We start from the raw sequence: 69,937 nt of genomic DNA, 5'->3' as shown, positions 1-69,937 counted from the left end.
GGTTTACAATTATAGATTTCATACTTGTTTATTTGGGATTGTCTCTTGGATAAAGAAAAAGAAAGAACAAGATTCAACAAAAGACAGAAACAAAATCCACTATCTGTTTTACGTCAAGCAATACATGGAGTAATTCTAGATATAACAGTAAAAACAAGACATGTAGGCAGATCGACTCATCAAGTTCCTATTGAAATAGAATCCACACAAGGAAAAGCACTTGCCATTCGTTGGTTATTAGGGGCATCCCAAAAACGTCTGGGTTGATATATGGCTATCAAATTAAGTTCTGAATTAGTATATGCTACCAAAAGGAGTGGTGATGCCATACGCCAAAAGGAAGAGACTCATAGAATGGCAGAAGCAAATAGAGCTTTTGCATATTTTCGTCAATCCATGAACAAGATCTATATAGACACATAGACCCATGGATCCATATATCTCGATCGAAAAAGAATCAATAGATAAAGAATCCAAATTGATTGATATATCTCTCAAAACAAACAAAAAGGAAATGAAATATGAAATATAAATCATGGATCAACTAAGCCTGATCGAAGAAGTTATTTTTAGGGGAGAAACTATGTGTTTTTAGGATCTACGTGCTCCTTGGTTAGAACCTCTAAGGGGTCTTAATGGTTTAGACTTGAGTAGATTGAAAAAAGACATACATCCTTGGCAAGAACGTCGCTCCATAGAATATATGACTCATACTCCTTTAGGCTCTCTAGATTTCGTGGGTGGTGTAGCTACAGAGATCAATGTTGATAATGAGCAGGGAATATCCATCTTTTTGCTAAACAGGATGTATTGAACTCACAATTCATTAGATACTTTTTATGAATGTCAACTAAGTATTGTAAGTAAATTGCTCTTGGTTGTTCAATCATTTGATAACTAGAGTCATTCTTTGATAAATGATCACTATGAGTCAGACTCAATAGAATTTGATCAATCCTTTTTTCTGTCGTTAAGGTAGAGAACTAAACCAAGAATTCTCTTTCTTTATCATTAATCGAATCTGAATTCTTTAATTTAGAATGAAAGGGTTCGTTTTGAACAAAAATGGTGATATTGTTCCTCTATTGATCAAGAATTTCAATTTTTGGGAAGTATCATGGTCATCCAATAAGAAGGGTTTTAAATCTTTAGCACAAATCCGGAATAGGTCCAAAATGGAATAGATGTATCTAGGGTTTCAAAGTGAATTCTCCCTAGATACACAATACACATATCATACTATTTTATTTCACAATTGAATCAATTTAAAAAACACTTAACTCTAAGGAAGAAATCATAAAATCTTATAATTTACAATCAATTCATTCAATATTTCCTTTTTTTGAGGAAAAATTTCCATATTTAAATTATGTGTCAGGTGTACAAATACCCTACCCTATCCATCTAGAAATCTTGATTCAAACCCTTCGATACTGGGTAAAAGATGCCTCCTCCTTTCATTTATTAAGGCTCTTTCTTTATGAGTATTATAATTAGAATAGTCTTATTACTCCAAAAAAAAAGGATTTCTACTTTTTTTTCAAAAAGTAATTTAAGATTTTTCCTCTAAGTTACAAGCCCTACCCCATCTCCACTAAATCTATTCCCTGAAGTACCCTAAGAAAAGGGAACATTTCCTCTCCCCAACCATTTTGGCTTAAGAAGATGTGAGAGCACCTCTCTCTCTCTATAAGAACGGTGCATTTTGAGGTGTGAAGTGGGAGAGAAGGAATTTCATAATTGGGGTTTTGAATAAGATGACCTTCTCATTTTTCATTCTTATTATTTTTTCATAATTAATGAAAAATAAAAATTATATTCATTTTTAATTGATTTTTCTATTTAATATATTTTATTTAAAGAAATCCACGGTTTTATAAGATTCTATAAAAAATAAAGGAGAGGATCAAGATATAAATTATGTAGACCTTATATATATAAGTTAAGTTATTATGCTAAAAATTACTCTAAAAGTCTAGTCTAAGTGTCTCTTGTTAAGTTTAAAGCATTCAAAATCCTTTTCTTGACATAGAAAGAAAATTATATATATATATATATATATATATGCAAAGAATTTGTGTCCAATAGGATTAATATTTGTTCTAGTTTTTTAGTAATAACAGAAGAATTTTATTCGTAGGAACAAAAGAAACAGATCTATTCCATATCCAATAAGTAAGAATACGCAATGGTGGAGGGAGGGGTTAACCATATTTTATATGAGTGTTTATATCTTTATATCAGTGAATGCAAACATATTTGTTCATCACTCAAAGAACCTATTTGTAAGAATTTTTCTTAAGTCACTCGGTCTTCTTTTTCTTTTTGTATTTAGGATTTTTTTTATGAATTTATTCAATCTATAAATAAAATATGATAAGGACCAATCATTATTAAAACAATAAACCCATTGTTACATTTTTGAATCAAAGCGAAATATACTACTTAATTCAATTCTTTTTTCATTTAATGCCTATTGGTCAATCTAATATAGTTTTTGAGGCAATTGAAAATGGTATTTACTTGTTCCACAATCCGTTAGCTTTTCCTTGAATTTTTGGGTTTAGACATTATTTTGAGGATCTTTAATCATTTCAAAAATGGCAGCAACATACCAATTTTTTGATATCTTTCAATCAAAGAATCATACAATGATAATTACATTTATAGTTACATTTGTGGTAAAGGCAGAAATATTAGTGAAAGAGGAAATTCCAGTATAATAACTCACACGAATGCTACAAGTGATAGTGATTTAACTAGAAGAGAAAGTTCTAATGATCTAAAGGAGCCACCAAACTCTGTCCATTTATTAATTCAACTCAACTATGAATTTATTTTGTTGTAAGCCAAGAATTCAAACACGAATTAGGCCCGATCCAATAATAATGAAATATTTTTAGAATTCTCCGTTGATACATTATTGGAGCTTTTGAATAACAGTTAAGAAGACCTTATGAAAATGGAACATCTTCACATAGAAGATGTAAAACGTATATTGGACATTTTAGAAATAGAAAAGCATTTTGCATAAAATTGAAATACATTGGATTTTTTTTATCTTCTTTTTTAAAAGAAAAAAAAGATGAAAATGCGGGTTTTAAATCTTTAGCACAAATTCAAAATAGGTCCAGGCTAATGAATCTCCTTCTTTTTGCCATTGAACTTCCCAATTGTAACAGCCATCCTCAGGATCTCACCGTCACCCGAGGCGCTGGACACTCTCCCCCTAGGCCCCACAACAGGGGGACCCCACCCCTTACGGTGAACATCAGGAGACAAAGGCCTCCCCACAGTAGTGTGCAGGATTATTTCCCTTATGGAGAGCCTCCTCAGGTTCGATCCTCCAACCTCTCCTACATAACAAAGTTGAGGCTAAATCTGATACTATTGAGTCAAGTGCTCGAGTGACGGTGAGATCTCGAGGGGGGCTGTTACATTAAAAGGCGCCTTTTATGTAACAGCACGGAGTCACCCCTTAGGCCTCGACTCGGTGCTGGACTCTGGCCCATCACTGGACCAAAGCCGACTTTACCACAGGTGGTACTGTGGCTATTCCTCACCACTGCCTCTCCAGGGTCTTTTGGAACCTCTCCAGACTCGAACCTCCAACCTCTACCACCTTAATAAAGTTGAGGCTAAGTCTGGTACCATTGAGTCACTTGACTCAATGGTACCAGACTTAGCCTCAACTTTATTAAGGTGGTAGAGGTTGGAGGTTCGAGTCTGGAGAGGTTCCAAAAGACCCTGGAGAGGCAGTGGTGAGGAATAGCCACAGTACCACCTGTGGTAAAGTCGGCTTTGGTCCAGTGATGGGCCAGAGTCCAGCACCAAGTCGAGGCCCAAGGGGTGGCTCCATGCTATTACACCAATCAAATTCCTCGTAACATTCATAATGATCAACTTTACATAGATCCCATTGTATTCCAGAACCCTAAAGCATTGGTCCTGATAAACCCCAATTTATTACTTCCTCTCCATCAACAATGCCTACTCCCTCAACCCGTTCTAAAAAAATAGGATTTCGTGTAATAAGTTTTTGATATTCAACAAACCTTGTTAAAAAATAATCACAGAAATCCAAATATTTATCTATCCAGCCATGAGGTAGATTAGCCACTGCCCCTCCAATACGAAAACAATTATGCATCATTCTCATAGCTGTGAAAACTTCGAACTGATGACTTCCACCACATCAAGGTGACACTCTACCACTAAGTTATATCCCTTTCCTTGCCCCACCCCCATCGAGAAATAGAACTGACTAATCCTAAGGCAAAGGGTCGAGAAACTCAACACTACTATTCTTGAACAACTTGGAGTCGAGCCTTCTTTTCTTTTCACACTATAACGGATACAAAAATAATGGGAAAAATTGGATTCAATTGTCAACTACTCCTATCGGAAATAGGATTGACTATAGATTTGAGCAATAGCACATGGTTTCATAAAATTATATGATTTTACCGATCTAAATGAAGCAGGTTTTACGTGAAGAAAATTTAGCTCAGCATGTTCTACTCAATATGGGTAGGAGAACCTGACTTGGTATTCTTAAAAAAATAAAGAAATCAGAACCAAGTCAAGATGATATGGATCAACCCCTCCTCTTGCGCCAAAGATCTTACCATTTTCAAAGTAACAAAACATGTGCCAATTACAAAAACTGCTTTTTTAGTGGGTACACTTTCTCTTGGTGGTATTCCACCCTTTGCTTGCTTTTGGTCCAGAGATGAAATTCTTAATGATATTTGGTTGTAGTCACTAATTTTTGCAACAATAGCTTGTTCCACAATAGGATTAACTACATTTTATATGTTTCGGATCTATTTACTTGTTTTTAAAGGATATTTAAATGTTAATTGTAAAAATTTTAATGGAAAAAAATAGCTCATTCTATTCAATATCTTTATGGGGTAAAGAAAAAGAAGCGAAAAAAGAAATGAATTTATTATCTTTATTAACAATCAATAATAATGGAAGGACTTTCTTTTTTTGAAAGAAGACTGATTCACATCGAATTGATAGAAATTAAATATATATTATTTAACTATACAAATATATCAAATAATATATTATAAAAATATACATATATATTAAATTTTATTTTCAATTAGTAATATTTTAAAAATATTTATATTTTATTTAAATTATTCCTTAAATTATATTTTTCATAAAATATTATTTTACTAATGAAAATGAACTTAAAATAAAGAAAATATTAAATAATAAATTATTTTATTATGAATATTTTAGTTAATTTTTAAATTTAATTTTTATTTTTAAATAAAAATAATTAAATATATAATTAAAAGTTATTATCAAAAGTTAAATTTTTTTATAATATTTAGATAAGGATAGAATCCCTCGCTAAATCCTTTATTGACTATCTTACTTTACAGAGGGATTCGCAATCCATTGTTATTTTTCTTAATAATTATTTTATTTTAAAGAGAGATTGACAGTCATTCACTATTTTCTTTATTAATTATTTTATTTTAAAGAGGAATTAATAGTCCCTCATGAATTTTATGTTGAACTACGAAATTAACATTTCTCGCTGATTTGATATTTTAGAGAAGAACAAACAATCCCTTGCTAATTTACATTTTTTTAATAGTGATTGTTTCGTGCACAATAGCATGCTAAAGTTTTCTAGTTTAATACAATAAACACTTATTAATTTTTTTAATACATGCAAGACATGCATATCTTTGTTGGCCAAAAAAAAAAAGATATGCATTTCTTTAAGTTTTGTAATTTTTTGTTCTTAAATGTTCGAAAGATAATATTATAAAGGAAACTCTTACACCTCTTATATATGTTAGGCGCATGATTTGGGGGTATTCTAAATATCCTGGATATGTTTTAGTTGGCACAAATTATGGTTTTGGCAATTTGTTGCTTTTGCCAAATCCTGATCTATTTTGGGATAATGTCACATTATCACTTGTATTGCGTTACTATTATAAAGGAAACTCTTATCTCTTTTTACACATTATGACATACAATTTGGAAGTGTGCTCATATAATCTCGAATGTGTTTGAGTTGGCGCAAATTACGGTTTCAGCAACTTATCACTTCTGTCAAATTATGATTTTGAGATGGTGTCACATTGTCATTTTATTTCTAATAAACATATTTATTATATAATGTTACTATTTCCCATGCAGTGCACACTAAAGCTTCGTAGTTTAAATTTTTTTCCTTCGATATTCAAACAAAAATTCTATAAAGGAAAGCATTGCACTGTTTGATGTTATAAAATAATTACATAGGAAACTTAGAAATTATGCCACAGTTCTCTCAATCCCCTACATATTATTCGCAATAAATTATTTTAAAAGTCACATTTAATGATACATTTTGTGGGGTATGGTGAAAATTCTACTATTTATCAGGATAATTTCTGAAAAAGAAAATTTATTCATAAACTTATAGGGGACCCTCCTCAAGGGATAGTTACAGAACTCCTCCTTATTAAATTTCCTTTGCAATTTGGTCAAGAAAGCTACCACTCCAGTGCCTGCTTACCCACGCTAATTTGTCTCCTTCTGGTTCTATCGTCATTAATTTCTTCCTTCGAGGGCAAAATCGTCTCACCGCTAAACTCCAACGAAAAGCAAATGCATTAAAACGAACCAGACCCGCGCTTCCTTGTTGTGCTCACTTTAACTCTTGCTCTTCCTTCTTCTTCCTTCACTCCAATTACTTCTCTCTCTTCTCTCTCTCTTCATCTTTCTCTGCTTCGGAATTGAACGCGAAGTTCGGTTCCAGAATCTGTTTGAAGCCGAGACGAGGTACGTCCTTCTCTTTTAGCTTTCACTTTCTTACGTACTCTGCATATTTGTCTGATTCGACTAATTTCAAGGCCTCTCCTTTACTTCTCAGTTGATTGGATTGTTACAATCCGCATGTGTTGATCTTATGATGAACCCCAAAATTTGATTTTTAAAGTTAAATCGAAGTTGCCTCCTTCTTTGTGTGTATACGTTATCGATAACCATTTAAACGTGTAGTTGGCTTTCTTTATTGCCATCACCGGTTTTTACTGGAAAAGCTTAAAGGGGACTGTTCATCTTGTTCTCTTGGTAGCGAGAAGAAGCGTTGAGTTGACTCGGCGCTTTTGTTATCGAGTTCCTCGTCTGGGTATGAATTTGGTTTGCGCAGGACACTGCATGTAAGATAAGAATATTCCAGAGCATCCGTTATTAATTCAGTATTTACATATTAGATATTTTATTCTATTTTTGCTTCGTCCTTTCGATCTTTCGTAGATATGACTCGGTTTACTCGAGTGAAATGGATTAATATCTATGATTTATCGATGAGTTTGTGAGGTCTCGACTAGCCTAAAGTTGCCGAAATGATCTACAATATTTTGGCAGCCCATGACTGATAACTCACGGCATGACTGATGCTCGCTGTTGAGAATTCAAAGTAATAATTCCATCTGAATGATCTGCGTGTGGGCAAACTTCTCTGGTTAGTAAACCTCTACGAGTAAAAGGAAAAACTTATCATCCTCGGTGCTAGATCTAAAGATTGAGTTCAGAATCATCAGAGAGTAAATATCTTTTAATGGACTGTGATATATATGGCAATAATCTCAGCACAAATAGTGTTTTGGAATCTGGATTGATAAAATTGTGGCTTTTCCTTTCTTCTCTGTTGAGATTAATTGTTTCTCCCAGAACATATGATGAGTTTTCATGGTATCTATTTGAATGACAGAGGATCATCTAGAAAGTTGAGCAAGCATGGATCAAAACCACCCCGGGCTAGCAGCTGGAGGAGGAATGTCTGGTGCTTCTGCTCAAGGGGCATATGGATTGAATCAGTATCAACCTAACCAAATGATGGCTGCTCCTCAGTCTCAATCTCCTTCTCAGGCAGCATCAGGTCTTCCTGCATCATCATCTTCCTTTTTGCGAGACCAACAATATGCTCACCAGTACATGCATCAGCTGCAACAACAAGAACTGCGACAACAACTCCAAAACTTTTGGGCAAATCAATACCATGAGATTGAGCAGATTGTTGATTTCAAGAACCACAGCCTGCCTTTAGCTCGGATCAAGAAGATCATGAAGGCTGATGAAGATGTGAGGATGATATCAGCTGAGGCTCCAGTTATTTTTGCTAGGGCCTGTGAAATGTTCATCCTGGAGCTAACACTCAGATCTTGGATCAACGCAGAGGAGAACAAGAGGAGGACTCTTCAGAAGAATGACATTGCAGCAGCAATCACAAAGACTGATGTGTTTGATTTTCTGGTCGATATTGTGCCAAGAGATGAATTGAAGGATGAAATGCTCTCAGGAGTTCCCAGAGTCCCAGCAGCAGAGAATGTTCCTTACTACTACATGCCGCCACCTCAGCAAGTGTTGGGCCCTCCTCATCCTCCTCAGTCTCCATTCGGAGCTTCAAAGGTGATCATGGGGAGGCCTGTAGTTGATCAAGCTCATTATGGCCAGCCAGCACATCCTTCTTTCTCTGCACAAGTGTGGCCACACCAGCAAAACCCGTCTAACAACAATTCAGATTCTTGAGGAGATAAGATATTAGTATTACTGGGTAGACCAGAGTGCAGATACTTGGAGGACCAACAGGAAACCAGAGCATGTTCAGCTTTAAATGGAGCCACCCAAATGTCACAAGGAAGAGCCACCAGCAATGCAAAAGTCACTAGACGTCAGGATCAGCTAGAGTCGACTTTGTTTATTGAGACTCAAGAGTCGTTTTCATTTTTCTTTTACCTTTCTCTTTTCTTTTTGGTGTCAGGATAGTCAGCTTCATTGTGAGCTGGAACATTGCTCTACATTCTCGTGTGTTGTCGCTGGTAGGAAAGTGACAATAAGTTTATTTATCTATTTATGGTTTGTAACTTGGTTTATTAATCTTGTTTTCATGGAATTAGTCTTAGCTATGTAGTAGTATTTTTTTTTTTTGGCGAGCACCATATAACCTGGATTTATCCCACTCAAGTTGTGATGACTTAAAGAGATCCAAATTAATTTAGATCGAGACATGATAAGCATTATAAAAGTGGGTGTCTTTGGCCACTAATTAACACTAGGACATTTTCAAAACTCAAACTCAAAATTTCTAATTAAGAGTGAACAGTTCTTGTTAGTTGATCCAAGCGCTTGTGGTTACCAATAATTATTAGTTGTATATTCTATTACTGATCTTTTTATATGAGCAGCTATGTGACACAGCTCAAGCACACAGCCACACAAACGCGCATCTCTGGTAGTATGTAACATCAGAAACACAATTGGCAATTGAATCGAACAGATCCATGTCATTCTCAGAGTTTTCCCACAAGAATCCCGGTTGGCCCAGGTGAAGTGAAATCTCCTGGAATCCTTCATCACTGATCCAGATTCAAGTTCTTTATAATTATCAAAATGAATTGATAAGATAAACTTAAGGGAAAATGGCAAGTAAATTCCTCCAAAATAAAGAAATGACAATTTGATCCACAAAATGCGATAATGTTTTCATCTCAAAGGACTTTATTATCATTAAAATTTTTGATGAAATAATAAAAATATCACTGAATTTAAATACATGCAACAAAGTTTTTTTTCTGTTCACAATTTTAGTTTTAAAATTCATAATTCTAGTTCAACAAATGACTAAAATAATTTAAATATTCATAACTTTCTCTAATCATTTTTCTTCAATCAGCAAAGTGCAATAAAATTTTTTTGATTCACAATTTAGGTTCTAAAATCTACAAGTCTAATTTAAAAAATAAATAAAGTGATTTAAGCATTTATAAACTTTTCCTATAATTTTTCTTCATTTTTTTACATTAAGAGATATTTTGGATATTTTATCAAAAAATTTAATAATAATTAGACTCATTGGGACTTAAAAGATATTATCACCTCCCATGAGATTAAATTGTCATTTTTCAGAAAAATTCATCTGTCATTTTCCCTAAATTTAAGGAGTGATCAAATGATGATCACTATACATATAAAACAAAAATTACTTTCACATGCTTTTACGAATTACATGGATAGAGCCTAGTAAATCAAAAAGGTCATAGGCGACTCTTACATATGCTTATATTTCTGTATATTATATTTTATTTAAATATACATGTAAAAAAAAAAAAAAAAAACCTCTTGACATTTAATGCGAATGTGCGTCCACATCAACTGGTAGTACTTGATTGGCATCATTGTGCATGATATTGGGCCTCATAAGTAACCCAAAATTCTGGACCCAGTCATGTCACTTAACGGATCGTTTAAGGTTTTTTGGTAGAACGAATCTTTTTTTTTCTATTGGTTACAGTTATGTTTTTTCAGGCAATCCCACTTAAAGTACAGTTAGACATTAAATGAGACATTTCTTCTAATGAAGATTTAAATCTTAATGTATTATGTTGTTGTAAGGGACTAATTGCTTCTGCTAGATCCAACCCTCATTGGTTTTTTGATTAAACACTAATGTAATTTAGTTTGAAGCAACGTCAAGTACTAAATGTGAATATCTTTCCTAAAAATTCAAACATATCAACAGACACAGACAAGAGATATCTTATTTTTTGAAAAAAAATATATAATTATATAAAAATATTTATTTATATATATATTCTTTTTTTATTTAAAAATATAAGGTATTTTTAACTGAATCTCACCCCAATAAAATAGTTACTTGTCTTCAAACTAATCTTATATTTTTATATTTATCCAAATTTTGATAGCATGTTTTACCCTAAAATATATATATAATGATTTAGTCAATATAGTCACTTTTAAAAAAATATAATGATTACACCTTAAAAGATTAAAAATGCCTTATATTTTTAAACATTTAAGTTTTTAAAAAATATTTTGTATTTTTGAACGGAGCGAGTATATTTAATATTTTAATACACACATACACACATTATTAAATCATTGAAAGAAAAATCAATATACTCCCTTTAGAGATCCCTATTACTCCTCCCATTAAAAAACATAAAATATTTTTAATTGAATTTCACCTTTTAATAAAGTAATTACTTATCTTTAAACTAAATTTTTTTTATATTTATCCCTATTTAATATGATATTTTATCTTAAAATAAATATAAAGTAATTTATTTAATAGGGATACTTTTAAAAAAAAGATAATGATTATACTTTGAAAGATTGCTAATACCTTGTATTTTTAATATTAAATTTCTCAACAAATGACTTGCATTTTTTTAATGGAAGGAGTATAGGACACTTTCTATAAGCATTGTTTTTTTATATAAGGGACACTATGGGGGTGATAATTACGTTTTCCCAACATTAACCTATTTAATTAAACTCATAAATTATAAGAGAGAATGTAATATATATTTAAAATTTTTTCATGTAAATAGAAGTAAAATTAAAAATTTATTTTATTCTTAAATAAAGTTAATAATTTAACTACCTTTGCTTAATTTTGATGAAATAATTAAATGTATTTTATAATAGAAATTGAAGAGTATATATAAAGTGTAGTACTCATTGGGATATCATTAGATATTTTTATTAAGACTCATTGAATAACTAGTACATGCCAGTGAATTCATATCTTCATCTCAGTGAGGTTAGATCCTAAATATAATGTAAAACTCTTCCAATGTGGTTTTTCCTATGTATGTTTCGAACTCATCATCTTATTTTCTCGTTTGAAAAACTCAATCTTAATTTAAGTGTTAAAATTGCCTCGACTCAGTCCAATTACTATTTAGTTTCTTTCAAAATTTGGCTAAAACATATTCCACCATTGACTTAGGTCAAAATCTTCTATCGATCCTAAAGCTTCAGAGGTTCTTAATTTATCACAAAAACAAAATATTGAGTAAAATTTTAGTTATATTATTTCCCCATTCCATTATTTCTCTGACACCCATTCTATTAAGTAATATTGCATAGATAACGTAAAATTGCATTGAGAGACACGTGTGATGGAATCAGTCAGCATGCAATTCTCTGGGTCTTTTATTATTAACTGACTAAATTGTAAATTCCCATATATATCATACATTGAAAAATTCTTCTTCACGTGAGAACCCAATCAACAATTTTTATTTTTTTTGGACAATCTTTATTTTTACTCTTCCTTTGCCCTTTCTTTGTTGTTTTGATGGATGCAACGTCTTATAATTCATTAATTACTTTACATAAGATCCTTCCTCCACCGACACCCTAAATTTAGGCAACAATTGTTTTAACAATCATTTTGTTGTTCTTACTTGTTAATAGAATTTGTGGTCTTTAATTGTATCGTTAGAGGCCTAAACGTAATGCTCTCAAAATTTTATTTATATGGCAATATTTACACCAAATATAAATGTTAATATTTTTATATAGTATATTCTTTATTTTCATAGTTCTGCTTCACTTTCGTCGGGGTCATATTTTTTAGGGAGAATGACAATTGAAGACCCTGTAAGAAAAAATTAATATAAAATAGAGACTTTTGAGCTGTAAATCCTGATATTTCAACTATAAATTCTTAAAGTTTCAGTTGTAAGATGTCCTCGATATTTTTCAAGGATCATTATTTATCATTCTCCCTGTTTTTTTTTTATTGACTTAACATTGATGGTGTATATTAATTACATGCGTATACATTTAATGTGACTCTATTTTACTTTTTCAAAAACTGATACATCGTGACTTTCATTTAATAAAACAAATTACTCGTGATGATTAAACAAATCAACTAGCTAAAATAAAAATCAATAAAAACGAAAAGTAATTTTAATTTCCTGTTTTTAATTATATTTATTAAATTTAATGATATATATAATTTTTTCTTTATTAATTTAAATTTAATATTATAGTATCAAATAATTCATGAATTTTCATGTATTAATTTATGGAGATCAATTCGTAATTTCCACAAATTAAGTACCTTCCATCACGCGTCCTTATTAAGTGATCAGCTCTTGTCATTTATACTCAACACTTACTTTATTTATTTTTCAACTTGATTGAAAAGAAATATATCATGTAAAATAAGTGGCTTAAGTTGTATCTTAAAATAACTCATACTTTTCAACTTATTTTTACATTTTTCTAGAAAATAGTTTAAAGTTGAATTTTGGTCGACTTTCAAGGAAATTGGTTTGGTTTCGTTTCATAATTCATTTGGATTGGTTTGGTACATACTAAAATATTTTTTTTTATAATTTTCATGACTTTCTTCTTCTTTTAAATGTAAAAGTATAAATTTATTTATTTTAATTATAATAATTTTATTATTAATTATTAATTTTACATTTAAAATGTTTTTATTTTATATTTTACTCATTCAAGAAACAAGGAAAATAAAAATTTATATTGCTTAGATTTATAATGAATCACTTGGAAAATTGAAAGCTATAAAAATTAAAAATAACAACCTAAGTGTTATGACAATAAATATATAATTTTTAATTTTTTTGATTCGATATATATAATTTTTAATTATTTTTACATAGTTGAACATGGCTACTGCGGATTTGCAAGCAAGTGTATTTTTTTTTAACTTATCAATATTTTCATGTTCATAAAAATATAAATTAAATGTAACAGGTTTGATTCATTAATCTGGTTCATATTCTCAAATGTGAATTGAATTTTACTTGAAGTTAGTTTTGACTTTTGATTGATTCTTTTTAATTTGGCTTTGTTCAATCGATTTTGAGCACTTTTCTTTTTTCTTTATTCCATTATCTGATATTATAAAAAACTTGGGATATTATTATTGCCCACTCACCCTAATTCAAACCTATATTGTGTGAGATTAGTATTATCAATGATAGTCTCACAAGTATCTTAGAAATGCTTTTAATATATTTATTTAACGCAATTGCATATCCTAAAACTTAAATTCAAATTCAAACTCAAGATTCCAAGATAAATTAATTTAATTTTCTTTATCAGTTGAATCAAAAGCCCCTCAATTTTTTGAACACTTTTATATATCCTTCCATACCACAATTTAAGTCGTTAACTATTTTACATTTGTAAAAAAAGTTGGTCAAAATCTTGATTTTAAAAAAAAAATTTAACATCTTTTCAATATTATACTTAAATATAATAAATATAATATTTAACTTATTCAAAACATTCCTGTTAATTACTTGAATGGAATATAATAAAGTAAAGATATAATTTAAAATATATATATCAAATATACTCAATGTCCTATATTTTGGATCAAATGAGCTTTTAAAAAATATCTTATATTATATTTTAAAAGGTATATTTTCTTAGGAAAATTTATAAGTCGTTATTATTTTTTTAATTTTGAATTAAATCTTTACAGTTTGATCCTTTAAATTTTTTTAATCCCAAAGACTAAAATCCATGAATTTTTCTTTAAAAACACACAATTAAGAACTATTATTTTTATTAAAATATTATATAACTTTAGAATTAATTGTATAATTTTTATAACTCAAAATTTTATATAATTAAATTGTCTTTTAAACAATGTTTATACATGTGGAAATTTTATTAAAAAAATTAAAATTTAAATAGTGTATTAAATAAAATATTATTTTTCCAATGTTGAATAATTGTATTAAATTAAATTTTCTATAAAATATAAAAATATTTTTATTTTGAGAAATTTAATAATTTATTATTAATCTTTTATTAGAATTTATTATTAATTTTAACATTTGAGAATTGACATATTTAATGGATCAAATTATAAGAGCTTGATTAAAAAATGATGAGGACTTAATTAAAAATTAAAAAACTACAAGGACTTGCATATTAATTTTTTTATTCCATTATATTAATACAAGAAATTCATTGAAACAGTAAACTCTTCTAATAATGGAAAAATAATAATAAATTTTTAATATATATTATACACACACATTCAGTCCATGTACATGTGAAGTTATTAAAAAAAAGAGCTAACTAAACTAATCGATTTAGTCATTAAATTTAATCTTTATCAATCAATTCCTTTAATTTCATTATCATGCTCGATTTGTCCTTACAGGTTAAAAAGAAAATCAACACTAAAAAATCTTACTGTATATGATAATGACATTTTAAGAACTTAATTAATAAAAATTAAATTTTTAAAAAATCAAATGAACAATTAAGGAAATATGACAAAAAAATATCCTTAAAATATACAAATGATACTAAAATCTAACGAAATATCATAATTCTTTGGGTTATGGGTCACTTATGCCCTCTAAATATTACCCTTAGGTCATGTTTGGTATGAAGGAATGAGAAAGTGGGACTGAAATTAGGACTGATTAATCCCAAGATTTTGTGTTTGGTATGTGAAAATGAAGATTTTAATTCCAATCTTAATCTCACCTAGGTGGAATTATTCAATACCACCACCCCTTGGTATTGCAAAATCAATCCTAAGATTGATTTTGTTAAAGACCAAAATGCCCTTACCCTTGCCTCCCATGCAATTCATCTTCTTCCTTTACTAGTTCGAGTGTCTGGATCTAGCATCCCTTATCCCTCCCCTAGATCTGCTGTTGTCATCTTCAATTTGAGAGATTCCTAATCTGGTTCCAAGTCATGGGATGATCTCTATCGCTGTGTTTGCTTGGATCCATCATCTTCTTCAATTTGCTCGAATCTGTCATATATGTCTGACCTTGCACCTTTGTCTCCTCCTTCGTCTTTTATGCTTTCTCCTTCTTTTTTGATCTCACGCCCACTAGCCTTTGGGTCTCGCAAACGCTGCCACCTTCTCATCCTCTGATCTTGCAACCACCAGCCTTTGGGTCTTGCAAACATCATCGCCTTCTCCTTCTCTAATCTCGCAACCATTTGCCTCTGGGTCTCGCAAATGCTGCCACCTTCTCCTTCTCTGATCTCGCAGCTACTGACCTTTAGATCCTGCAGTGAAGGGGGTGGTGGAGCATGGATCGTGGTTAGAGAAGATAAATCTTTGTGTTGCCATGGTTGCTCGTCGAGAGAAGGTGAAGGTGAAGGAGAGTGATCAGTTACAATTTTTTTAATTTTAAGGGGTATTATAGTCTTTTTATAATTTATGTTTAATTGTAAAATAAAATAAAAATAAGTATTCTTTGCAAGTATTACCTTATACCAAATATAATTTTAAAGTCTCATTCCTACTACCATTCCCACTACCAATACCAATCTCAATCCAAACACTAATTCCTCTAAATTAAGGTCTACATGCCAAACAGGGCCTTAGGGTCTGCAAGTACTTTAAACTTGAAACTGGGTCATTTTTATCCTTGAGCGACCATTATGTAGGTCATTATTGTCCCCAACATTAATGTGCTCAATAGCTGTTATATGGATCCCACCATTTGTATTTTTTAATTTTTTTTTTTGGGTTAATGAGTAATATACCTCCTAAACCATTGTGCAAATAATATTTAAGGCTCTAAACTCGTAAAATGTGCAAAAACTTTTATGAATTTTTAAATTTGTAGCATTTGACCCCCAAATGTTAAATATGAGAAATGTTTGTTACTTTTTAAGTAGTAGGGCCTACTTACATGCTGATGTAGCATTCATATATGTCTACTCTTCTCCTTTTCCCTTTCTCTCTCATCATGAATGATCTATCATTCACCTTTTTCCCACCTTTGTCTTCACTGCTCCTTACTCTCCTTTCATTGTCACCATCGAGCACCTTATTCCAACTCTTTGTATGATATCCAAATGAGGTGATCTAAGTCTCAAGATAGATAATTTAATGAACTAGCTAATGATACTAATTTCATTTTTAAATAATAATATATCACCAAGTTGGACACTCATAACCAAAACAAATACTTTTTCACACATTTCACTTTTTAAGGTGTCCAGACTTACCATCAAATGCCAAAAGCTAGCACAACCTTCTAGACCACCCTTGTAAAAGTTAAGACTACTTGTATAATGCATCACATTCATGCCAAAACAACATATACCAATTTTTAATCCCTAACCCTAACTTTTCAAAATATTCAAGAGGGTTCACAATATCATTTTCTCAAAACCATTCCAATAAGGGGTATGCTCTCACACATGCTCGCACTATTAACTTGGCCTAATTTAAATTTATCATTTCAAACCAAAATATCTATGGGCCCAAAATATATCAACACCATAATTAACTAGAACAATTGTGCAAGCATAACAAAATGAAATCCTAATTGGCAAAAATCCTTACACATCATATATAATAGAATATAAATTGCATTGAAGAAAGGACAACTAAGCCTTAGCCTGTGTAACTTCCCTTTTGCTCTTATAGCGACTTTCATCTATAAAATGTCAATAGAGAGGTAAGTATAACAACTTAATAATCAAATTACACTAAATCAAGCACATGTAAGTAAAGTCAATAACAGACATGCAACGCGGCATACTTAAAATCAATAAATTCAATATACTCAAGCATTTATAAACAAACAAATGATGTATATGTAAACCTTACGCCTTATATCTTCCATTTTTCCCCTTGACTAAGTCCATGGGCTATGAATATAAATAAGGCTAGGTCATATGATTGACTTAACTTAAGCTCTCCAATCGTGAGGGGTAGCTTGGCCAAAAGCCACCTCGCTCACTCTCAGACTTTGGTTCCCCTGTCCTTAAATTAACATGATGTCTTATACTAGACTTTATACCATCTTCTATTACTAAGAATGGTAATGTATAGCGCTCACTGGACTCCACACAAATACTCTTATAAGAAGTGATGATTCATGATTATTAGATGTATACCAGACGCCACACTAATTCCCTTATTGGGGAAAGTGATTCATGACATGTGCCAATAAAAATTTGGTCCAGGTGTTGACAAATCCACATAGATTTCAACTAATTCCTAACTAGGGTATCATTACCCACTCCTCATGCATAATGATGAATTCTATAATCATGTTTAATGGCCATGAGAAAATAATTAAACACATGCTCAAGTTTTCACATGAATAATCATTTAATACTTTTCATAAATTGCATTTTAACCAAACATGCTCACTTGCTTACATTTCCCAAACATCAAAACATATAGTTTATCATATACAAAAATATGATTTCAAGTCCACAATCTCTATTAATCAACTAAACAAGTAAGGTGCAAGAAATAGTTTTCTCAATTACCTCAAACCTTTAGGTTATTAAAGGTTATCCTCAATTAGATTTGCTTCCCAAGCCAAATTTGAGTTCAATCAATGTTCAACAACGTTTCTCTACAATATTCCAACAAATCATCATCAATATTGTTTCGACTCCACAATTCAAATTCTAATTCACAACTTCCAATTCAACCTAACCAACTCAAATATTAACCCTCTTATATTTATCACAATCAACACACTCTAAAACCATCTATTAGCTTCAATAGGCTTTCATTAGCTCATCTACCATCCTTATCTAGCTTCCAACAACCCAATTCAACACTTTATCTCTCTGAGGGTTCGTTACCCAATCATCTAGTCATATAAACTCATTAAGGCTTAGGTTTAGAAACGTAAAACAATCTCCATTAGCTTAAATGATACTTTTCATAACTCCTATCAATCCAAACTTAGCATTTCACAATATAGGGTTTGGCCAAAATGGATGCCTCCATAATAAAACCATTCAAAATCATTAGTCTTAGGTTTAAAACACTTAGATAACTTTCATTAGTCCCATTTAAACTAATAGGTTTAGACCTAAACCCTTAAAATTGAAAATCATCATTCCTCACTACAAACCCTAACTCTAAAAACATGTATAAGCAAAGAGGGATGAGTAGAGATAGTTATCTTAGTGATTTGAAGTTCAAAACCTCCTCAAAATGGCATCCTTATCATGCCCTAGTAGAGCCATGAGGTACTCCCTCTATTCTCCTCCTTTTTCCTTTTTGTCACAAGCTATTCAATCACATATGATTTAATTGAATTTTTTACCATCTGCCACAACGCATAGTGCATTTGTTATGGCAAATGGTATAGGTTTAAAGGCCAAATTTCAACTCCTCTAATTAGGCCTAGGAGGCCTAATACAACCTCAAGCCCGATCTAAATACTATAAACAAACCTATTAGATCTATTGGTTGCCTCTAACCATCATCAACTCAATTTACGTAATTAGGTATTTAAAATTTGAGATGTTACACAAAGCATGGATAAAAAGTCTAGAGGAGTGGAAGAGAGAGAAGGGAGAAGAACAAAAAGAAGAATAAGACCCACGTGTAATATTTTATGATAAAAATAAAATTTAAAATGTTTAAAGAAAAATTATCCAAAATCAAGTTTAGGGTACCAATAGACTTTAAATGAAAAGTTTAGAGATAAAAATAAAATTAATCCTTGTAAATATATTAAAAAAATGCAAATGACAAGACAACTCATATAATGATCATTAAACATGTTAGTGTCGAGGACAAATATGACCCGCATAATAGCCACTCATGGACAAAAATAACCTAATGTTGAGCTCGGATACTCGTAAACCATGAGGGTAAAGTTCAAAGGCAAAAGTGACTATTAACCCTAATTCTTCTTAAGTCCCTTAGGACATTTTTTGACATTAATGATTTTTAATTAAATGACTAAAATATTCCCATTTTAAAATAGAAAAGTAACAACTATGGCCACACAAAAAAAGTAAATATCTATAATTATTCTAATTTAAGTAATGACTACCTTTTTTTAATAATGACTAGAATAGAACAAGCAATTATAATTTCACTTGTGCAAATTTTTTATTCACTAAAGTCCAAGAGTTGTAATTTGTAAATATCTCAATTCAAACGATGATTACTTTTCTTTTAATAATAACTAAAATAGAATAAGTAATTATAACTTTTCCTATGTCAATTTTGTATTCAATAAAGTCGAAATGTTATAAATATCTATGATTACTTTAATTTAAATAATAACTATTTTTTTTCTAATAATGACTAGTATAGAATTTCAAAGGCAACTTTTGTTGTGCAAATTTGTGATTCATTGAAATCTAAGTATTGTAAATATTTGTTACTATTTTAGTTTAAATATTGATTACTTTTTTTTGACAATAACCAAAATGCAACAAATAATTACTGTTTTAGTTTAAACTAAAAGTATTTTAATCATGTTAGCAAAAATATTAATGTTAGAAAAAGTCTCTAGGGATTTAAAAAGAATTATAATATTTAATAAGATTTTACTTTCATTTATATATTTTAAGAAAATTTTTATACTATTTTTTCTACTAATTAAAATAAATTTAAAGAATTAAAAGATTCACAATGTCGACCAGATAAACAGAAGTAAAAGAATCCTTTGGCGTTGGAAGGAGGCTTCTAAAACAAAGGATCAGGCGGAGGCGGAGGACTGGGAGGGGTGATGGAGTCAAAATGAGGACCCTCACTCACGCTCTTCTTTCTAGTGCGTTACGCACGTTCCAATAACAACACGCGTTACATCCCACTCTCTCCCCTGCCAACGTCCCTCGCCACCCTCCAGCTCCCTCCACATTCCCCACGATCCCCACTTTTATACATACATTACTCCCAGAACAGGCTTGGCTTCTTTTATTTTTTATTTTTTAAAATAAATCTCTGCATATGAAAATTGGTCGGTTTTCATCCGGTTCACGGATTATTGACATTGATTCTCCAGTTAAACCGACTAGTTCCTTTTCCATCCGAGATTTTATGCTCGTTACATTTTTTTATTAAAAAAAGGTCAAAGTAAATATTTAATTTTTTAAATTTATACAATGTTTTATTTTAATCTCAAAGTTTCATTACATTTTAAAAAAAATTAAAATATACATATAATCTTTTAACTTTACACAACATTTTATTTAATCCCTTAACTTTATAAAATATTTTTTTAATTCTTTAATCTTAATATTATTAGGTTTATCCTAACAAATTTTCACATTAAACTTTTAAATATTGAAAAAATAATTTTAAATATTGATCTATTAGGTTTAATTTTTTTCAAAATAATAATGATAGATATAAAAAATAATCATTTAAAACTAATGATATTAGGATTAAAGAACTAAAAAATATACTTCCTTTGGTCCTAAAATATAGAATATTTTGTAGTAATTAAATTATTTTTTTAATTTTATTTCTTCTTAATTAATGTGAATATATTTAATGTAGTTGTATTATTATTTAAAACTAATAGCAAAAATGAAAGTATATTTCATTTTTTTATGATATCAAAAAAATTAATTTTTTAAAATACATAAAATAGTTAAAAATATTCTATATTAAGGATAAGAAAGAATACTTCATAAAATTAAAGAATCAAATTAAAACTTTATATAAATTAAAGAACTAAAAGTATACTATATTTGAAAAAAAATCTTGCATCTTCTTAAGTTTGTGTTTTATGGAAGAGTATGAGATATTGGGGTCTGTTTAAAACTATTTTTATTTTATTATTTTGAGAATTAATGTTTTATAAAACATGTTTTAAAAATTAAAAAAATAATGAAAATACGTGTTTTTTTTTCATTTTTTGTTGTTCTCCAGATGAGAAATTCCAGAATGCTTAAAAAATATTTATATTTTTTTAATTCTTCATAACAATATTTTTTTAAAGAATAATTTTTTAAAATATGTTACTAAACAGATTTTTATTTTTGTTTTTGTTTCAAAGAATAAAAAATTGTTCCTAAAACATATTGTCAAATAGACTCTTGTTTCCAAATAATTTAAATTCTTACATACATGTGCAAAACTTAATAAGTTGTCCGTAATTTGATTATGATTTTATATGTCAAATCTAACTTAAATTAAAGACAACACATTATATCAAAATATATTAATTGATGGATTTGATAATAATTTATAAGTAGAAATAAAATGAATATAATATTAAAAAAGGAATAAATTTACACACCAAGATTGAGTAAAGGAAAATGCATTCAATTCATTTTTAAAAATTTGAGATTATGATTGAAGATTTAGTAAAAAAGATTAATTTCTCTCAATATGAGAAACTAAGCCTGCATTTAATATAAAAGTCAACATTCAATCTTTTTTCATCAAAAATTGTTAGAAATTTTGTTTTACCCGAATAATCAAGATCTTTCAACTGATGGATGGTAAAGATAATATTAAAACTTGGCTTTGAATCTCTCAATTGAATCTTAATTGAACAATATTAACCATCATAATGGCGTCGGAATAATTGAAATTAAGACACATGTTTATTTTTTTAAAAAAACATAAATTTGTAACTATTCTAATTTCTATCCAGCAAATTGGATCACAATCTAATAGTCAATGTCAGTTAATTTTGAAAAAAGAAAAGAAAACCTTCTCCCCAGCCATCCCTCTTGCATACCAATTCTCTCTCTCACTCAACAAATGAAAAAATATGGCAAGGAAGGTATAATATATATATATATATATATATTATATGCAGCCATGAATGGTCCTTTGCTTCTTCCACACCCATCTTCTCCCGCTCTCTCTCTCTCTCTCGGACCTTTTAATTCATTCCTTCATCATTTAATGATTCATGATACTGACCTACCAAGCAAAGTAATCCAACCCAAAAAAAAAAAAAAAAAACGCTTCATTGCAATTGGGGCTGCCATGAATACCGTATTGCTTGCTTGCATGCCACACCTCTGAATCTCCCTCCTCTCTTCCCAAGCTTCCATCTTTCTTCCTTCTCTGACCACCGTCAACGGTCATAGCCATATCCATATTCTTCACTTCTCAATCTTCTTCTTCACCCAAATGTCTAAAACCTCCTTCTTCCATGACATTGAAGCCATGCCAGTGTTCGAAGCTTTCAGGAGGATCAAACGTCAGAGGCTGTTCGAGCCGTCTCTGCGTGTTTTGGGTTTCTCCGCCGTCGCTGCTTTTGTTCTTCTTTCATTCTTCTGTTTGGATTACAGAGATTTCGCTGGCAGCTTCGGGATTTCGGGTCGGACCCAGCGGAGACTTCCTTGGGTGCAGATGAATGGGCCAGAACAACACCACCAGAGAGTTGAATTTCTTGGAGAACATGGTAGTGATTGTGATTTGTTTACTGGAAGTTGGGTCTGGGACGAGAACTATCCATTGTATCAGTCCAATCATTGTAGCTTCCTCGATCAAGGATTTCGCTGTTCTGAAAATGGACGACCCGATTTGTTTTACACCAAATGGAGATGGCAACCCAGAGACTGTAACTTACCCAGGTTGGTGCCTATCAAACAATATCCCATTGTTACTGTTATAATATTGGTGTCGTGTATTCATGTTTGCTTAGAGATTCATAAAATGTGAAATCAAACTTGATATTTGAAACGCCGTGCCGTCCGATCAATATTCCGGCGGCCACTTATGGGTTTATTTCCCATTACTGTCAGCATCGTCAGCCAGCTGAGAAAACGAGAAAATGAGGGGAACAAGTCATATTGTATATTGTTGGCCAAAAAAAAGAAGTCATATTTGTTAATTTGAATGAGGTTAAAAAAAAAAAAAAGGTAGTTGTCTCATCTATCTATTTGGCATTTGAAACCAGTATGGTTTTGGATTTGTCTGACCCATTCTTCTCCGGCATCTTGAAAGTGACCCCACGGTTGAATGGCCATAAGCTGCTCATTGTATTCTGAACATTTGGTGAGGCAATGAAATAATATATATATATATATATATATCGATTCGTATGTTAGTCTTTGATATTTTCAATTTGTGCTAGTATTCGTAAGTTAATCTCGTGGTCATAAAAGACTAAAGTGAAATTTCGATCCTGTTTGTCAAAGCAATTGATCTCATTGGCTTCCGAGTCATTCTCACTTGTGAAGCCCCATACCATCTCTTAAATTTTTCCGTCATTTTCTTACCCTCTGTTTCTTTTCTTTTCTTTTCTTTTTTCTTTTTAATAAGTAATTATCAAATTTCAATAAAAAAAAGAATTAAAATAAAAAATTTCTAATATTATACTAGGAAGGCGAGTTCAAATTAAATGTGGTACACTCCTATTTTTCACCCTCTTCTTCCTTATCCATCTTTTCCACCTGCCCTTCATTTGTGTAAGAAGTCGTTTTCCTCCAATTATTACGTACCTTTGAATTAGACAATACTTGCCAAGTAATGGTCAAAGTCCTCGTCGTCGTCGTCTTCTTATAAACATTAACATAGCAAGTTTGTATCTGCTCGATAAAAATCAGAGACTATCATCTTCTCAAAGCTTCAAATACATGAGAGATCGAAGCCATAATGGATGTCCTTTCTTTGTCAACACTAATATTAATTGCAATCCTTCTTTTATCCTAACTTGTATGGATCAGAGCTCAGAAAAAAACACCAAACCACACAGCCAAAGGCATGGTAGTACCAGAACCTTTAGGAGCCTTGCCCCTTTAATTTAGAAGAGTAATCTTTTATTTGTTGAAGGATAAACATACATGTTTCAATTTTTTTCTTTTGGTTTTTAACTTCTTGGTTGTTAGCAAATAGAGACAAATTTACATCATTAACAAATAGAGACTCCAAAACTTGCAGAACTTAAAGCATGAAGTCTAGAATCAAATTCACTTGGATCCATCATTCTGTCAACAGAAGGATGGCACCATGTGATGTAATATGATTAGATTAAGTTGTGTGTTGGTGCCAATGAACATTTGCCTGTCAATGATACCAATAATAATGACAATAGATTATGGCATTTGATAAATGTGATCACTGACTCTCTTTTCAATTGAAACACTTACAAAAACCAGATTTAATGCAACACTGATGTTGGAAGGACTGAGAAACAAACGGCTAGTGTTTGCTGGGGACTCAATTGGGAGAAACCAATGGGAGTCACTATTATGCATGCTGTCTTCTGGAGTTGCTAACAAGAAATCAATCTATGAAGTGAATGGCAATCCAATCACAAAGCACAAGGGGTTCTTGGTGTTTAGATTCAGGGACTACAACTGCACTGTGGAATACTACAGAGCTCCATTTCTTGTCCTGCAGAGTCGCCCTCCTGCTGCGGCTCCTGAAAAGATAAGGACAACACTGAAATTAGATCAGATGGATTGGAACTCTTTGAAATGGAGAGATGCAGATGTTTTGGTTCTTAACACAGGGCACTGGTGGAATTATGATAAGACCATCAGAGGGTAATTTTATGTGCTGGCATTGAAGTAGACAACATTAATCAGAGTGGCTGCATTAGGTGAACTTCACATTTTGTCGTTGTATTTATTTCTGCAGGGGTTGTTATTTCCAAGAAGGTCTGGAAATTAACTTGGATGTGAGAATAGAAGATGCGTTTAAGAGGTCCATCAAGACGGTGCTGAATTGGGTACAAGAAGCTGTAAATCCTAACAAGACCCAGGTCTTTTTCCGCAGCTATGCCCCTGTGCATTTCAGGTTTGTTTGACTGCTCAAATGACTTGTGACTCCAACACTTTTCTTGACTCTGAAGTTCAAATAAAGACCAGAATAGGATTGAGTGGGAACAAAAACACAAAAAATCAATCCCATACACACGATTGTGGTTGTTTCACTCTCTTTTGAACTCTTAAGAATTTTATAACTCGAGAATTCTGGAATATCCTTAGTCCTTTGCTAATACAATATACTTCAGAACATGAGTTATTTAGCATCAAGGAGGACACAACTTCCTGAATCATGTGTGGACAATTTATCATCTCCTGTATCCATACTTCTGGGTAGGTGTCAGAGGTACCGTCCTTCGTTTTAACCTTCTTGGACAGCATAAACCCGCTACAAGAGGAAATATGTAGAAGTGATCTCAGACCACTCTTAGCTTAGTGAACTTTTACAAAATGCCATTTCTTTCATTTTTAGGACATTTTTTGTTGTCATAACAAATTGAAACATTTTGAATACCATTACATCTTCTAAAGAAATCATGTCAATTCAGGTTTGTTTCCATAGCAACCAAATCCTCTCTGTAATTGCTACCCAACCCCTCCTTTGTCTCTCTAAGACTCAATATTTACCTCGCTTTCTTAAACCCTTGGATAGAAGGTGAAGATTTTCTCTGCCTGAATGAATGACATCTTTCACTATGCTTTTTTCTGAAAGAAATGACAAATTCACAGTTACATAAGTCATCTGAAAGTAAAGTATACCAGTATTTATGATGCAGGGGAGGGGAGTGGAAGAAAGGAGGAAAGTGTCATGTGGAAACACTTCCAGAGCTAGGCTCCCCCTCATTGGTGCCTAATGATAACTGGTCTCAATTCAGAGTAGCCAATGCTTTGTTATCATCATCATCTGGAAATGGAATCATGAAGCTGAAGGTTTTGAATGTAACCCACATGACAGCTCAGAGGAAAGATGGGCATCCATCTCTCTATTATCTCGACCATGATGTGGGGCCTGCCCCTCGTCATCGTCAAGATTGCAGCCATTGGTGCCTCCCTGGTGTTCCTGATGCATGGAATGAGCTGCTTTATGCACTCTTCCTGAAACATGAAGCTTCTTCTTAACAGTCCCAAGTATACTATGATTCACAGAGAAAGCCTTCAAATTGCTAACATTGATTTAAAAGAGAGACAGAGGTCTCAGTTCTTATTTATAGACATCAATTTTGGGATAGAATTTGTAGGAAGTGGGAAAACAGAGATGGGCTAATTATCAATTCTTTTTGTACATTGTGTATTTAGACACAGTTTTGATGAAAGATTGATAAAAGGAAAATATTTCTGGCATCAGAATGTTTTTGCTAGTACATTGTAATTACAGATTGTTATTCATTATCATTAATCATCAAAGATTATTCTAATTCAACAGAAATGCGAACTCAAATCCCACGACGAAGCAATGTAACAACCAGGATTCGAACATTAATATTATCAAATGCAGGGAATTGTCCATTGGCTCAAATTTTTACCGTGATGAATCGAGCACGGACCTCAGAGTCTTCTTGATGAAACAAACAGTCGGAAATTTTTGGAAGAATCTGATTATGGATTTTGAACACAAAAAGGACACAGATAAACATCGAAACAGCCAACTTTTATGTAAAATAAATTGCATCGGCCTAAACAAGGGAAAGAAGATCAAAAGACAAACAATCATGAATCTCAGATCGCCTTTACGGCCACTGTTTGTGAGGCTCGGTAGCGACGCTGGAGCTCGGAATCCTGCTTCAAAAAGCCAAAAAAAAAGTTTCTTTTCTTTTGTTTTTTTTTTAAAATCTAGTTCAGTTTTTTTTTTTTGCGCCAAAAAATCTTTTCCGATTTAATTTGTCCTAATTTTTTTTATATGACTGCGGTTTATAACACCTTAGGCCATGTTTGGTATAATGGAAGAGTTTTTAATGGAATCGGAATCGGAATCGGAATCGGAATCGGAATTGGAATTGGAATTAGAATAGAATTGGATTTAAAAGTATGTTTGGTATAATGATGGAATCCTGATATAATTTTAATAAAATATAAGTATTTAAAATAAGAAAAGACTAAAGTGTCCTTTTTAAAATTAAAAAAAATTATATTGGAGGAGAGAGAAGGGGCAAATTGGAGAAAATGAACCATGGAATTGGATTCCATGATTCATATGATGGAATCCAATTCCATCAAATTTCCTTGAATCCTGATTCCAAAGAATCATAATTATTGCATACCAAACACACATGTTAACAGATTCCATGTCCAATTCCATTTCTTTCTCCATGATTCCAAACTACCAAACGGGGCCTTAGATTTTAACTCCTCCTTCATGCCATTGATGAAAACACCCAAGAAACAGTGTTTTTGCCAATTTTCAACTCTTGCAGTGCATTTAGCAAATTCTAAGCGATATTCCTAAACATTCCCCTTCTGTTGTTTTTGTTTTGGTGGGCACAAAACACTCCCGTTCTGTTTGATGCTACAGAGATACTCATGAATTTTGAAATTTTGCAGGGGTACAATTTTCAAGTAACACCTTCACTAATTCATTCAAGTAGAGGATTGTTTGTTTTATGTTAATAGAAGGAGAGAAATCACAAGCATTTGTCTCTAAGAACCTTAATGTAGTATCAACTTTCAAGAATTTAGAAGCGTGATAATATCAAAAATAATTTTACACTTTAAAATTTATAGCTGTGAATCTCCACCATCATATTTGGAGAAATTTATTTTAGAAGATGGATGATAATAGAATGGAATGGGTTATGAAAATGTGGGTTTGTGAAATCGGTACGTTCCATGGATCAAAAACTCTAATGCCAAAAGATTCTCAGTTCTGCTTGAAATTTCAGATCCCCTCTTTTTTTTTTTTGTTAAAAGAATGATGTCTTTTAAACCTGCAACTATGAGAATATACATTTGGTTTTTTTTTTTTAAAAAAAAAGACAATATATGGGATGTATGTTCTCGATACCTTTATCCCACTCAATCTTATTATTGCCTCTCTTTAAAGTTTAAACTTTACAATCTAAGAACTACAGGAATTTTAGATTCATTTGTAAAGCTCATCCTGGGTGAATAATCTTTGCTTATTACACACACATGGATTCGAAAGGGCTAACAACTTTATAGCAAATAGCCTATGATCTGACCCAAAGAAAGTAGAGTTAATGATTGAAGCTCTTTCATATGAAACAATCTATTATAAATATCTTCGAAGTATATATTTCAAGCTATTTTCACTATAATACATTAAATTAGACAAAAATTGTTTAGAATGGTTAGTTATGTTTAAAACATGATATAGAATGATTTCTTTCACAAAATAGCATTCACATTAGAATATCGAGATGTCTTGTATCGGAGATGTTTTTTTCTAGGGTGATTTTTTTATTAATAAGATTGGAATTAAGTGTTACTAATTATATAAATTTTATATTTTATAATTTAATAATTTATAGAACAAATAAATAAATAATTCCCTCCCCTGAAAGTATGACAAAAACGACGTGTAGTTCGTCCGTTCACTGCATCGTCTCGCTTCGCTACACGGCTATATCCCAAGAGCGTGAAAGAAAAGCTGTACTATACATTCCCCCTAGTGGGTGTGAAATTCTCCGCGGGGTTTTTTTTTATTTTCATCGGAAAAATCCCAATAGAGCGACAGCAATGGCGGATGCCTCACTGCAACCGAGTCGATCGAGGGATCTTGATAAGCTTCTTCTCAGGCCTGGTAATCTTGTTGGTCCCAGGTTCGAACCTGGCCCTGAGGTACTCGCGCTCTCTCTTTCTCTCTACTTCACTTCAACAACTTGCACACGCTAATTTTAAGTGTGTTTACTGTCTTTTGGTTTCTTGCACTGATTTACGTTGGTATGTTACAGATGAGAGATGACCTTCAGACATATGCCAGAGTGTTAGTAGTAGGGGCAGGTGGGTTGGGATGTGAGTTGTTGAAAGATTTAGCGCTGACTGGTTTTCGGAACCTAGAGGTCATAGATATGGATCGTATAGAGGTTACTAATCTCAATCGTCAATTCTTGTTCAGGTAGAATCCCTTCCTGAAAGTGCATATCTTTTTAATAGATGTTTTAATTTGTTGCTCTTCTAAATACTTGTCGCTGGGGAGAAAAGGGGTCTTTGATCCTGGTTATATCGGATGAGCTTGTTTGTCACCTTTGACTTTGTGCCTGAGATTCTAATTATGATTCAGCTGCTGGCTTTTACTGTTTAAAAAAAAAAGCTTTTGAGGGAAGGTAGTTTCCTTTGCTTCAACTTGATGTGAACTTGGTCTGCGACATTATTATTTTAGACTTGAAGATGTTGGCAAACCAAAAGCTGAGGTAGCCGCTAAGCGTGTCATGGAAAGAATTAGTGGTGTAAATATTGTACCTCATTTTTGCCGGATTGAGGAGAAGGACATATCTTTTTATAATGATTTCAACATTATTGCCCTTGGTCTTGATTCAATTGAAGCTCGTAGCTATATCAATGCTGTCGCTTGCAGTTTTCTAGGTGCGTATTCCTTCCGCCTTATGTTGTACAAAAGAGTGCATTCCATTTGTTAATTTTTTTTCCCCTTTTGATTTTCCCAATAGAAAATATCAGTGAGTAGGACAAATAAAATTATGCTTGAATTATGATACAAATATCTGATCTAGAAGGAAATAGAGCCCATATAACATGTATACTCATCTAATCCATGCATAAAAGATGGACTTATGATTTTTGAACAGAAGTTTTTAGTAATACTTATCTTAATAGGCATTTTGGTGCTGCAAAGCTATTTAGACATCAAGAACTTAATCCTTCTGGTCTGCTAGTTATTATGTGCTTCTAATTTTCCACAAATAACAGGATGGAAGAACTTTAATTTCTCGTGTGATGTGAATTACTTCTTTTTTCGTATTTTTCATGAGCCAATCTTTTACAGGCAAAAGATGCTTAGTTTATTCACTTTTTGTTTAATGCGTATATGTATATTGGATAAGAGTTAGTGCAATTCCAATGGGGAACTCATTTTTGCAGGAAGTAAACGTCATGCTTATTCACTGTTTTTGTGCATTAATTCTCACTATAGTGATACGGGTACTAGGATTTGTTTTTTTTTTTTTTAAATATTTGCAGCAGACTTTATCTTTTTTAGTTTTGATTCCATAAACTGTACATTGATGTTGATTCCGATATATGTATTTTCCTTTTTTAATAAGGGGATTTTCTTCTCCAGTCTTTTTAGCCAAAGGCTATTAATTTGTACTGGCCATTTCTAGTAAAATTCATTACTTTCTGTTTATGTCAATATTTAATTCCATTTCTTTTTCTTAATTAATCTAGAGTATGATTCTGACAATAATCCACGGGAAGAGACTATCAAACCTATGGTAGATGGTGGAACTGAAGGTTTCAAGGGCCATGCTAGGGTTATCTTGCCGGGGATCACACCATGTTTTGAGTGTACAATCTGGCTTTTCCCACCTCAAGTGAAGTTTCCTTTATGTACCCTTGCAGAAACCCCTAGAACAGCTGCTCATTGTATTGAATATGCTCATTTGATTAAATGGAATGAGGTACTTCATTGCTTAGTTTGTTGTTGCTTCCTTTGTTATATCCTAAAGTTAATAATTAGTGAATTTATGATTTTCAGGCTCATGGTGGAACAGCATTTGATCCAGATAACCCCAAGCACATGAAATGGGTCTACGATGAGGTAGCTATGGAAGTGACTTTCATTATTTGTTTTCTGATTTGCGTGCAATTTTGGCTAGTTTGTGAAAAGTTTTACCATTGATATTTTGTAGGCTCTCAAGAGAGCTGAGCTCTTTGGCATTCCAGGAGTTACTTATTCTCTTACCCAGGTAACCGAAATGGCTCTTCATTTTTTTCTTCCAAATTTTTTTACTTATTCCAGGAGTTTTTTCTTGACGTGAGTGGTTTTGCCTTTTGTCTTTGCTGAGGGCTTGTTTGGGAACTCTTGAGATAGCCAGGTTGGGGTTAGTTCCAACTCACCATTGTTTGGAAGTTATAACGTTGTTAATGAGTGGGTTAGGGGGGATTTTGGAGGAGAATATTTCAGTGTTCCCTAATTCGTATTTTCTTTTAATATGAAGAATAAAAGCAAAAGTGTGATCCTGATAGGGTAAATGTGAAAAGAAAAGAAACTTAAACCATCACAGACCCCCCAATTTGGAGAGTTCTGGAAATTAGGGTGTGGATCAGGCAAGGATGAAACCTATCCTATCCCACCAAATCCCATTACTTGTTGACATTGAAGCAGTGACTTGAAGATTTTCCCTATCCTCACCCAATCCTTCCGAACAAACCCTTAGAATTCCTATGAATTGTTACATACTTGTGTTTTTTCCTTTTTTGGCCCTTGTTATACTCGGAGTACATTTTAATTACCACTAAGCATTTAATTACTTTATAGGGTGTTGTGAAGAATATCATTCCAGCTATAGCTTCCACCAATGCAATTATATCAGCTGCATGTGCACTAGAAACGTTGAAGATTGCAACAGAGTGCAGCAAAACTCTGTCCAATTATTTAACGTATGTACTTTCTTTTCTATGATATTTGCTATTTCTAATCTTTGATCCTGCTTTGGTCATCTTTTCTGCACTTATACACTTTATATGGGATACATGCTTGCAACATAGAATATTCAACGTGAACACAGAAAAACATTGTTTTTTAAATAAATGGCTCATGGAAAATAAGACTAATGGAGATTAATTGCCTGAAGCTGCTTAAATTTATGCATTGTCCAGGACGTTCGTCTTTCTTTATCATTATGCTTGAGTTTGTTTAATTATAATATTAGCATAATTTTGAGTACCTGATCTGCTATGGTTGTTAAGGATCAAGTTATTCTAAAAGCTTTAGTTGTGAGGGAAAGGCCCATGAATGATTTTATTGACATACATATAACATGCCTCCTTGTGCGAAAAGCTGTTGGGCTTCAACAACGGGCAAAAAATCGTCTTATTCCTTTTTTGGGAGCGAGAAGGCCCATCAATGAATTTAGTAACATATCTCTGACGACGGTGATATGCCCAACTTTTCATGTATTGAAAGCAAGACCTCTTGAAATCCCTAACCATTACAAGACCTCTTGAAATCCCTAACCATTACCAGATCCTTGCTCAATTGTGTGCAAATGGCCAGTGTTACATAATTTGTGCTTTTTTTTTTCTCTGCTTTTATTATCCTCTCTGCCAATCCTATTTTGCATGACTAATTTCACTTGAGGTCCTCTAGTTTCTCATTTTCCTGACAGATTTTAAAGTTTTTCTTTTTAACTTATGCCTTAGAACTTGTGACTTGTGCTTCTGATTCCTAAAGTTTCATCATCTGAAGTTTGAAACCACAATGCTCAAAAGGACAAGCATGGATTGTTAATATTTTTACACATACAAATGTGTGCGTGCTCACTTGATATGCTTGTTCTTTTTTGGATTTGATACGCAGTATAAAGTATGAACGTTGTTTACTAATTAATCCGAACCTTATGTAGGTATAATGGAACAGAAGGCGTCCATACTAAAGTCACAGATTTTGAGAGGGATAAAGAGTGTCTTGTATGTGGTCCTGGTGTACTTATTGAAGTGGAACCTTCAGTCACTTTGCAGAAGGTTATTTCTCAGCTCTTGATTCCTGAACCTATATTAATTAGAAATTTAGCAGTTCAATCCAATTATTTTATGTTTGTCTATTCTTGATGTCTTTCAAGGGACTAGACCAACAATATATATAATGAAACTGGAACTACCATGTCGGCTTGGCTGCAGTTTATACAGTCATACCTGGTTGTGAATATACCTCTATTCCTCTCTTACTAAGGCCTTCTTTTGCCATTATCTTTTTCATCTAATACTATGCGTTTTAAAATGCTGTTAAACTGGAGTATTTGAATTTCGATATTTTAGTGTCTGCATTTTGCAGAGTAGCTTCTTGTCTTCTTGTTAGTTCATTTGACTCGGTGCCCTTGGAAGAATTTGCAAGATTATTTTGGGGGCACACAAATCATCTTCTTGTCAAACCTTCATAGTTACTCAAGTTTTTTAATGCTCCCATTTATCTTTTCTCTTTCTTTTGTCTTTCTTAACTATTGGCTGTATAGAGAACTGTCATGCGAGGGGGTCCTTAATAGAAAGCAAGAAACATTCCATTTTTTGGGGAAAGGACCATGGTCTGGATCTTCAGCATGAGGGTTGTCCCCTCTTTTACGTCGTTTTATACAACAACAACAACAAAAAAACCTTGTCCCACTAGGATTGTCCATATCCAAATGAGATTTGACAGAATTTTATGTTAATTGTTGAGAGCTTAACACAACTCTCTTCCTTTATCCGGGCTAGAGATTGGCTATAAAACATAGGTGGAGTTCCTTTATGTCATTTTATGAAGGAAAATATTCTTTCATCAACCAGATAGTTTGCATCTCGACTCTGAATTAAAACAAGGATCATGGGCTAATAATGGTTACTTGCATTATTTTACTAGGTTGAGTTGTTCTCTTATGCTGTTACGGGTCTTTAGGCAAATGATGTTTGATTTATCTTTGGCCTATGCCCTTCTAATGTGCTTTAAATCTTATTGTGGCAATAGTTCATTGATCTTCTGGAAGAACATCCTAAGTTGCGGTTATCACGAGCCAGCGTCTCTCACCGGGGAAAGAACCTGTACATGCAAGCCCCCCTTGTATTGGAAGAAATGACTCGATCCAACCTGGGCTTAAATCTTTTTGATCTGATGGGCAAATTATCCAAGGATATTGTTCACGTGAACGGTACAACCACCAAGAATGACCAGAAAATCACCTGTCTGAGAAAATTATCAGTTGTTTTCAGGGGAGTTGATGGGGTTACAGATATGGACACAGCTGGAGGAGCGTGACTTTGGTTCAGGGCTATACAAATATGAAGGGTTTAAGATTTAAGAGACCACGGCAGATTACTAATATTGGTGAGGCAGGGAGAATTATGAAAAAGATCTGAGTGTTATGGCATTTATCCGTAAGAATCAAATAACCACTCAATATGGCTATTCAATTCAAAACCAAATGATCTAAATAACAATATGGTTTGATTATTTGGCCGTGTCAGATGAAATTGAGGATGGGCCAACTTCATGAACTTTTACAGCACTTGGGGTTGGAGATTTGTTGCCCGCTGGATCTCAGGCTTGGCTTACCGGCAATTCCTTTTTATCATATGCTTAGTTAGATTGGTGTAGATCAGTTCCACTGGGGATTTAACTTTTTAGCTTTTATTTTCTTTGAAGTGAGACGCCTCTTTTTCTGATGTTTGTAGTTTCACCTCAATGGTTTTCGAGAGAATGAATATACTAAGCTACTTTTGACACCCATGCTATTGGAATTCTTAAACTAGAACGCAAATCAGATAAATTCAGCATGTAGATCCCACGACACTTGGGAACGAGAATTTGCTTTGCTGGTGTAGTTCCTGGATTTATAAAATTATAAATCAAATAAAAATTCAAATTTTTGTAGTTATAATACAATATTAGTAAGTCTTATTTTATTAAGTAGGGTCAGTTATGTAAATTGTACAATGATATTTTACCTTATTAACGGCTAAATTTATATATATATATATATATATATTGTCAATCAAAAGATTTTGTTCGAAAACCTCATTGAATATTTTATTTGATCTTCTTCAACTCTTGGTTTGAACTATCCATTCCACCCTCTTCATAGTCACCAGTGCCTCTAATGAATTTTTTTTTTTAACATATTCAAATTATCTTAAATGATATTTTTACTATTTTCTATTCAATAGATGTCAATTTTAATATATGTTTACACATTTGTTTCAACATCTTTATATCTGATATTTCATTTTATGTTCTAGTTATTCCATTAAAATCTAACATTTACTATTATAATGTCATATAACATGATCATTGAGCATGTAAGAGATAGATTAAGCAACATTAGCTATGAGTTTTCAAATTTTATGTACGGATAGGCTAATTTTTGTGCCCAAAATCTTGCTAAATATGCTTTAGCTAGTGTATGTAGTTTTTGTGCTTTTAATCAACCCCTATCTATTTGCACAAAGGTGGTACATGATAAGAAGAATAGACTATGTATGAGAACTAATTGTTTTTGAATATAGTCTCTTGTATTATTAAAAAAAAATGATCTCAATAGTTTGATAAAATTTTTCTTTAAATTTATTAGGTGCTTTGTTTTTATCACAAATAATTTCAGTAGCATTTTTCCATTTGAATAACCTAATTTGCATTCTACATGCAACATTCATATCAATTTTAATATTATTTTATATAATTACTTCTAAACATCTAAACTTTTTATATCATTTTTTAAAATAGAGGATGTACTCCTGTTCTACTATTCCTCATGCATATGGCTTGTTATAAATTTTAAATTTAATCTTGATAATGAGAAATTTTTTTAAAAACTCAGCCTTTGAGTACATAGAGATAGAATCACGTTCGCCATGCATAGATTGGTGCCTCATCTGCCCACTCCCACCTAATATTCAATCACAAACTCCGAACTCAGAAGTGATGGTGACCACCAAAGAAACCTCCCACATATTGAGAGATATGGTGCCATTAGATCGCCTATATAATAATGAACAAGAACCGCTTGAAGCTTTTATTTTATTGGAAGCTGAATAGGAACCAGAAATAAAAATATCCCATTATTTGATTAAAAAAAAATTAACTCATATGTTGGACACTCTCTTAATTGCTGGGTCCTTCCTCTCCTTCCTACTTTTTCTCAGTCTGTCTTAGCTGAATCAATCATTCAGAATCCTCATCTTCATCACTCTGTGTTGCTGCCCCACCACCAGACTCTGACTCTGAGAATCCGATGATGAAGCTAACCAACGCAACATGTGCTTCATGCCTCGAGCTTAATTTCTCTCAAGCTCCAGCTCATTTTTTTTTCAAACCCAGTAATTTCTGGGATTTCCCTTTTTTTTTTTTTAACTGGTTTACATTCGCCTCCAATATGATTATTTTTTGTTTTCTTCTTACTAATTTTCTCGTATATTGCAGACATTGGGAGATTTTGTAATTTTAAACACATACGAACATTGGCTCGGAGCTTATTATGGCGCCGTGAATGATAAGTGAGATTTCATTGTTAAAGAGAGCCCACAAGCCCAAGAAGGAGAGAGAAATCCAGGCCACATGTTCGTTGTTGAAACTTTGACCAACAGTTAAATGAAACAAAAATTGGTTCAATTTTATTAATCCCAGAAGAATCGCCTTGGTGGTGCGGGTGGAGTGAGCTGCATAATTCGCAACCATTTCGAAGATTTCGAAGCGAAAGAGAAATGGCGGTCGTCTACTTTGCTTTCTTCACTCTCCTCCTTCTGCCTCCTCTTGCTGTGCTCATTCTCCTGTACTTCATCGTGCGGCCCCGTCCGGTGAAAATCCCGATCAAGAATCGCCACGTGTTCATCACCGGGGGTTCAAGTGGGATCGGTCTCGCCCTGGCCCGCCAGGCTGCGGCTGAGGGAGCTCGCGTCTCGATCCTTGCTCGTTCTGTGGATAAGCTCGAGGAGGCTAGGAATTCGATTCGCCTCTCTACCGGCATTGATGTGGCCGTCTACTCCGCCGATGTGCGCGACTACGATGCCCTGAAACGTGCCGTTGATGAGGCGGGGCCTATTGATGTGTTGATTGTGAATCACGGGGTGTTTTGGGCCACGGAGATCGAGAAGCAGGAATTGTTTGGCGTGAAGTTCATCATGGACGTGAATTTAATGGGGAGTTTCAATTTGATTAAGGCTGCGTTGCCGGCAATGAAGAACAGGATGGACCGCGGACCTGCTTCTATTGCTATTATGTCATCGCAGGCTGGTCAGGTATTGTCCTATACTTCGAAAAGATTATGGTGTTTCATTATCAATTTTATTTATCGTCCTAAAGCGATCTGTGTTTGTGAGATATGGGATTTGAATATGTTTCATCGATACAATTGCTTTGGCAAACTTCTAGAAATGGCTGTGATTTCAGCTCGCTATCTAAAGCGGATTTGGATTCGAACCAAAGATGTCTTGATGGGCATCCTGTAAACGCTTACTAGGATCTTGAGCTTGCCCTGCTAGAAATTTGATTAGCATGGAATAGCAGGCAGAACTCAAAATTTTTAAGCCTGCAAACTTAATCTTACGTTTATGTGTAGACTGACTATCAAGAATGCTTTAAATTTTCATTCATATAATCACAGAAATTTCTGTCGAGTTTTCCTGGAAAACGGGATATACTGGAATTGTACAATCAATTAAAACAATCACATTTTGGGTGTATCAGTCAAGAGCTCCACTCTCTGACACAAAATCCAGTCAAAAAGTGCTTATATATCAAAACTGATAGCAACTCCCTGCTTGTGGTTTCATGAAGCAACTAACTTGATTGCAAAGCATAGTATTATACACCAAAAGAAAAACAAAATTAACATATTCAACTCACTAGAACAAGTGCTGGGCTTGGCACTGCGGAGGTGACTTGATTTATAATGTTGGAGTCAGACTTAGGAAACATTGCACTTGAAAACATGGAAAAGAGGAAGTGTGAGTTATGAGAACCCAATGAGTAAATAGCATACCAGGAAAACTGAAGGATGGCAAGCATGACACCTGTTTTTTTTTTTTTTTTTATAGAAAATCCATAAAATATCATGGTGTCAAAAGTCAAGAAGTCTGTATGCTTCAATAAATCAATTAATCAACAAAAAGTGTTTTACAAATTACAACATTTCACTTGGGGTGGAAGTTTTGAAAGAAATATTATGGTTCCGGACAACATTTCAAAGAATAAGCAAACTGAGTATAATGAGTTCAACTACCAAATGCATAATAAATTTATAGGACTGAGTAATTCTGCATCAGTTGAAACAAGCATCAAAATAGAATAAAACAAGTTTAAAAAAATATATAATGATAACATTTTCAATTTCAAATTCCTTTGAAATTTCACTGTCTGGGGGACTACAACCAGAACAGCTTGTATTGAGCATGCAGATCATGTTGCTAACTAGCCTGATCTATTGTGATCGCTCAGATCATGTGGGGAAAATATAAATAGCCAGATTTGTTGCGAGCACGCCATTAATGAAGTAAATCATGATCAAAGGGAACTTTGCTTGGTATTATCTCTCTCTATCACATCTACTGATCCCGAAAGGCAGCTAGCATCACCTTACCTTCGTTAGTTGGGGTTCAAGCCATGGTGCAGTAAAGATCAATAAAATTGCTATTAGCACCTAGCATTTCATAGATAAGTCCCTGCTAATAAATATCACAAATGAGTATGAAGTACATGAATTTCATTTCATCAATTCATTGGGAAATTGGCACTACCGTGTAGAATATTTTCATGCTCATTGCAGGCCCAAGATCATACCACCTTAGAGTATCTTACTTAACAGCTTCGAGGACAATAGAGATACATAGTTGATTGTTTGAACATATATGTTAATTTTTCTTGCCTCGGATTCTAAAACTGTTAATAAATCTATAACTTAGTAGTATAAAGTTATGTATCTGTTGACATGAACTTATTTTTTTTTTTTTGTAGGTGGGTATTTATGGTTATACAGCTTATGCTGCCAGTAAATTTGGGCTTCGTGGTCTGGCAGAGGCACTGCAACAGGAGGTTATAGCAGATAACATTCGTGTTTCTCTTATATTCCCTCCAGACACAGACACTCCTGGTCTATCAGAAGGTATTGAATAGTTCTTGAGTTTATTTATTTAAATACATCATTTTTGGTAACTCATCAATATTCATTTTGTAGTGGTTATGAGTTAACTAGCCTCTTGGATATCATCTGTTATTTGTTCAAGCTCATCATGGATGTGAGGAGCCGTGATCTAGAGATCAGAATACTTTAATCCATAAATAGAATGATTTACTACTTAGAATCTCAAGATGATTGTCATTTTCTTGGCTAAATATTTCCTTTTGGTGGGCATTGATAACATAGAAAATTCTGTTTCTAATTTCCATTATATATGAGCGAGTTGTGGAATCAGTCTTGACGGGAGTAGTATATAGCAAGAGAATGCTCATAACACATGATACAGTTACTGAATATAGGGTTCTGTGTATTCTTAGAGTTACGATTTCATGGAATTAGAATGTCAAAATGTGTTTCTTTAGTATGTATTGTGTATAAGATGTCTGATTATTCGATCCCTTGGAATTTCTTTCTTTCTTTCTTTCTTCTTCTCCAGTTTTTTTTTTTTTTCCCTGTAGTGAAGTGTATTGATAAACTGAAACATGCTCTTTACAGAAAACAAGAAAAAACCACAGATAACCAGTTTAATTGTGGCCTCTGGCGGTTTAATGAAAGCTGATGAAGTTGCTCGGAGGGCATTAAATGGCATAAAATCTGGAAGCTTTTTCATCCCCTGCAATCTTGAGGGATACTTGCTGGCCTTAGCAACTTCTGGTTTTTCCCCACAAAGCTCGTTCTTGATGGCATTTGTTGAGGTTTTTGCTGCTGGAATATTACGCATTGCTGTACTATTCTTCCAGTGGACTTGGTACAGAAGTATAGAGAATTTCCATACCCAAAGACGTGGTAAGTGTTAGACAAACTGATATATCTATGAAGGGATAGAAGAAACATTCCGTCCTTATCTTCTAATTTATTTAAACCCAAGTTTCTATCTCAAATATGCTAAACTTCTTTGGTTAATATTAGAGAACTTCAAATTTGCTTGCTTGCTTATGTAATTGTTAACATACGATGTTAGGGCATTAAATTTTTTATTCGGGATATAAAGTGAAAAAATAAAGTCAACTTTCTTCTTTTAAAACTTTTAAAACCTTGCAAAATTATAATTTCCTGAAGATTGTTTGAAGGAATTAACCTTGTGCTCTGGTTCAGTCTTCATGCACTTGGAAAGGTTCGCTATCTTATTTCCATTTAGTTATTGATCTGAACCTGCCTTCCCCCCACCCCACCTCCCCGGTTCTTTTTTTTTTATCCCGGGTTAGAGAAGAACCGTTTGTTTCATCACTTGGAAAGGTTTGTTATAAAATGATCAATGTTGCCTGATGAGATCATTTGCATACAGGATAACTGATCCTGTTAAATTTCTCACCCCCCCCCCGACCCTTTTTGTTGTTGTAGGCAAATAGATGCTCTTAGGAGGATTCTTTTCACCTGAGTTTCTGCTATCATAGCTGCCCTCATCAACTTTATGATGGTGTATGGTCTCCTGAAGTTGCTAAAAATCTACTATGATCTCCTGAAGCTTCTAAAAATCTAGAAGCTGATTCAAATCACAATCCTGCTACTATACTTGTGATATTTTGATGAATTGTTCTTCTATCAGTTTCAGACAATCCTCAATGAGCCGAAACTCGTCCCCGTGGCCTGTTTTCAGGCATGTGATAGCAGATAACGGGATATGGTTTTGTTCCAGTCTTTTAACGTCGAGACTATGATTTATCAATTATGATAAACGAGAACTCATTAATTTTGTAATCAGAGTCAAAGTCAAATTCAGGTTGATGGTTTCCTTACTTTACTTACACGAGAATAAGGTATGCGTGGTTGGAAAGGTAGGTTTAGAAAATAGAGGGGAATGGTAAGGTGATGAAAGTGATTTTCAGTCTAGATGGATGCAAGTCGCATGCAACAGTCTTTCATATGTTATAGTGGACTATTTTGAGATAATTTTAAAATAATGTGAATGAGAATTATATGGCGCATAAAGTGAAAAGAATGGTAGTTTTAAAGGAGATCGTGTCACCGGCAGTGAATAACCACAAGATATTTACTCGTGACGTGGTTTTCCTTTTGCCTGTGAGATCCCACCATAGTAGCAGAAAAAGGGGTTTTTTTTTTTTGGGGGGGGGGTGTGGGATAGGGAAATGGCAATTGGAGGGGGTGGGATGGGTAAAAGTGGCATAACATGATAACAAGCAGAAGCTAGTACAATCCAACGGAGTTGGAGGGGGTTCAGAAGTACAAATTAATCTGTCATTAAACTTTGATTTTTAATTTATAATGGAGGTACAGTGATGAGAAACTGCAGAGAGAAACCAATTCCAACAGAGGTAATGCAGTTGAGAGATTCAATGAAACCAAATGCCGTTTGGTCTGTGAGTTCCAAAGCATTCTCTATCGTTCCATACAACAAGAAAATATATCTTATTTGATGGGATCGATTCTATGAGTTGTATTATATTATTGTGCTTTATTTTTTATCAAATTTGTTGGTATATTGTTAATTAAAAAAATCCTAGTCAATAACTTTCGCAAGTGTCTTCTTTAACTTTTCTCTACATCTTTTTATAGAGATTAAAATTATCTATTTCACTTTTCTCGCTAATGTCTCTTACAGTTTTGTCTATATATGTCCAAATAATTTTAAATAATTTTCTATCATTTTTTTTTCAATAAATGATGCACATGTTCTTTCGTATATTTTCATTTTGAATTTTATTTTTACGTGCATTCCCACGTATTTATCTTAACATTTTCATATGCTACTCCAACTTTTTTCTCCTATCCATTTAAAGCCTAATATTTACTATCATAAAATATAATTTGTCTTATAGTAATTCAATAAAACTTTCTTTACGTTTATGAGGTACTTTTCAACTACAAATAAGTTTTTTTCAATTAAACTCCTGAACATTCCAATCCATTTTTCTATTATGTTAAATAATGACTTTCAAATATTTTAACTTTTTTATTTGAGATATAATTTGATCTTTCAATTTTACTTTCAAATTATTATTGATTGACCTTTTATTAAATTTACAATGCAATATTCTATTTTATTTTTACTCAAGCGGAAATCTTTCGTCTCCAATATCATCCTTCATAATTCAAGTTTGCAATTAATCTCTTCTCTTATCTTTATTATAATGATTATATCATTCACAAAAAGTATGCACTTAATCTCTTATTTTATTTTCACAATAAAAATTATATCATTATCTATTGTTTCATGTGAATTTATATTTTGCTGTCACAATTTTTTTGGTTTTTGTTTTAATGTTAGTCATGTGTTCACTCTTAACAAAAAACAAAAAAAAAAATTAATGCACCTAATACAATGATGATGACAAAAAGATTATGGCATTAAGAAAGGTGGAAACTTTTATATTCTTTAAAATTTTTATGAATTATGACTTCTAACCCTGTGAATTAAATAACTGTTTTCTCTTATAAATATAAAAAAAAATTAATCTTTTAGTCCCTCAACTTTTAACTCACTTGTAACTCAGTTCCTCAACTATGACTCGCTGCGACTCAGTCCTTCAACTATAACTCGTTGCAACTCAATCCCTCAACTTTTGATTTACCTATAACTCGGTTCTTTTTTTTAATTTTTTTAAAAAATTTTTTTATCAAATAAGAGGGATAAAAAAAATATTCATATATTATTTTAAAATACCCTCTTCTTATTCATTAATGTGAGATATAAGTTAACATGAAAAAAAAATTAACAAAGATTAAGGGATTAATTTGTAAGTGATTCAAAAGTTGAGGGACTGAATCAAAGGCGAGTTATAGTTGAGGGACTGAGTCACAGCGAGTCATAGTTGAGGGATTGAGTTACAAGTGACTTAAAAGTTGGAGGACTAAAAGATTAATTTTTCCTAAATATAATGTCACTTATTCCTCTCCACATTTTGATAACTTTATTTTTTTTAACTCGTTCTATTTCATTTTTTTTTAGCAACCGGACGGATCTAATTGTTTAGAGGAAGAATTTTTCTTTCCTTATTATGTCATGGGCACGGAATTAAGTCTTACACAAACTTCCCAAAAAAAAAAAAATTCAAACCCATGCTCCCCTATGTATAACTGTTTAAAAATCTTATCTTCTTTTTTTCTTTGATAAACGGATAAGAATCTAATCTAATTATGCGTAAAGGAAAATAATTTTACATGCATTCCACCTTCTTGTTTCGTTCTTCTCTTTGAATATATAATTATATAATTTATAAATAAACATATTCATTTTTTTCACTTCTAACGCTTTTTTAGATAACCATTTAATATCGAACACTATCAATTAATTTCGATTTGACTTAAATTGAATTTCGATTGTAAGAAATCTCTCAACTTTTTTTTAAAAGACTAGAACTCAAAATTTTATTATTATTTTGTGTGTATCCATATATTGAACATTCAATTTTGTTTAAGACATTATCAAATATAAATGTCAAACACTTATCCCAGCTGGATTTGAACTTAACTTTGTTATGTTGTAAAACTTTAGCCCCTTTCATTCAGCTTACTATGTTGGTAAATTTTATTTACTAAGAGCACTATTTAGATACTTATCACTTAATCCAACAACTCCAAGTGGCGTCTCGAGATCTTAAATAAGGCTTTTTATTACACATCTTAACGGGTTAAGTGTGTTAGTGCGTATTTGCCCAAGCTTTCAACACTAAACTTGAGCATTGTGGATTGTGACTGAAGAAATGGAAATTTTAGGCCGAACAGGCAGAACGGGCGTCAGAAACAAGGGAGGATTGATGAAAAGGATCAAGTTAAAAAATAAATTATGTCCAATGATTAAATTAAATTTAAGGACCAAATTAAATATTTTATCCATTAAATAATTTAAACAAATGATTAAAATATCTCTGTCTAAACTAACGAAATTGGAAAAAAAATAAGCTATATGTTCAACACGTGCACCTTTAAATCAGATCCTTTACACTTGAAGTCAGGAGCCTTACATCTCAACTAGAAGTCTTGCACCTTAAATTAAAATTTTTACACCCTTTAGTTGTTAAGTTCACATGTAATCCTTGATAATTACATGTAATAAAGGTGTGTTGAATTTTTTTTCAGTGACACTTTTCAGCGAAGCACTTGTTAGAGTTTCGACAAGCACACTGTCAATTGTTGAAGGAGTGGTTGGCGCTCCAGTCAGAGGTCGCCGGAGCACCAGTAATAGGATTTTTTATTTTTTCTTAATTTCATTTTTGTTAACATAGAGGAATATTTTGGCCATTTGATCAAATTATTTTATGAATAAAATAATTTTTATAATTTTTATCGTTTATTTTTTTTTATTTTTTGGATTGCAATACAACATATTAAAATGCTTTATGGATGAAATATATTTATATATATCGTCACTTGTTACAGTTAGGTAACCCTTGAAATCTTAAGCTTGTTATGCCTCTCTATTCATCAACACTAATCGTATGCTATATATCGATGATTGATATTGATATACTTCACATTCTTCTCACTCTCAATACTGTCGTTTTGTTTTTGTTTTCTTAATCCCAGTCATGATTGAGGTACCCAAAAAAATCCCAATCATGCAATTATTTTAAATTGAGAGAATTAGTAGAAAAGACCTTGTTAAAACCGAAAGTATGTCCAAGGACCAAAGTAAATTGAAAGATCAAACCTATTATTGTATTCATAAAATAATTCAATCGAATGAGCAAAATGCTCCTTCAATAGTTGATAATGCAATTGTCAGAACTCTGACAGGCAGGTGGAGGGTCAGTGGAAAACTTCAACACTCCTTAATTGCTCGTAATTGTTAAAAATCACATGTAAACTCAGTGTAATGATTTTGGCTTATGATGCAAGGTTCATGGCTTGATGTGTAAGGTTTTTTGTTTGAGATGCAAGGTTTTTAGTTTAAAGTATAAGAAATTTGGTTTTGGATACATATGCTAAACAAGCAACTTTTTTTTTAATTTTATTGGTTTAAATAAAAAGGTATTTTAATCATTTATTTATATTATTTGATAAATAAAATATTTAATTTGATCTTTGAATTTAACTTAATTTTTTGACACAGTTTCTCTTTCAACTTGCTTTTTTTTTTTTTCCCCGATTCTCTCTAGAAGGATTTTTTTTTTTTTTTTAAAAGCAATTTTGTTACTTGTTTGCTGTGGTTGGCGTTCCATTTGTCTCTTGCCTGCAGAACCCGGTTACCGTTGAGAAGGCGCAATCTTGATTCGACATGGCATCGTCCATCGTGAAGCGAGCTACTTGCTCCGTCGTGGCAGGTCTTCGATTCGGGGCGTCACTGAGGTCTTACGCTGCTAGGGTTGCATCTGGCACAGACTTAATCGCCGCTGCTCCCAATGTTTCTCTTCAGAAGGCTCGTTCCTGGGATGATGGAGTCTCATCTAACTTCTCCACTACTCCTCTCAAAGATATCTTCAAGGTTTCCCCTCCTCAATTTCTGGTTACTATAATTTTCTTCTCATAAAATGGCGAATTTTCAATTTGTTCCATGCGTTGTTATGTTGAAATACTAGCAACGTTAACTGATATTAGTGGCGAACTTTGGATGAAATAAGTAGAATGGCAATGTTGCAACTTGCTAGCATCTTTACCTTCTTTGAGGACATTGTGAATTATGAATTAAGTTGAAAGTTGTACCTATCTTTCAATTATGTCTTTGTTTTTTCTTTATTTGTTTCATCAGATTTGGTCTCACTTTCTAATGCCTTTTTTACTTGTCAATTTGATATTTCAGGACAAGAAAGTCGTCATCTTCGGCCTTCCAGTAAGTTAGCATGATAGTATGTTATAAATAATGTATAATACATCATACATTTTATGGTGTTTGTATTATAGTTAGCATCTGTTCCCTCAAATTGAAATATCATAGTGGATGTATTTTGTTTGTTTTCGCTGTGTTTGTTGCTCTTCATTCAGAGAAATAAATGTTATTAATAGTGAGGGAAGGGATGCTTTCTATTTGTGCAAGACAGAGAGCTTTTTAAAGGAATCGTGGATTGCTTTACTCTTATTACGGAGAAACTTTACATTGTTATTTGTGTTCATCGAAAATACTCTGCTTATCATGATGCTTTGGGCTGTCCCAGGGTGCATATACAGGAGTTTGTTCAAACAAACATGTCCCTGCTTACAAAGATAATATTGAGAAGTTTAAGGCTAAAGGCGTTGATTCTGTTATTTGTGTGTCTATTAATGATCCATATGTTATGAATGCATGGGCGGAGAGACTTCAAGCGAAAGATGCTGTAAGCTGGCCCTTCCCTTCTTCTTGAGTATTAAGAGAACCATGTACTTTGTGACTTCAATTTCCCTCCTCAGCAATAATGTGTTGGCGATTAGTTTTTGGCTTTAAAAATTAGTCATTGTCTATTAACACTTCCATCTTTGCAGTCTTCTTGTTTGGAAACCTACAAGAGCATTCATTTTGCTTTCAAACCTTTTGTGTTTCCGTTATACTACTAGTGTTTGCAATGATTTGGTATTTTGTTTACCAGTCATTGCAACACATAATAACGGCTTGTCTTTTCTAGCATTGGATATTTAGAAAATGAGAAGGATTAGAGACTTTGGTTTTTATTGTAGTGAGTGGGTGGCTAGATTACCTGAAATTGTAATACTTGTTAATTGTTAATGTGCACGAAGAATGAAGGGATTTTTAAGAACTTCAACCTGAGAAGTCCAAGATTGTATTAATCTATACAAGATTGTGTGCTTCGAAACACATAATATGGTCATATCAAGATTGTGTTCTTCGAAATACGTAATATGGTCAGCGTTGCAGAGTATTAATTGTGTCTGATTATCATTCTTCAATAACTGATTTTTGGGGTGTAAAATGTTTCATTGCAGATTGAATTTTATGGGGACTTTGATGGAAGCTTCCACAAAAGCCTTGATTTAGTAACAGATCTCTCGGGTGCTCTACTTGGAACTCGATCTCAAAGGTATGTCCTAAAATGCTGTATGTGCATGATTGATTATCAAGTGGTTTTCTTGTTTGAGAGAATCTGCTTTCTCAGTAACGATACGCATCTTCTTTGCCTTCCAATAATATTTTTGTATCTCTAAAGAATAGCTGCTGTTGTTTTGGTGCAGATGGTCAGCTTATGTGGTAGATGGGAAAGTTAAGGCTCTTAACGTTGAAGAAGCTCCATCTGATGTCAAGGTTTCTGGTGCAGAGACCATTCTGGGACAGATTTGAAGTTTCTGTGCTTTTTATGCAACTAAGATGTAATAATATGTTCTTTTTCCCCCCACGTAAGATGTAACTCTCCAATAAATTGTATCTGATGCTTACAGCAGAGAAGAGAGACAATGCTGTGATGTGAGTTGAGTCTCTGATGCTTCCTTGTTTTTCATATGCTTCCAATAAAACATAATTTGTTAGGGTGCCACATATTGTTAAAATTACTCTGGTTAAAATTGAAGGTTTTGCAGCTGCATATTATATACGTGGAAAAAAGCAATGTGAAATGCAACAATTCATTTGAAATTTACTTCTTTTTTTATTTAATTTGTTTTTTATTTTTAATTTATGTAATAAATATGTACATTTGCTAAATACAAAATATTCAGATTCGATCATTAGATTGGTTCGGTATCGCACTCCTATCACTGGGATCCTATTAGCGACTGGCCAGTCTCTTCTACGCTAATGTTCAAAGGTGAAGTTTACAAGTGTCAATTACAGTTCATTGTTATTATTTTATATACAGCAATTAATGTATAAATCATGAGTTTCTCTCTTCGTATGATTTATTTTCAGCATTGTATGATCAGGTAAATTTTGGAATCATTGTTCAAAAATACTAAGGAATGCTAGAACTTGCAGTAGCAGTAGTGACAGAACTCCACCGCCTGGCCAACACACCCTTGAGCTTATCCTAACTCGTATGCCCATGCGAGCATGACCGGAGACCTCCACATATGAAGCTCCTATGACACGTTGGCATTATAACTTACACGTGGCACCCCTATCCTATTATATCTGTCAGCCATTCCCCATTTGAGGGGGCATTGCTTATCCCTACAGCATCATCCTCTACCCTTTATCACAACACGTAGTTCTAACTCGCCTCCTTATATTATTATACTGAATGCACTTCATCTTCAAGAAGCAAAAAGTGTTCATCTTTCACAATCACATTGTGTGTTGTTGATTCTGCAGAAATGGCCAGCGATGAGCAGAAGTTCCCTCCCCAGAGCCAACAAACTCACCCCGGCCAAGAACATGTCATGGATCCAACCCCGCAATCCATGATTCCTGACTACAAGCCTTCTAATAAACTCCGGGTATACAAACATACATACATACGTACATATATTTCTCCCTCTCTCCCCCCTCCCTCTCTCTCACTCTCAGTCTCGTAAACAATATACCAATATATTCAAAGTTTAGTCGTTGATAGGGTAACCGACTCCAGTGACATGATAATTGTTGTTTGTCTCACTCAAGTTGCTTGTATACTCTGAAGTCTGAAGTCGGGAAGAGAATTTTTTTTTTTTTTTTGGCTATTTACTAGTCATGCTATTAAATTTTTATTGCAAGTTTCCCGTTTTACAACTCAATATCGATGAAAGAAAGTGTGTTATCACAATATTCATATTTAATAGAAGGAAAATTAGAGACTTCTTAAATTTTTAAACAAGACTTAAAGTTTTAAGTTTTTTCGGTAAAATTTGTGTGCCATTTTCTATAATTTAATGGTCGATTTGGATCAATGGTTTGGAAAATAGGGAAAGGTGGCGTTGGTGACAGGAGGAGACTCAGGGATTGGAAGAGCGGTGTGCATAAGTTTTGCGAAGGAAGGTGCAACAGTGGCCTTCACGTACGTAAAGGGACTAGAGGACAAGGACAAGGACGATACTTTACAGATTCTGCTTCAGTGCCAGACGGCGGACGCGAAAGAGCCAATGGCTATTGCTTCTGATATTGGTTACGAAGAGAATTGCAGGCAGGTGGTTGATGTCGTCGTCAAAGAGTATGGACGTATCGACATTCTGGTCAACAACGCAGCCGAACAGCACATGACAAAGTCTCTCGACGACATCACTGAACCGCGTCTTGAAAGGGTCTTTAGAACCAACATCTTCTCACAGTTCTTCTTGGTCAGGTAATTAAGCGCTTATCACACTAATCCATCTCACTGATAAGACTCACAAGGAAATCTTGATCGGGCCATTTTCAATCTCGTGTGTGTGTGTGTGTGTGTGTTCTATAATCAACTATGATCAAATTAGCTTTGCTTGTTGATCAATTTGAGATCTTGTGATAAGATCTGATACATTTATGGTTGTAATTGAGAAATATGGCTTGTTGATCAAGTTATTAATTTTTTCTCAAAGAAGTTTCATAAGATGATTCGGTTATTTTGCATGTTTAAGGCAGGTTTGAGACTATAGGATGGAATGGAGTGTGGCAATCATTAATTAAATGGATTGGAGTGTAGTGGGATGAAGTGAAATGGAAAAGAACAGTCCATTATTTAGGAATTTTACTAGAAGAATGAATTATTTTATTTAATCATTATTTAAAAATTATTATAAAATTAATAGATTTGAGTTACTTAAAATTATGTTTTTCAAGTTTGGGAGGAAGTCAGAGAGTGAGAGGGGAGAGGGTATTTTTTGATAATGTTATTTATATTAAATCATTCCATCCTATATTTTTCAAATTAGAGGTCAGAAAAAAAAAAGGTTTAAAATGACTTTGAAGATGATCCCACTTTTTTTTTTTTGGAAAAAAAAAGCTGTAAGTTATGGTATGAAATTTCTAGTCATTTCACCTCTTTCCATTCCATCCAAAAAAAACTCCCGAACACTACCACATTTTTCATAACATTTGCATAACATTTGCACGTGTGGGCTTTTTTAACAAGGCTTTTTCCATGTTAAATTTTATGTTTTATTTTCTGTTACTTTTATTTTCTTATTTCTCTTTCCTATTGTTTAATATTGTTTTTGAATCCATCATTTTTTCCCGCAATATTTGGTGCAGGCATGCAGTGAGGCACATGAAAGAAGGGAGTGCAATAATCAACTCAACGTCAGTGAACGCGTACAGTGGAAACCCCATGACGCTGGACTACACGGCAACGAAAGGAGCCATTGTGGCATTCACGAGAGGCCTTGCCCTCCATCTGGTGAGCAAGGGGATCCGGGTCAATGCTGTGGCGCCGGGGCCGGTGTGGACGCCATTACAGCCGGCATCAATGCCTCCAGAGATGATCCAGAATCTGGGGTCCGATGTCCCCATGAACCGAGCAGCTCAGCCTTCCGAGATTGCACCATGTTACGTATTCCTGGCTTCCCTTCAGGACTCTTCCTACTTCACTGGTCAAGTCCTCCATCCAAATGGTACATCTCCCTATAAATATAATCCTAATATAATCATACAATAAATCAAAATTGTAAATATATTTTATTCCTGAGCTTTTTATTTTTTGTTTTCAGGCGGGATGATCGTCAACGCTTGAAGTTCCTTAACCCTCAACTGTAGGTATGAGACATGTTTCTTGTGGAGAATCATAACACAGATGGACTCTAGGATGGAACTTTGTGTGTGTCTGTGTGTTAATGATATTGAAAAGTTCAGAGTATATCAAGTATAGCGTATAGGCGTATGAACTTTAAAATGTAATAAGTGAGTTGGCTTCTAAATGAAGTTCCCAGTGTTCTTTTATGTTTTTAAGATTTTTCAAAATTTGTGAATTAATTTTGTTAGCAAAATTTTAATTTGGAGTGTTTTTTATGAACTATATATGATATGATTTTGTTTGTAATTTGTCAGTTATCGCAAGCTCTTTCATCCTCTCTTTATCTCCCTCATAAAAAGGGAAAACTCGAGTCTAATTGTGTACTGATAAAAGAACAATGATACTCGCATGTTATTATATTCTCGATTATGGGATTTGCACAAAAATGAGTATCTTGTTGTAAGGTCCAAAAGAGGACATATTAAAACCAGGGTTATACTTCATTCCCATCCCAATTCATGGGAAAATAGAAGCCATGGAATAATAATAATAATAATAATAATAATAATATTGTTAAATGACTACGCCATCCGCAATTACAGAGTTCTTCAATATAATGGTAACACCAGATCTGATGTAAAACCCTTCAGAAGATCTATCAGCCTCTTGTATGCCCTGCACAATTCATCCAACATCAGTAATTTACTGCTATTCCATCATTTAAATCATTAACTCACCTAATTCGCAGTTTAACTGACACAAAATAAAATGCTAATTAATACAATGAAAAGATGAACTTGGTCTTGTAAAAAAAAAAAAAAAATACTGCACACATACACACACACAAGCAGTGGAAAGGAAATTAGGCATGAGTTGGAAGGTGTATCACATCAGCATCAGTCTATGAAAAATCATACCTCTGAGTTTGCTATTACAACGTTCCTTCCAATTCTAGCATTTTTGTCAATAATGCAGTCTCTGCAGATTAGTAATATGAAATGAGAAACTTGAGTAACTGAAACTTATGTTGACCGGTCCAGGTTTTTTTTTTTTTTTTTTTGGTCCGTTTCACCGTTTTTTAACTGGTTGACCAGGTTTCCGCTGGTTCTTTTAGTCCAGTTATGTAAGCATTCTGGACAGGACTGGGCACCAATTTCTGATTGAACCAGTTCAACCAGCCAGTCCAACCCGGTTTTCATAACATTCATTGAAATTAAATGGTTAGTAATGAAAAATTTCAGTTGCAGTTCCTACTTGATTTTGGTATTTTCTCCTATCCCTACTGGAACTCTTCCCTCAGCTAATAGTGCTGATATTTCAGCATCAGTTTCATAGAAATCAGCTCCAAGCATCACAGTATCCTGCATAGAAGTGCAATATTTTACAGTTACACAACTATGTTTTAGAATTTCTGTTGAGCAAGAGTTTTTGGGATGCTTAATTACTAAAATTGAGAAATGCTATGCAATTGATGAATCAGGTATCAATATATCTTGTTTAGAGTTCACTGTCTTGTAATAGACCAGACCTTCAAGTGAACGTTTGAGTTTATTCTGGATCGAATTCCAACCACACTGTGCTCTATGAAGGAATCAGTCAAGAAGCTTCCATGTGATACGATTGAATCAACCATCTGCATCCACAAGAACAAAAACTCGTATTTAAAATTAATAACGAACATAAAATTTATAGCAAATCACACTATTCAACAGTCATAAACAATGTTGGACATACAATATTGTATCAAGAAACTTATCTAATTGGATACTGAAACAATTTAGCTCACATCAGAAATCTTAAAGATTAACTTTTAAAGGCAAAGATAACAACCTTGCTATTTTCAATCTTTGTTGGTGGCAAGTTTCTCCTTGATGTATACGTTGGTTTTGCTGCATCGTAAAAGCTAAACCGAGGTGGCTGCAAATTAAACAAAATTTGACGTTTGAGGTTGAAGTTTGAAGATGACAGACAATAACAGGTCTCAGACATGGAATGATGAACAAATTACACTGAAGCAAATAATAACATTGATTTAAAAATATTTACTGCTTAGAATTCTAGAAGTTTAATTGACTTCACAGCTTCTCCAGGAGTTAAGTGAGCAAAGTTTGATAAGTTAGACACTCACGTGCTCAGTTAGGGCTAGATTTGCCTCAAAGAAGGATCTGATGGTTCCTATGTCCTCCCAATAGTCATTGAAAAGATAAGCCTGCACACAGATGTTTACTTCAAATAGATTTCATAGATTAATCTGTAAAAAAGTGAAGTTTCTGCTATAAAACTACATGAAGTAGACAATCTTATGCCTTTGCCTTCAGTAAAATAATAAGCTACCCTATAGAACTGTATTTAAAGGCTTTGAAATAAATACTGAGCCAGACCTTCATGTAGAATTCTCCGGCAGATGCGGGAATGACCTCAGATCCAAAGTCATTTGCGGTTGGAAAACGCCATCTGAATGATAAACATTACAGTACATAGCAATAGAAGAAAGGGAACAGACAGAAATGCCTCACATTAGACTAAGGTTATTTTCTGTACCTTAATAGGTTTAGAAGAATCTCCTTCTTGAAGACATACACTCCCATGGAAGCAATGTATGGTTTCTTTTGAGCCTCATTTGGTGAAAGACCCAGCACTGTTGTATCTACTTGCTAAAAATATGAAGCACCATTGCTAAAATACAAAGTCTAATTTCTGAAACTCACTCTATGGTGTGTTAGCAGTATGATAAACATGAGTATTACCATTGCTTTCAGATCTTCCCCTTTTGGCTTTTCACTGAATGAAAGTATCCTTCCATTGTTGTCTATCTTCATCAATCCAAAATCTGAGGCACGGCTATCATGAATCCACAGTAGAATTTTAAAATAACAGTAAATGGCAATCATTATTGAACTTGCCATAAAACATCATAGTATGAAATGACATAGCCACTTGAAGATCAATTCATTATATCAGACGACACACACACTGAGATGCCCTGACTACAGTCAGGCATATTTGCTTGTCGTAAGTATATAGAAGATAAAATGAACCATGGTGATCTCCCAGAGCTACACGTGTGAGTGAAGGATACTGAAAAAAACTGAGATCGTTACAATTTTGTAGGAGACAGATAAGTCAATCATAGAGACATTAGACATTTACATGTTTATCCATGATCGACTAGTCTCTCTCTCTCTCTCTCTCTCTCTCTCTCACGCACACAGTCTCATAAAATTATCCAATATCAAGTCCTATTGGGTCAGATTCTAGTGTTGTCGGGCACGATTAGAGATAGCTATCTTAACATGGATTTTTCTATTCATAATATTCAAAAGCATGATTTCACTCAAGGAGAATTGAGTCCCTTCCATTGTCAATCTATCTTTTGTGGACCAAGTCCCTCTAAAAATCTCTATAATTGAGAAAGCTAATATGTGAAGCAAGCAACCGACCTGTCATCCATTGGAAGACAAGAAAGAGTGATGTCTGCGCCGCTCTGCCGATGACTCTGCAAAACCACAACTCATGACTTACGAGAATCAATACTTTGAATGCATTAACCAGATTAAGAGAGCACTCTTCAACTGGCTTGAACAGGGACTTACTTTAACAAAGTCCATATAGTCCATCCTGTACAGATGGTCCCCAGAAAGAATCACAACATCTTCAATATCCTTACTTCGTCGATCCTATGCAGCAATCAAAAGCATACCCTAAACTGTCAAGCTAAACATCCTAACTACATTTAGATTCTGCTTTGACTTTTTTTTTTTTTTTTGGTGAATCTTGAGAAAAGGAAAATATAAAATGAAATACCTCAAAGAGCCAATGGAACTGACGCACAGCATCTGCAGTACCCTGAAACCAATTCTTCCCTTCTTCTCCAGGAGTTTGAGTAGCTGCAAGAACCTAAAACAGGACAAGCAACCTTAAAAGCATAAACATCGTATGAAAATGAATGTCTGTTAAGTGATTCCATTGCGTAACATCACAAAGGATGACGTGTACCTCCACAAAGCCATCCCCGAACGTGACTCCGTTGCCAGAGCTGTAAGCACGGGCAATGTGCCTGTTAAGTGATTGTGAATTGAACTGAGTCAGAATGTACACTTTGTTGATCCCACTATTAATGCAATTACTCATTGGGACATCAATCAGCCTGTAGGAACCTCCAATAGAAACCTATCATGGAACCAAAAAAGCAAAATCACAGAAAATAACTGCTCAGATCTTGGTACTGAAGTTTAGCAGAAACAGATTATACTAATGCATTCATGATGCTATGGAATTGATCAAAGAAGAAGTAAATAAGAGAAACAGAGACTTACAGCAGGTTTGGCACGACGCTTAGTGAGAGGGAAGAGACGAGTGCCAGCTCCTCCACCAAGTATGACTGCCACAACCGTTCTTGAGTCCCTTGTTTCCACATCCAAGTCCCTCAACTTCACAACCCCATTTGCCAAAATTCATCAAAATCCAATTTTGAACAGTGGTTTGAGTTTTTAAGCTCAATTTAACAGAGCATCAACCAAAAAAATGATAACTGTAATACGTTGGAGCCTCATGAATCATGAGCCGCGTAAGATTGTAAAGAGACAAGCCCGAGTAGTAAAGCTGCTATCTTGTGAATAAAAATCCAAACTTTTTTTTTTTTAAGCAGACTTAAAGTCCAAACTTTTGTGCACTTGTCAAATTTGATTGATCCTATTCTGATTTACTTTCTTGCACAACTTTAGTGAGTTAGCTAACCTTGGATTCGTTGGCCACGTCAGTAATTAGAGACATGCAGATGTGGGACCTATTATTAGAGCAGTCATCTCCTTTCTGATGAAGTTGGGTTGGCTTCAACTTCACATTTAGATTCCGACCCATGAAGTCTCCATTACTAAACTTAAGAAGCCTCTGGTTCCTGTCAACCAATCCTGTTTCTCCACGTAACTGGACGGCATATGAGAGAGAAAACCGGCCGTCCGCCGAGACTGCCATATTTTCCGGCGACTCTCTGCGTTAGAATAACGTGCTTTTTTGTTTGTTCTGCCTGACGTGAAGATGAGAGGAATGGCCTGTGCTATTGGAGGATTGCGCCACGTTGCCTACGTACAATAGCGTCCACCAATTATTATTAATTGCCACAAAAGACGGGAGATTTGAGGAAGCAAAAAGACAATTGAGTCCAGGTGTTGACTGACTTGACATTTCTTTCTTTCTTTTTTTCTTTTGGTTTTTTTTTTTTTAATTTTTCGGTAAACCACTCATCGGATATTCCGTGGATAGCGATTGGGCATTTTAGAATAGATCAAGAATATACTCCCTCCCATTTTAAATTTATAAACCAATTTTGATTACCTCATATGATTAAAAAAATTAATTAACTATAATAATGATATTTAAAGTTTAAAAATTTATACCAAAATATTGAGATTTTTATAAATATAATTCATGTTATAAAATTAAACCAAATAAATAACACAACATTTATTGTATTGTGCATTATGATTAGTTTATTATATTTATTAATAATATACTGTTATATATTAATGATAAATTTAAAATTATTAATTAGAGCTGAGTCCATCAGCCCCAACCCTTTTAAATTTAAAAAAAAAATCTAAAGTCAGACTTCTTTTTTAAAATATAAAATAATAAATTAAATTTAAAAGATAATTTTTTTAAGCTCAAAAATAAAAAAGCCCAACATTTTTAGCTTGATTATAAATTTTTAAAAATAATAAATATAAAAAATGAACACTATACACCAAAAGAAAACAGTCATTCACTTGTTTGATTTCATTCACGCTCACTGTAACTGCAACCTTATTTTGTCCACCTTCCTTTTTGTCCTCTACATCTTGCTCTATGCCTCTATCCATAGACCAACTCTAGCAATAGCCCAGGGTGGCAACCCTCATTTCCTCTACGCTCCATCACTGCTTTGTCCCTCATCTCTACTCGCTACTCATCTACTTCGTTCCTCATCCATAGTAGATTCATGATTGCAATCACTCTATCCCTCATCGTCTCTAGCTCTTTCAGCATCGCTCATCCCGTGCTATGTGCTTCTTTTTTCTCGCTCATCTCTAGCTCTATCGACGTCACTCATCCTGTCATCCTCTTTCCTTTCAGTAAGTGATCGTGTTGATTTTGTAATATTCTTACTTTTGATTAAACTGAATCTTGTTACTGTGTGTGTGTTGTCTTAAATTTATTTTGTTAGACTTAATATGTGCAATAACTTTTTTAAAATTTTAAATATATTTTTTATATTTTTAAATTAAAAAATAAAAAATATATATAAGACCGAGATCCTGAGGATTAGAGTTGGGTTGGTCAAAATGAAATCCTAAAATATGATTGGATTTAACAAGGCGCTCATTTAGGCCCTGACCCTTCAAAGACCGATCTTAATTGATAGATATAAACAAATCTCTTGTATATCAATGCAAACTGGTCACACTTTTAAATTTTTTAAAATTTGATCTATATTTTTTGAACATAAGATTTTTTTTAGCTAATGAGCTAATTTATCTCTAAAAAAAATTCTTCTAATTCATCTTTAGCATCTATAGTATTCTTTGTCTCATGAAAATAAACTTTAATTTTATGAGATGTAATTTAAAAAATAAAATAAATGTTTATTGAATTTTATAGTTATAAAATAATACTCCAACTTTATTATATATAACTCACTCTCTTAATCTTAATTATCTCACTTACTCCCTCCATTAAATAAGGTGAAATGTTTAAAAATATAAAATATTCTAGGTCATTTAAGGCAATTAAAAAGGTTTTTCAAAAAATACCCTTAATTAAGGGGTGTAATTAATAATAATTTCTAATCAACAAATCCTATTAAATAAAAAAATAGACTTGGTAAGAGTATATAATTTTAAAGATAAATAACTAACTCATTAAGAGATATAATTTGATTAAAAAATACATTACAATATTAAACAGGGTGATAAATCAAAATAAGATAATTAAATTATTGATGTTGTTTTTTAAAAAAATGAAACACCTTATTAAATGCATCATTTTTGAAAACACTTTCTTTCTCATATGTAACATTTTACTTTACCCAAAAAAATTATGAAAGAGTCAAATTAAAATAAAATAATTAATAATTTATTTTTTATGCAAAGCAAAATATATACAAAACAATGAGTCGTCCTAATTATAAAGCAAAATTAATTAATTTCACATTTTTTAAAGAATAATAGTTAATATCCTTAAACTTATAAAATAAATGTTTGATTTTCAAATTTTGTCACTCAATAAAATTAATAACCACAATAAATATATTTAGGAAATAAAATCTTGCATACAAATTAGTGCAATTAAGTTTGGCTGAGCACTAGTTGCATATGTATCAAATTAAACTAAATTACTACTAATGTAACTTAGTGGATAACCTACACGGAGATTGAGTAGCTAAGTTCAATAAAAGAGATGCTTTATATTAAAATGCTGAAAAGTTGGTTTTAAATTTTGATTTCTAAAACTAAACCATTAAAATGCTCAATTCAAAATATATTTTTTCTTTTGAATTTTTTCTGAACCAAGGTAAATAAAAAGAACTGAGTAAAATGAGAATTGAGTGAATAAATTTGATTATGGCCCTCCCTAGGAAGTTTGTATGCTCTATCCTTGACACCAAAATAAATTCAATTCTCTACTCTTCAATTAGGATCTAATGGTTTAAGGATTGCTAAACTCATCCTTAATTTAACTGGTCTTACTTAGGCCTTTGTCAATCCTAACAAAGTTAAGTGTGATAAAGCTCTACCTAATTAGTCTAACCAATTTTCTTACGTTACTATCTTTGTTTCGCTCAATCATGACAAAATCTTGCCCAATTGAGAATTAAGTTCACTCTTAACTACACAATATGCATGACCATGATTCATTTCTTATATAAATCAAGAGGAAGCAAATAAGAGCTCAAAGGAATCAAAATTTCAACAAGTAAACCACAAATGGATAGCACTTCAACTCAAGGAAATCAATTAAACAACTTTAATTGTAGGTTACAAAAATCAGAGATAACCAATCCAAATAACAATACAAAAACTAAATAAGTGCAATTGCAATTGAAATAGAATCAAATAAAGCACAGAGTAGAAAAGCTCCCTAAGTAGTCCATTATTCAAAGAGCACTTCCACATCCTAGGTAAGCTTAAATGATTAGTTCTCAATGAAGAATTTCAGCCCAGCAACTCCAAAATCCAGCATCAATGTCATGGCCATAAAGAGAATGAAGGCAGAGATGATGTATATGAGCAATTGTGTGGTAGGGATGAGTGGAGGAAAGGTACAATGAAGACATGAGGTTTGAAATGAAGAACTCCAGATCTGGAAATTCTGGAAGCAATGACCGAACACCAATGTTAGATATGAGGTTTACACGTGTCCACTTGTTTATTGAGTCAGATAAATGCGCATATGCTTGTAGGTGCAGAGATAGATAGCCATAAATACCTAACCCAAGTTGCTGTAATTTGACTCTTTGGTTTTTAATAAGAATTTTTGATTCTTTCACAGGTTGTGATTATTGATCTTCACAACCAAGAATGGAGATGAAGAAAGCTTAAGTTCTAATAGAGGATGGAGGTAGTATAATGAAATGTGGATGGCATAGGAGTGGATTAATGGAGGAAATGAAGTAGAAATAGGTGGAAATGGTGCTGTTTATGGAAGAGGATGAAAGAGGTGTGAATCTGGATGGATGAAGGTGTGAAGAACAAAAGGCAAAATCTGCAAAATGGAAATGAAAGAGTGAGCGTGTGAGAATGTATGATGGTGGCCGTGAGTTTGGATGGAAGATGGACTGTGGTGGCTAAAAAATGAGGCTCCCTCTTGCCATCTATACATAGTGATTGGTGGATCAAATCTATTGGTGGAAAGGGTTGTGTAGAGAGCAAGGAAGGCTCATGACCATTAGATTTAGGGTAAACAAATCTACCCTAAAAGATTAAAAAAAAAAGAAAGAATATAATAATTCTTTTTTTTATGAAAAAAAAAACATAATAATTCTAAACTAAATGAAAATAGGAAAATATCTACAATTGTTTTGCCTCTTTATCCTTGTCATCCTTCTTAATTCCTTAGTGAAAATCCACCGTTAAATGAACTACATTCTTCATCAATGGCCTAGATTTTGTCCACCATAGTCAACTTGTCAACCAAGAGCTTCTTCCATAGCCGACATTACCTAATAGCGTCATTAGCATAAGTCATGAGCGTTATTTCATGTATTAATTCAATTTAGGTGCAAAAATGTGAAAAAATAGAATTGTGATTAGAAGTGAAATTATGGTAGAGGATTAGTTCAAAGGAGTTGTGATTAGTTTACTTGGAATTTTTTATCCAGAAAACCAAACCTAGCATACTTCCCAAATTGCTTGAGAGTGCAATTAAAGTACTAAATTAAATTTGATGAATTAATTATAAGCTAAGTTGAATTAACTCAAATTAAATTAATGGGATAAAAGAGGAACTCAAAATTAGCAATTTACTATAGTTTCATTTTTTTAAGATTTAATATTTTTGAAAATTACAAATTTAGCCCATTTGATCCACGTGCTTAATTATGCTTTAAACGACCTAAAAATGTTAAAAGCCAATAATTAAAGGAATAAAATGATGTCAATATTATAATTTATCAATCGGCAAGATTGGAAAAAAATTATCTATCACATCTTTGTTTTATATATAGGACCAAGTAGAGTTTTAAAATTTTTACTTATAATTATGATAAAAAGGAGTACATGTTACAAAATATCATAAGAAAAATATTGCATTTGCAACCAAAAAGAAAAAAGAATTCGCATTTGGAAAGCATGACTTTATCAATATTGTTCAATGTTTCGAGCAACGGTTTTGTTTTGAATTTTTCTTAAGTCACATTTGCTTACTAAAATATAATAAAATGGAATGAATTAAAAAAATAAAGATAAAAATAAGATGATCAAAAAGGATATGTGAACACATTCATAAGGAAGAGTGATGATTTAGTTTATGGGATTGGCAATCATGATTCATAAAATTTTTAGATAATATAATGATTCTCACACTTGTAATATATGTTAATGAACTTTATCATACTTATCATAGGAAAAAGGGTAATTTAGTTTATTTTTATATTAATTTTTTAAATCTAATCCATTCCATTCTATTCTAGTAAGCAAACTTGACCTTAAAAAAATTGTTTCTTTTGAATATAGTTTTTAAAATATTAAGGAAAAATAAGTACAAGAGATTACTTCATATACATTTATTTTTACTTTTTTAATGCTTAGTCTCTCATTAATGAGAGTAGCAAAAAAGTACTCCCTCTATTAAAAAATGTAAGGCATTTTTAATCATTCGAGGTGTAATCATTGTTTTTTTTTCAAAATTACCTCTATTAATAGTGACTTTATATTTATTATAGGGTGTTTAATAGGGGTAAATATGAAAAGATAGGGTTAGTTTAAAAGTAAGTAATTATTTTATTGGAAGTGAGATTCAGTTAAAAATATCTTACATTTTTTAACTGAGGGAATATGTTGTAGCTTGAAGAATCTTAATTTTTTAAGGTAAAAATTGAAATTAACTCAAAAAACAATTAAAAAACTCTAATAGTTTAGATATTCAGCTCTACTCGAATAAATTAGAAAACCTAAAGTGTTAAGGCTGATTTTCAATATATGAGCTTTTTAATATATTGAGATATTTTAAATTAAATTTAAATAAATTTAACTTGAATTAAACCCAGCTAGCATAAACTATGCTCATCCGAATTACTTGCACCAGTCACCGTTCAAAGATATTAAAACCATGAGTCCATTATCAGATCAAACTCGTCTGATTATCGATCATCTTGTTTAATGGATTGTGAGATCTCCATGCGATAGTTAATATTGAGAAAGAGCCATCCCTGAGCCCATGAAATGCGAAGAGTCCATCAGCCTATCTAATTTTTATTAAAGAAATTTGTTTGATCCTAGTACTTGATATTCACCACAATTATCAAGCAACTAGGGTTTTTTGGCCCAACAAACAAGTATGGATTTTAGATGTTCAAGCTTTGGTTCTCAAAATTCCACTGGACAATCTATAATTATTTGATACCTTCTTAGCATCTCATTTACATGCTCGTTGTGTCACAAACCATTCTCGGTGAGCTCTTTTTTTATTTTTTATTTTTTGGCCGAACGATGAATTGCTTTTGGAGCTGGTTCCAAGTTTGTTTTCACATGAGTACTTCTGATCTTCATTTGCATGTACAGATGATGATTGGCTTGGGCTTTTTGTATCCTTATCTGTTTTGACTGTTCGTTTGTCTCTTTTTGTGTGTCTACTGTGTTATGTCTAGACTGGGCCTTTAAGAATTTTTTTTTTGGACCCGTTTGTCTGGAATTGTTTATTGTGTTGGTTAATAAATAATTGTTTTTCGGCCACTGACAAGCATGAATTTTTATTTGTTGATCGTGGAAGGAGTGAAGAACGACATTGTCTTGGAGAAAACACAACACATAACAGCTAATTCTAATCAAGTTACTTTTAATGTGACAAGAATAAATTTTAAAAATTTATTAATCATGTCTAATAAATTTTTAACTTTATCCTCATTAAAATATATATATATATATATATTAATAATATATCTTTTTCCTAATTAACAGTATTTAATGGAGTTTATGAGAGGTCATCTCGATTACAAATACGAAGGTTATCTCGGAGTCTAATTGAAGTTGACATTATGTATTGTTTTGCATCAAAAATCTTCTCATCCAGGTTTGGCGAGTTTTTTTTTTTTTTTTGCTTCCATGACCTTGTTGGAGGATCTCCATGAATAGTGGCTGTATGGAGATCTTGAATTTTATGCTGCTTTGTTTTGTTCGTTTCTTGGGTTTGTTCCTTGTTCTTGTGTTTCAGGTTCAAGTTCGTCTTGTTCTTGCTTGCTTCATGCTTTTGTTATTTCATCATTACCATGGTTTGCTCTTGAAAAGCTATGATTCTCAAAATCCTACTGGAGATGACTGATTGTTATTTGATTCAATTAGCTACTTACTGAGCTTTTATCCATTGCCTGTGAATCAGCATTTATGTTGGTTCCTTTTTCATTCGTTGTGAGTTTGGAACATCCACATTTGCATGAACAAGCATAGTACAAGTCGAGCTTCCAGTCTGTGGATGTTTTTGGGCTTCCCATTCCATCGCAGTTTGTTTGTGTTGGATCCTTTCAGGGGCGGAACCAGCCCAAGATCTGTTGGGGGGGCCAATTTTAAAATTTAACATACTCATGTATGTGTTAAAAATTTTTAAATAATTTTATAACTTATAAAATATCATTAATGAAAAGATTGTTTCTAATTATATAAATATTTAAAAATTCATATTTTTTAATTATAAAATACTTTGATATAACTTGTTTAGAAGAGGATAACCCCTTAAATGATGCTAAATTTCTTTAAAAGATTAGTCTTATGATTGTCGGATGTAAAGATACTTTAAAAATTGAAACAAAACAAATTATAGGATTTAAATAAATTTATTTAATGGTCAATAAAAAAATTAAAATAAAAAACAAAAAAATTGAAATGACCCTAGTATGATATCCTTGCAAATAAATATGATGAAATATCAACATAAGAATATTATTTCCTTCAATAAACTTTTAACTTTCTGAGCCAAATATATATATATATATATATATATATATAACCTTATATTTACCTGGACCCTACCATCATTCCCCCCTCTCCCACTGCCTCCTTCATACGCCATTGAAGAGATGAGAGAACACAATGGTCTTCAATGTTGCCTGTTTTGGCTTCTGGGAATTCACTTTCATTCTATCTCATTATGCATAAAATAGGTGAGGAAGTTTTTTTTTTTTTTTTTGTGGGGTAAGGGTGTTCAAAATCGATCCAAATCGAAAGGACCGATTCAAATCAATCCAAACCGAAAGAAACCGATCAAAACCAAACATTAATCAAATTTGCTTCGGTTTTTATGATATGAGAACCGATTAGTTTGGTTCAAGTTCTGTTTTGAGTATTAGAAACCGAACCAAATCGAGCCAAACCTAATTAAAAAATACTATTTATTTATTTATAAAATATATGATCATTTATCTATAAGAAGCATTTTGTTTTAAATTTTTTATAATAATAGATAAATATTTTTAAAGGATTTGAATGGAAATGCATAATATTAAATAATTATAATAATCATGCTATGACCATCATTTAATTATTTACAACTTGAAAGCCTCATGTTCAATTTATCTATAGGAAGCATTTTGTTTTAAATTTTGTATAATAAGTTTTTTATTATTTATTAAAATATAGATATATAGATAAATATTTTCAAAACACTTGAATGAAAATGTATAATCTTAAATAATTTTAATGTTAAAAACTCATATTAATTTTTATGATTAATTATCGTTATCACATTAAAATTTTATTATATTTTTATACATCTAATTATAAAAAAAAGAAGCTAAAAAGAATTAAATTTAATTTTAATATATAACAGCATTATGAAGATGGAAAAAAAGAAAAAAAAATTAAATAAATGTATTGAAGCCTGATCCAAACTTTAACCAAACTGAATTAAATTAAAAATTAAACCAAACAAAATCGAACTTTATAAAAATTGATCAAATTTTAATTATGAATAAACTAAATGATTTAATTTAATTTAATTTTTAATTAAAATTAAATTAAATCGAGCTTATAAGCACCTTAAGATGGTCTCCCTCAACCATAACGTAGTTCCGTCCCTTACTTTTCCTTTCAGTCTTCGAGTCTATATAATTTGGGTCTGCAACTTTGTGCTTTTGTCTTTCTGCTGTCTTACTTTCATTTGTCTTAGGCCTTTGAAATGTTCACTTTGAAGGCATGTAACTTGTGTGTAATCGTTTCATTCTTTAATATTATTAACACTAGTTAAAAAAATGAAGCTTGTGAAAAATTTATAATAAAAATTTACTAATATACGCTCCTTTGGGTCACGATATATGTGATTATTAATTAATTCACAATTTACAAAAAATATTAGTTAAAATTTTGATTCTCTAAAAATATTCATATCTTTTCATTTGTCATTTTAAAAGTTTTTGAAACTATGTATATAGTCTTCAAAATAAAAAAAAAAAAAAATAAACACAAAATTTATTCAATACTCGTATTTTAGATGGAATGACAGATTTTAGAGAGTGATTTTATTGAAGGAGTAACTTAAAAAATAAAAAAAAGTACGCGACTAACACGAGGGGTATCGTCGGCAAAACGGTGTCGTGGGACAGTTGGGACGTTGCCGTCGATTCGCTGCCAGCCAGGCTGCCTCCGACCTAAAGAAATATAGAAACAGAGCAACCACCACCGAACAATAACAGTACGAGTACACCCAGTCTCCTCTTCTCAAGTCTCAACTTTGTTGCCTTACCATCATTTCATTTCTCTTTCTCATGGCTTTCTCCAAGTTTTCTCTGCTTTTCTCGCTCCTTCTTTCTTCCTTTCTCTTCACCACTCATCCTGTTCTCTGCGACGACGGTGAGTCTCCCCAACCTCTATTTCCTTTTTCTCCCATGTCGCTTCAACAATGACTTCCATTTTACCACCTAAAGTCTCAGTCTTGCTGCTGCTACTTCTTTTATTTTATATACTTTAGATCTGATCTCAAGGATTGATCTGGGATTGCTGAGCTGGAGGGGATGTCGTTTTGATTTCTGTTATTTTTCTTTCTCTCTTTTTTTTTTTTTTTCGTTTCTGATCTGCTAGAGTTATTCATTGATTTGGTGTTGCTTTTATCTGGCATTTGGGAAATATAATCGGTTTTCGTTTATATAGCATCGGGTTATAGAGAAAGAACAGGATTGGGTTTTGGATGAATAATTGTCCGTTGATGATTGAACGCATTTTTTTTCTGTTTTCAAATGTATTTAGATCTTTGGCCAAAATTTCAAGGAACGATTTTTAAATGGTGATGAGATTAGGCCTTGCAGACTGAAATATGACACACCATCTCCGTGAAACTGGTTTAGTGATCAGATCTGAACATTATGAGTGAGATGATCACGTAGGCAGATATTGCAATACCTAAATTCACTTGTACTTGCTCAAACTAAAGCTCTCTTTCCTGATAGGTGAACAAGACAATCATGTGTGTTCACTCTTCTCCAACCCTGTTATAAATTGATGTAACTTATCTGACTGAAACATACTGACTCGAATATATTGATCCTCTGACCCAGCCTGGCATGTTTTTTTTTTTTTTTCCTTTCAATGCATGTCTGCATATATAGCAGTAGCACTACAGACATACATGCTCAATAAAGTTGGTATCATGAGACTACTTAATTTTTGGCCTGCAGAAGAAGATAATCTTTATCAGGGAATCAATGAATATCGAAGGTCCTTAAATTTGACAACTCTAACAAAAAATGACAATGCTGAGTGCCTTGCTGATGAACTAGCTGACCAGTTTAAGAATCAGCCATGTACAAACACCACAGGTGCCAATACAGTACCAGGCACTGAGCCCCAGCTCCCGAATTACCTAAACCTTTTGGCAAAATGTCATTTGAATGTTTCCAACACAAGGGATGGAGCTGTAATGCCCGCTTGTGTTCCTGGCCTGGATTCGAGCCTTGTCCTCACGAATTTCACAAAGTCTCTCTACTCTGACAATCTCAATGACACAAAGTATACAGGAATTGGTATTGGTTCTGATAAAAACTGGATTGTTGTTGTGCTGACCACTAGCACCCCAGAGGGAAGCTTTTTGGAGGCTAGTGCTAATGGTGCTGATATGATTTCCAAGATTGGTTTAATGTACTGTTCAATGATCTTGCTAGTACTTGGTAACATGTTCCTGTTGTGAATCTAGAAGATGACTATTAGCAAGAGAAGGTCTCCCCACCCCCCCTCTTTTTTTTTTGCCCCAGAAGGCAGGTGAAAACAAGCAAGAAAGAAGACAATTTCTTTCTTAAGAGATAAAGAAATCCCTTTGTTACTGTTGTTTCAGTATTGATTGTCTGTAGAATGATACAGAAGAATACACGAAAGAACCTATTCACTCTGGTGGTTGTTAGATCTTATTGTCATCATCATCAACATTTTTTAGGTTAAAGTTTGGAATTCCAAATGTCATGTGAACTTGGAAGCAATAAATTGTATGATTTGTGACAGTTTACATGTACTTAGTTTCCTTATGTACTTTCCGTTGCTTAGCTTGTGGTTGAGTTTGGTCTTGTAATGCAGTAGTAACCCATTTTTTCCCCTTAATTGAGCTTAAGTGAGTAACATTGAAAAGCAATCCAAGATGGTTAGTCGAATTCTGAATTCAAAGGATTTTAAGAGCTGTGAGGTCTAGTTTCTAAATTCTAATGTCTTTACATAGCTAAATTTCTTTGTTCTGTGGGAGTTTTAGAATCAGGTATTGCAAATATTCATATATTTGGGGAATATAGCAATTAAAACTGTGTCACGTTGAGATGACAGCATGAAGAAAGAAGGAAGCGAGGATCGTGTGACTAAATGAAGGATTCAAAACTTCTGTAGTAATTAAGGGATTCATGAGAAAGCCAAGTATGGAAAGCTGCATTGAGCCTACGGGGGATGGAGATATTTTGGAGAGGTCTTGGAAACATAATGATTGATAGTAAATTATTAGAAGTAGAAAACATGATACTCACAGAAAATGTCGCTGGTCTCCTAGTTGATGACTTGTGGCTTTGGAATAAAATATCAAGCTCTATCATATTTTTTGAGAAGCTAATGGATATACTCTCCCTTATTGCATGTTGATAATTTAGGACATTGATATTTACTTTAAATTACTTAAAAGGAAATAGTTAAAATCTTACTTTTCTAAAAAAATTATACATATTCTCAATTATACTCTTTATGGAATAAATATGATATTTGACTTATTTAAAACACTCTTATTAAATGTTTTGTATAGTTTTAATAGTAATAATTGAAATTTCAACGGACCAATTTTTTTTCAAAAGAAGATAAAATAAATGAAGAGAATAATTGGACAAAATTATAAAAATTACTAAATACTTTATATTTCTTATTAAGCAGGATTTTTAAGAAATGTCACATATTGTAAATAGAATGGAGTATTAATTAGCAAGTCAAACGTATCCACGATAAATCAAGGGCAACTTTGGTTTTTTTTTTTGTTTTGTTTTTTTTTTTAGAAGGTTAATTTACGTGCAAAGTTGGCCTTTTTTTTAAAAAAAAGAGAAAACTGTTTTTTGAAATGATGTCCCAAAAAAAATAAAAAAAGGCCTCTTGATAATGGTGTTTTTTGAAATGATGTCCCAAAACACAAAAACACAAAAAAAAGGCCTCTTGATAATGGCGTTTTTTGAAATGATGTCCCAAAACACAAAAACACAAAAAAAAGGCCTCTTGATAATGGTGCTTTTTGAAATGATGTCCCAAAACACAGAAAACACAAAAAAAAGGCCTCTAGATAACGGTGTTTTTTGAAATGATGTCCCAAAACACAGAAAACAAAACAAAAAAAGACCTCTAGAAAATGGTGATTTTTTGAAATGATGTCCCAAAAGAAAATAAAACAAAACAAAAAAAGACCTCTAGAAAATGGTGATTTTTTGAAATGATGTCCCAAAAGAAAATAAAACAAAACAAAAAAAGACCTCTAGATAATGGCGTTTTTTGAAATGATGTCCCAAAACACAGAAAACAAAACAAAAAAAGACCTCTAGATAATGGTGTCTTTTGAAATGATATCCCAAAAGAAAATAAAACAAAACAAAAAAGACCTCTAGATAATGGTGTTTTTTGAAATGATGTCCCAAAAGAAAATAAAACACAAAAGAAGCTAGGAAAGTTGGAATTGTATGCACCTGCCCAATGAAGAAATCTTTGGGCTCCTCTCACAAAACAAACAAAAACAGAAAACAGAAAACAGAGACAGTTCCTTGGGCTTCCTTAAATAGAAGCCTTCCCGATTCCTGGCTCGACTGTTCAAAGAATTCAAAGTAACATTGATAACTATTTTTCCTGTTTTACCCCTATTTATTTCAACAATTTTAAATGAGAGTCAAATTTACAAAAATTAATTAGGGAAAAATTTATTTATATAGTCCATGATTTTATGTACTCATTACATTTCTTAATCCGAATGTAGTAACCTTAAAAACATTGTGAAACGGAGGGAGTAAATGTGTGTGTTTTTATATTTGGCATGATAGGTTCATCACATTTAAAACGCAAGAAACACAAGAAAAACAAGGGGGTCAAATAAACTATAGAATTCAAATTTGGAAGCTGCGTGCAATTGACGGAAGGCCCCATCAGTTGTATTCAGATGAGGTGTCACACTTCTGGAATGTCACGTAAAAGGAAATTGATTAGCGCGTAAAAGGAAATGATTTATGGGGCTAATCAAGGAATAAATTAAAATATCTGTTTGATTCAGTTGCCGCATGTTAACTTGCAGTTGCAGATTACCACTGATTTTGTCTGTGTGCTTCCCAAATCAAACACAAATTTTGACCATTGGACCCATCTTGCCTCATATTTAATTATGCAAAATCATTTATCAAATCCCCTTAAAGTGCCTTTCTTTGTTTTTTTTTTTTTTGCTTTTTCCATTTCAGAACTTATGAAGGAAACTTATCAAGATTTTCTTGTTCTCATCAGAATAAATATTTTTTGCAGATACAAAACAGTAGCATGTCGGTGTTATTTTTTTCAAGCACTTCTTTTGATTCTTATTTGTTATACTGAAGCATTAGTTTTTTTTTTCTTTAAATATCATAATTAAATGATTATTTTTATTCTGTTAAATGGATCTGGTGATAGCAATGACGGTGACGCATTACTATTTTTCAGCAGACAGTCCGAGTTACTATTAAAAGTGTTGTTGAATATTGTTGGTTGTCAAGAAATAAATGCAAAGACCAAAAAAAAAAAAAACTATACTTTTTCCAGATTTCACATTGTAATCATAATGGGCTGCTTGAATGATCAAAGTTTAATTTCTGGAGGATCCCAAAACGGTGTTTGATGGAAAAGGGAAGGAGGGGATGGACACAGAATCATAAGAAAGGACCACAGTGAACATGAAAAGATGTTTTGGTGATGGGCAACGTTATCAACATACATGGAATATGTCCTTTTTTTTTTTTTACGTATAATGAATGGGCCTCACCAAACATGGAGTTATCTTTCAATGCTACTAAGAGCAAAGGATAGATGTTTTTCCACTAAGTAAGTTGCTATATATAGATGAGATGAAATTAACCTACAATTACTTGTTTTAAATAATGAAAATCTCTGCCACTCATATTAACTTTAATTGGTACATATGTGATGAGTTATAAGAAGAAGGTGTTAACGTGAAAGAGGTGGAGTGTGGAAAGACATGATGAAAGAGATATATGAAAAT

General features: G+C 32.8%; 8 protein-coding genes across 16 annotated transcripts; 7 read left to right on the top strand and 1 right to left on the bottom strand.

The window, feature by feature from the left end:
• The first annotated feature begins 6,669 nt into the window (after positions 1 to 6,669).
• Positions 6,670 to 8,917, top strand: LOC129293318 (nuclear transcription factor Y subunit C-3-like). 4 transcript variants are annotated; one of them, XM_054931220.1, is made up of 4 exons: positions 6,671 to 6,801; positions 7,021 to 7,181; positions 7,390 to 7,486; positions 7,736 to 8,917. In XM_054931220.1, the coding sequence occupies exon 4, from the start codon at positions 7,762 to 7,764 to the stop codon at positions 8,551 to 8,553; it is 792 nt and encodes a 263-aa protein (XP_054787195.1). In that variant the 5' UTR covers positions 6,671 to 6,801; positions 7,021 to 7,181; positions 7,390 to 7,486; positions 7,736 to 7,761; the 3' UTR covers positions 8,554 to 8,917. The 4 variants fall into 4 exon arrangements, with proteins under 4 accessions (XP_054787194.1, XP_054787195.1, XP_054787197.1 ...); XM_054931222.1 differs by lacking the exon at positions 7,390 to 7,486; XM_054931221.1 differs by lacking the exon at positions 7,021 to 7,181 and having other exon boundaries at positions 6,685 to 6,801.
• Positions 8,918 to 22,386: 13,469 nt separating this feature from the next.
• On the top strand, positions 22,387 to 26,679 carry LOC129292697 (protein trichome birefringence-like 11). Of its 2 annotated transcripts, none has more exons than XM_054930299.1 (4): positions 22,387 to 23,118; positions 24,646 to 25,035; positions 25,130 to 25,288; positions 26,034 to 26,679. In XM_054930299.1, exons 1-4 carry the CDS (start codon positions 22,673 to 22,675, stop codon positions 26,374 to 26,376), a joined length of 1,338 nt encoding a protein of 445 aa, XP_054786274.1. In that variant the 5' UTR covers positions 22,387 to 22,672; the 3' UTR covers positions 26,377 to 26,679. The 2 variants fall into 2 exon arrangements, with proteins under 2 accessions (XP_054786274.1, XP_054786275.1); XM_054930300.1 differs by having other exon boundaries at positions 26,020 to 26,229.
• A 2,145-nt stretch (positions 26,680 to 28,824) lies between these two features.
• LOC129293978 (NEDD8-activating enzyme E1 catalytic subunit) lies at positions 28,825 to 34,644 on the top strand. Its single transcript, XM_054932141.1, has 9 exons — positions 28,825 to 29,052; positions 29,166 to 29,329; positions 29,594 to 29,796; positions 30,616 to 30,848; positions 30,926 to 30,988; positions 31,080 to 31,136; positions 31,709 to 31,830; positions 32,796 to 32,913; positions 33,890 to 34,644. Exons 1-9 carry the CDS (start codon positions 28,951 to 28,953, stop codon positions 34,175 to 34,177), a joined length of 1,350 nt encoding a protein of 449 aa, XP_054788116.1. The 5' UTR covers positions 28,825 to 28,950; the 3' UTR covers positions 34,178 to 34,644.
• A 1,367-nt stretch (positions 34,645 to 36,011) lies between these two features.
• Positions 36,012 to 40,825, top strand: LOC129293872 (3-dehydrosphinganine reductase TSC10A). 3 transcript variants are annotated; one of them, XM_054931991.1, is made up of 4 exons: positions 36,012 to 36,234; positions 36,338 to 37,152; positions 38,867 to 39,014; positions 39,585 to 40,017. In XM_054931991.1, exons 2-4 carry the CDS (start codon positions 36,619 to 36,621, stop codon positions 39,884 to 39,886), a joined length of 984 nt encoding a protein of 327 aa, XP_054787966.1. In that variant the 5' UTR covers positions 36,012 to 36,234; positions 36,338 to 36,618; the 3' UTR covers positions 39,887 to 40,017. The 3 variants fall into 3 exon arrangements, with proteins under 3 accessions (XP_054787966.1, XP_054787965.1, XP_054787967.1); XM_054931992.1 differs by adding an exon at positions 40,431 to 40,825 and having other exon boundaries at positions 36,016 to 37,152; positions 39,585 to 39,875; XM_054931990.1 differs by having other exon boundaries at positions 36,012 to 37,152.
• A 4,364-nt stretch (positions 40,826 to 45,189) lies between these two features.
• On the top strand, positions 45,190 to 47,446 carry LOC129292857 (peroxiredoxin-2F, mitochondrial). Its single transcript, XM_054930522.1, has 5 exons — positions 45,190 to 45,471; positions 45,787 to 45,816; positions 46,139 to 46,297; positions 46,902 to 46,996; positions 47,148 to 47,446. Exons 1-5 carry the CDS (start codon positions 45,265 to 45,267, stop codon positions 47,251 to 47,253), a joined length of 597 nt encoding a protein of 198 aa, XP_054786497.1. The 5' UTR covers positions 45,190 to 45,264; the 3' UTR covers positions 47,254 to 47,446.
• A 143-nt stretch (positions 47,447 to 47,589) lies between these two features.
• On the top strand, positions 47,590 to 50,733 carry LOC129292856 (NADPH-dependent aldehyde reductase 1, chloroplastic-like). 3 transcript variants are annotated; one of them, XM_054930521.1, is made up of 6 exons: positions 47,599 to 47,716; positions 47,832 to 48,112; positions 48,220 to 48,344; positions 48,789 to 49,165; positions 50,050 to 50,408; positions 50,505 to 50,733. In XM_054930521.1, exons 3-6 carry the CDS (start codon positions 48,222 to 48,224, stop codon positions 50,525 to 50,527), a joined length of 882 nt encoding a protein of 293 aa, XP_054786496.1. In that variant the 5' UTR covers positions 47,599 to 47,716; positions 47,832 to 48,112; positions 48,220 to 48,221; the 3' UTR covers positions 50,528 to 50,733. The 3 variants fall into 3 exon arrangements, with proteins under 3 accessions (XP_054786494.1, XP_054786496.1, XP_054786495.1); XM_054930519.1 differs by lacking the exon at positions 47,832 to 48,112 and having other exon boundaries at positions 47,590 to 47,716; XM_054930520.1 differs by having other exon boundaries at positions 47,832 to 48,344.
• Positions 50,734 to 50,911: 178 nt separating this feature from the next.
• On the bottom strand, positions 50,912 to 55,612 carry LOC129292855 (glucose-1-phosphate adenylyltransferase large subunit 3, chloroplastic/amyloplastic-like). Its single transcript, XM_054930518.1, has 15 exons — positions 55,265 to 55,612; positions 54,844 to 54,957; positions 54,524 to 54,697; positions 54,332 to 54,424; positions 54,121 to 54,204; positions 53,968 to 54,023; positions 53,275 to 53,368; positions 53,069 to 53,181; positions 52,909 to 52,981; positions 52,656 to 52,736; positions 52,358 to 52,444; positions 52,056 to 52,160; positions 51,782 to 51,888; positions 51,445 to 51,505; positions 50,912 to 51,202 (listed from the first exon to the last, which is right to left on the bottom strand). The coding sequence occupies exons 1-15, from the start codon at positions 55,499 to 55,501 to the stop codon at positions 51,101 to 51,103; spliced, it is 1,581 nt and encodes a 526-aa protein (XP_054786493.1). The 5' UTR covers positions 55,502 to 55,612; the 3' UTR covers positions 50,912 to 51,100.
• Positions 55,613 to 64,873: 9,261 nt separating this feature from the next.
• On the top strand, positions 64,874 to 66,706 carry LOC129293310 (uncharacterized GPI-anchored protein At5g19250-like). Its single transcript, XM_054931201.1, has 2 exons — positions 64,874 to 65,058; positions 65,880 to 66,706. The coding sequence occupies exons 1-2, from the start codon at positions 64,974 to 64,976 to the stop codon at positions 66,386 to 66,388; spliced, it is 594 nt and encodes a 197-aa protein (XP_054787176.1). The 5' UTR covers positions 64,874 to 64,973; the 3' UTR covers positions 66,389 to 66,706.
• The last annotated feature ends 3,231 nt before the right edge of the window (positions 66,707 to 69,937 follow it).

Source organism: Prosopis cineraria, unplaced genomic scaffold (assembly GCF_029017545.1).
Source record: "Prosopis cineraria cultivar Desert tree isolate PC_DT_omini unplaced genomic scaffold, ASM2901754v1 PC14, whole genome shotgun sequence".
Taxonomy (NCBI): Eukaryota; Viridiplantae; Streptophyta; class Magnoliopsida; order Fabales; family Fabaceae; genus Prosopis; species Prosopis cineraria.
This window is presented reverse-complemented; position numbering and strand designations above follow the sequence as displayed.

Excerpts from the sequence above, each read along its gene's own strand:
- LOC129293318 (XM_054931219.1), top strand. The coding sequence starts at position 7,762 with ATGGATCAAAACCACCCCGGGCTAGCAGCTGGAGGAGGAATGTCTGGT.
- LOC129292697 (XM_054930299.1), top strand. The coding sequence starts at position 22,673 with ATGTCTAAAACCTCCTTCTTCCATGACATTGAAGCCATGCCAGTGTTC. Across the intron at positions 23,119-24,645 it reads AGAGACTGTAACTTACCCAG|ATTTAATGCAACACTGATGT; the intron begins GTTGGTGCCTAT and ends TACAAAAACCAG. Across the intron at positions 25,289-26,033 it reads TATGCCCCTGTGCATTTCAG|GGGAGGGGAGTGGAAGAAAG; the intron begins GTTTGTTTGACT and ends TTTATGATGCAG.
- LOC129293978 (XM_054932141.1), top strand. The coding sequence starts at position 28,951 with ATGGCGGATGCCTCACTGCAACCGAGTCGATCGAGGGATCTTGATAAG. Across the intron at positions 31,137-31,708 it reads TTACTTATTCTCTTACCCAG|GGTGTTGTGAAGAATATCAT; the intron begins GTAACCGAAATG and ends ATTACTTTATAG. Across the intron at positions 31,831-32,795 it reads ACTCTGTCCAATTATTTAAC|GTATAATGGAACAGAAGGCG; the intron begins GTATGTACTTTC and ends AACCTTATGTAG.
- LOC129293872 (XM_054931991.1), top strand. The coding sequence starts at position 36,619 with ATGGCGGTCGTCTACTTTGCTTTCTTCACTCTCCTCCTTCTGCCTCCT. Across the intron at positions 37,153-38,866 it reads TGTCATCGCAGGCTGGTCAG|GTGGGTATTTATGGTTATAC; the intron begins GTATTGTCCTAT and ends TTTTTTTTGTAG. Across the intron at positions 39,015-39,584 it reads CACTCCTGGTCTATCAGAAG|AAAACAAGAAAAAACCACAG; the intron begins GTATTGAATAGT and ends TGCTCTTTACAG.
- LOC129292857 (XM_054930522.1), top strand. The coding sequence starts at position 45,265 with ATGGCATCGTCCATCGTGAAGCGAGCTACTTGCTCCGTCGTGGCAGGT. Across the intron at positions 45,472-45,786 it reads CTCTCAAAGATATCTTCAAG|GACAAGAAAGTCGTCATCTT; the intron begins GTTTCCCCTCCT and ends TTGATATTTCAG. Across the intron at positions 46,298-46,901 it reads GACTTCAAGCGAAAGATGCT|ATTGAATTTTATGGGGACTT; the intron begins GTAAGCTGGCCC and ends GTTTCATTGCAG.
- LOC129292856 (XM_054930519.1), top strand. Across the intron at positions 48,345-48,788 it reads AGCCTTCTAATAAACTCCGG|GGAAAGGTGGCGTTGGTGAC; the intron begins GTATACAAACAT and ends TTTGGAAAATAG. Across the intron at positions 50,409-50,504 it reads TCAAGTCCTCCATCCAAATG|GCGGGATGATCGTCAACGCT; the intron begins GTACATCTCCCT and ends TTTTGTTTTCAG.
- LOC129292855 (XM_054930518.1), bottom strand. The coding sequence starts at position 55,501 with ATGGCAGTCTCGGCGGACGGCCGGTTTTCTCTCTCATATGCCGTCCAG. Across the intron at positions 53,369-53,967 it reads TGTCTTCCAATGGATGACAG|CCGTGCCTCAGATTTTGGAT; the intron begins GTCGGTTGCTTG and ends GATTCATGATAG. Across the intron at positions 52,161-52,357 it reads CAAAGATTGAAAATAGCAAG|ATGGTTGATTCAATCGTATC; the intron begins GTTGTTATCTTT and ends TTGTGGATGCAG.
- LOC129293310 (XM_054931201.1), top strand. The coding sequence starts at position 64,974 with ATGGCTTTCTCCAAGTTTTCTCTGCTTTTCTCGCTCCTTCTTTCTTCC. Across the intron at positions 65,059-65,879 it reads TCCTGTTCTCTGCGACGACG|AAGAAGATAATCTTTATCAG; the intron begins GTGAGTCTCCCC and ends TTTGGCCTGCAG.